The sequence below is a fragment of the Triticum urartu genome, chromosome 6A (assembly GCF_056163025.1).
Source record: "Triticum urartu cultivar PI428250 chromosome 6A, HENAU_Tu73, whole genome shotgun sequence".
In the NCBI taxonomy this organism is placed as follows: Eukaryota; Viridiplantae; Streptophyta; class Magnoliopsida; order Poales; family Poaceae; genus Triticum; species Triticum urartu.
This window is the reverse complement of record NC_141878.1, coordinates 28,633,598-28,705,686: the sequence shown is the minus strand read 5'-3', so window position 1 is coordinate 28,705,686 and position 72,089 is coordinate 28,633,598. Positions and strand designations below refer to the sequence as shown.

Genomic DNA, 72,089 nt, shown 5'->3' with positions numbered 1-72,089 from the left:
TTTTCAAAGTTTGCAAACTGCAGTGGCGTTTTTCAAAGTTTGCAAAAATTGTAGTGGCATTTTTCAAAGTTTGGAAATTGCAGTGGCATTTTTTTGAATCGCCATAATTAGAGTGGCATTTATCTAATTTGTTTTTGAGACGGAAGCAGGGTGTCAACTGGGCTGTGCGGGACACGCTAGCCTATCTAGACAGTCTTTTCTTTTATGTTTACCACAGACCAGCCCAGTAGTTTATTTTCTTTCTGAAAATGGCTAGCCCAGTTCTTTTGTGATTTGTCAAGTAAGTCGCTTTATCAGGACTGTTGGGCTGCAAATCTTTCAAGACGAGGAGAGCTTCATTCGGCTGGCCGAGAAAATGGCATGTCAGTAATGGGAAATGGGTTGTACATTTTTAAAACACATCAAACCGGCAATTATTTTCAAATATCTTTTTTTATTTCGATATTTTAAATTGCATTGATTTTTATGTGTGGACAATTTATTGGATTTTATGTTGGTATACATTTATTTTTAAAATCAGTCTGAATGTGACTCGAAATTTCGGGATTAAAAACAGTTCAGACCGCACCGACATATGCAAAATTTCGTATAATTTTTTAACCGTGGCCACAATATGGGCTCTAATGCTAACATAAAGCATATGGGCTCCAAAAAAACCCGTAAGAATTAGCAAATGGGCTGTAAATTATTTGAAATAATGGCAGATGGGCTGTATGTTGTTTTCCACAGATTTGAGGCTTTCCACAGATGGCCTGTATACTGTTGGATGTCCATCCAACGGCTGTCGTGCTTCTTCAATCTCTGCTCTTCCTGCTCCAGCCGCTCAAACAAGCGCCGGCGGGACTGCCTGCTCCATCCTCCCCGTGGCCGGCTGTGCTGCCGCGCAGGCCTCAGCGCCCCACCGTACTCCCATCGCTGGCCTAGCCATCCCTCTACTCACCCACACCTGCTGTTATTCTCCGGCGAAGGCAGACGAACCAGTAAACCCTCGTACAGTCGTACTCCCCTCCGCGTGGGAAACAAAAACAACGGCCGAGTCTTCCCTGCCTCCGTGTCGTTCCCTTCCTAGTCCTCACCGTCGTCCACCGCCCTGGTGCTCTCGGCGTGGCGTGGTCAGCGTGGTCAACGACCGACATGCATCTGAAGTGGACTGTACGTGGAGAGGCTGACAGCTGGGTCCACGGCCGCACGCAAGGAAATGCCTCCTTATTACGCGCAAAATAATGATTTCCTCCACCTAACATCTGGGACCCAGCGAAACGGCATCTGTATTTCGCGAAAAAACGTTACCGCCCTTGACAGCTCGGACCCACCAGCTATATCTTCACACGCAAGGAACTGCCTCCTTATTACGCACAAAAAAATGAATACTCCCCCTGCTAGCTGGGACCCAGTATAGCGGGCCTACTAAGTTGACGGGGACGAAGGGCTTTGTCAACTTAGTCAATATGCACGATTCTAGCTCGACTGACCGTACGATGTCCATCCAACGGCCATAGTGCTTCTTCAACCTTAGGTCTTCTTGCTCCAGCCGCTCAAAGCAGCGCCGGTCCTGCTGACTACTCCTGCCTCCCGTGCCCGGCTGTGCTGCCGCGGAGGCCTCACCGCCCCCATACTACTCCCACCACTGGCTAGGCCATCCCTCCACTCCACTCACCCACACCCCCTGTTATTCTGCGGCGACGGCAGCGCAGCCGAACTAGTGAACCCTCGTACTCCTCTCCATGTGGGCATCCACTGCCGCGTCTTCCCCGGCTCCGCGTCATCCCCTTCCCAGGCCTCGCCGTCATCCACCGCCGTGGTGCTGTCGGCGCGGCGTGGTCAATGTGGTCAATGACCGAATTCCATCGGAAGAATACTGTACGTGGAGAGGCTGACAGCTGGGTCCACGACAGCCGCAAGGAAGTGCCTCCTTATTACGCCGAAAATTATTATTCCTCCACCTGACAGCAGGGACCCACCGGACGCCCACCAGTATATCGTGAAAAAAACGTTTGCCCCTGACTGCTGGGACCCACCCGATGGGCCACCGTATTTCGTGAAAAAAAACGTTCCCCCTGCTGTCAGCTCGGACCCACCGGAAGTGCCTCCTTATTACGCACAAAAAATGAATACCCCCCTGCTAGCTGGGACACACCTTGGTGAGACGCTGACTTGTCGGCCTACTAAGTTGACAGGGATGGAGGGCTTTGTCAACTTAGTCAATATGCACGATTCTAGCTCAAGTGATGGTACGATATCCATCCAACGGCCGTAGTGCTTCTTCAACCTCCGGTCTTCTTGCTCCAGCCGCCCAAACCAGCGCCGGTCGTGCCTCGTGCTCCTGCCTCCTGTGGCCGGCTGCAATGCGGCGGAGTCCTCACCGCCCCCTACTACTCCCACCGCTGGCCAGGCCATCCCTCTACTCACCCACACCCCCTGTTATTCTGCGGCGACGGCAGCCTCACACCGCAGCGAACCAGTGAACCCTCGTACTCCTCTACGCGTGGGCATCCACTGTCGTGTCTTCCCCGGCTCCACGTCGTCCCCTTCCTAGGCCTCGCTGTCGTCCACCGCCCTGGTGCTCTCGGTGCGGCGTGGTCAACGTGGTCAAGGAACGGCTTCCATCGGACGTGGACTGTACGTGGAGAGGCTGACAACTGGGTCCACGGCCGCAGCAAGGAAGTGCCTCCTTATTACGTGCAAAATAATTATTCCTCCACCTGACAGCGGGGACCCACCGGGCGGGCCACCGTATTTCGCCCCCCCTGACTGCTGGGACCCACCAGCTACATCTTTGCACGCAAGGAAGTGCCTGACAGTCGGGACCCACCTGGTCGAAGTGTATGTAGCGTTGTCATTCTGGTCGCAAACGTGTACGTACATATATACTTGTGGATGTAGAGGCGCGCACGTGTCGTAGTAGAGGCGGCCAGGGTGCAAGAAAGAAAATACGGCCACGTATGTGTACATACGGGCGGGGTCTCGAACGCCTACTCGTGCATACGTACGGCGAGGGCTCATGTACATGGCTGGGTCGGAACGGAGAAACAGCGTTGTCGTCGTGTTCATGGGGAGGCAACATAATGCGTCGTGTTCATCGGGAGGGCTTGGACGGAACAGGCGATGGAAACGAGCCCTGGCGTACCACAGAACGGAGTAAACGACCTTGTGTTCGACCGGCCACGTTCGAAATGGGATCCTGTTCATCGGGAGGGGTCCGGCGTTCCGCAAAACAGAGGAAACGGACCTCCTACGGTCGAAATGGGGGTCCTGTTGATCGGGAGGGGTGTGGCGTACCGCAAAACGGACGAAACGGACTTGTGTTGGAGCGCTACGGTCGAAACGGGGGTCCTGTTCATCAGGAGGGATGTGGCGTACCGCAAAATGGGACTCCACGAGATACTGTTCATCTCCACTATCGACCCCCTCTAGCCTCCACGATCTACTGTTCATCCACCATCGACCTCCTCCAGCCTCCACCTGCGACTGTTCATCCACGGGCTCCTGTTCATCCAGCCTCCACCGCGCACTACTCCACCGGCTACTATTCAACCAGCCCCCTCCACGGGCTCCTATTCAACCACCCCTCCACGGGCTACTGTTCATCCTTCCCTCCACCGTCTACTGTTCATCCTGCCCTCCACCGTCTACTGTTCATCCTGCCCTCCACGGGGTGGTCCTGTTCATCCAGCCCCAATCGGCTCGATCGATCAGGGTCCTGTTCATCCAGAGGCAACACCACGGGGTCCTGCTCATCCACCCCACCGGGAACTGTTCATCCAACCCCCCCCCCCCCCCCGCAACGCTCATTGTTCATCCAGAGGCAGCATCGATCGGCTTCATTTAGCAGAAGTAGCGAAGGAATCGCTCGATCGGGTTCAGTTAATAGCCATCGATCGATCGCTCGGGTTCAGTAATGCGTAGCCTGCAGTGCAATCGCTCTGGTTCAATTAGAGCCCAACGCCTCGCTCGGGTTCAGTTAGAGCCAACACCTCGCACACACGTGCGTATGTGTACGAGAGAAACGTGCATCGCTCGGCCCCCGACCTCCCACCGTAACTGGGAACTCCCCGAAATTTTCCTCGCCCTCGCTTCTACCATGGTTTTTTCCGTCATGGACGGCCTAAAGAATGTCATGCAGCTGCGTCTCCGGCCCGCCCAGGACGAAAATCCCATTTTCTGTCATGATTTTTTGTCATAGAAGTAGGAGCCCACCACATCTATGATGATACCGAGTTTTGTCACAATTATCGTCATAGAAGTGTCATATGTATGACAGAAAAAATATTGTTCGGCCCAAAATGTCACGGATGTGTGTTTTTTTGTAGTGAGAATGGTGGTTGTGGAGAAGACAAAAAGGGAGAAGATAGTCTCACATCAACTAGGCGTATCAAAGGGCTATGGAGATGCCCATCAATAGATATCAATTTGAGTGAGTAGGGATTGCCATGCAACGGATGCACTAGAGCTATAAGTATATGAAAGCTCAACAAAAGGAACTAAGTGGGTGTGCATCCAACTTGCTTGCTCATGAAGACCTAGGGCATTTTGAGGAAGCCCATCACTGGAATATACAAGCCAAGCCCCTTTTTATTTTATTTTTCATCCGAAGTCTCATCCCGACTTGTGGGGGAATCATAGTCTCCATCATCCTTTCCTCACTGGGACAATGCTCTAATAATGATGATCATCACACTTTTATTTTCTTACAACTGAACAATTACAACTCGATACTTAGAAAAAAATATGACTCTATATGAATGCCTCCGGCGGTGTATCTGGATATGCAATGAATCAAGAGTGGCATGTATGAAAGAATTATGAATGGTGGCTTTGCCACAAATACGATGTCAACTACATGATCATGCTAAGCAATATGACAATGATGGAGTGTTTCATAATAAACGAAAAGGTGGAAAGTTGCATGGCAATATATCTCGGAATGGCTATGGAAATACCATAATAGGTAGGTATGGTGGCTGTTTTGAGGAAGGTATATGGTGGGTGTATGATACTGGCGAAAGGTGCGCGGTATTTAGAGAGGCTAGCAATGGTGGAAGGAAGAAAAGTGTGTATAATCCATGGACTCAACATTAGTCATAAAGAACTCATATACTTATTGCAAAAATCTATAAGTTATCAAAGCAAAGTATTACGCGCATGCTCCTAGGGGGATAGATTGGTAGGAAAAGACCATCGCTCGTCCCCGACCACCACTCATAAGGAAGACAATCAAAAAATAAATCATGCTCCGACTTCATCACATAACGGTTCACCATACGTCCATGCTACGGGAATCACAAACTTTAACACAAGTATTTCTCAAATCCACAACTACTCAACTAGCACAACTTTAATACCACCATCTTCATATCTCAAAACAATTATCAAGCATCAAACTTCTCATAGCATTCAACACACTCATAGGAAAGTTTTTACTATTCTTGAATACCAAGCATATTAGGATTATTTTAGCAAATTACCATGCTATTTAAGACTCTCAAAATAATCTAAGTGAAGCATGAGAGATCAATAGTTTCTATGATAGATTTGTTTGGCCCACCACCTGTGACGCCCCGAGACCGTTGCGCCAGGTGCCTTCCAGTTATTCGTGTTGTTGCCTTGTCATTCGTTTACATGTTGCCATGTCACCATCAACATTGCATCATCATGTTTTCTAAACTTGCATCCGTCCAGGACTCCCCGTCCTCTCCGTTGCCCGTTCTGAGCCCAACCACACTTGCACGCGCCCGCGGCACGTCCGAAATATTATTTTTATAAGTGGCCGGAAAATGTTCTCGGAATGGGTTGAAAGTTGGCGTGCGGTCTTATTTTAGTGTAGGTAGGCCGTCTGCCAAGTTTCATCACATTCGGAGTCCGTTTGACGCCCCAACGGATAACTATAGCGGCAATATAGCCGGTCTAACGTCGGACGTTTTCGGTCTCCAGAAACAGATGTTGGGCCCTCTCTCTCTTTTCTCCCCTCGCAATCTTGCGACAGCCCACCTAGTCCATCCTCCTACCCCTCTTCGCGTCCGGAGCCGTCCGATGCGATCGCACGGTCCGAAACCCTCTCTGCACAGTGCATCGAACCCCTCGCGCGTGTCCGGAAGCTGTCCCGGACCCGACCCGCTTTGTCATCACCGTTGGGTCTGGATCATCCCCAAACAACTACAAAACATCTCCATTTTGTTATTTGGACTTCCTAACCTTTATCTTCTCAGTCGTCTGATTAAGATCGGGTGATCAAAATCTCCCTCCTTTCTCTATTTATAGTCCAACCTCACCTAACCTAGTCTAACCGTAAAATCTAGGACATTTATCCCTGCCGCCGCCGCACTATCTCCCACATCGGGATCCTCCCCAAATCCAAAAATCCCCCTCGAATTTCCAACTGGACCAACCCCCTCGCCGCCGCCAAATTCCACCCGCAGGCAGCCGCCACTCCTCCCCTCGATCTCCTCCAACCCAGCCGCCTGAGAACCTCCTCCTCGCCGGTGTTTTTCCGTTGGAGTTTGCCGGGTGGAGCAGCTATCGCCACCACAAGGAACTGCCTCGCGCCATCGCCTCTCCTTCCTCCTTCCTCAAGTTTCTCTTTCCGTCTCTCACGCATGGCTCTCTGTCTCTTCCTCACAGGACGCCCGCCATGGACAACGTCTTGCCAGCAGCTCGCGTTGTCGTCCCTCTCCTTCGCCTATCTTGTTCCGGCCCTGCCTCAAGCACCCTCTGCTACTACCTCCTCGTCATCGCCAGGACCATCCCCGCGCCACCGCTTCGTCAGAGAGACCACGCCATGGCTGCCCGAAGCTTCCCGTCGCGCCACTGGAGCTCCATCCCCGTGCCCAGTTCCACCGGATCCCACCGTCCTAGTCCCTTCCGGCCGGCCCCCGCCGAGGCCACCTCGCCGGAGCCCTCACCGGTCCTCCCGCCATCGCCGGCCTCCCCTACATCCTGCATCGAGCAGGAGGAGAATGCACGCAGCTAGCGCCTCCGCTTGCCTGCGTTGACCCGAGCGCTGCGACAGCCTGCCTCCTTGCCTCGATCCGGCCTAGTTTCCCCCAAGCCCGCCAGCGAATGCGCCAAGGCCCAGTCGCCCGTGCCCTGCCAGGCCGCCTCCTCCACAGTATCGGGCCAAGGCCCATGGTGAGGCCACCCTTAGCGCCCTCCCCTTTTTTTCCCCTGCTATCGGGCCAGGAAGATTCGGCCCAGTGGTTGTTTTTTTTGGTTCTGCGAATTTGATAATTAACGAGGGATTTACATATTTGCAGAAAAACCCTTGCACTTCATGCATATAAAAACTCATCAACCGTGCATCGGAATTAAACAAACTTAATATGAAAAATGCACAGAATCTCGTCTAGTTTCATTACATCCAACTTTCATGCATGTTAAAAATGTTTAAATTGATGTTTTTGTTTAATTTTCTCTAATGCCATGCTAAAATGCTTTAATTCATAACTAATTAACCGTAGCTCGGATTTAAATAATCTTTATATGTAAATGGGGTAGAAAAATGCCTAGTTTATCATGGTGTACTTACTTTGCATGTTTAACAACTCTAAAATTTGGTTTAGGGTAGATCAGTACCAAACCTAAAATATGCATATGGGGATTTAACGGAACTGTTGTTCGTTGTTTCCGGCCTCATTTAAACTCGCCTAGATAGGTAGTTTTCATATGCTTCATCTCTTAACATGTTAATCATCATTTAATATTGTTGGGTACATAAACGAGATAGAACTAAATAACTTGAATGTGGTTTTCCGTCAATATGCAACTCGTTGCATATTGAGCTCCACTTAATTTGTAGGTTTGCTTGTGCATTTTTTTGCCATGCCATGCCTCATTACACCGGACATGCATCATACTTGGTTGTGCATCATGCCATGCTTGTGATGGTTGTTTACAATGTGGTTTGCTTCTTTCCGGTGTTGCTTCTTCGGGTTGGTTCCGATAACGTCGCGTTTGTGAGGATCCGTTCGACTACGTCCGTTTTTCTTCTTCATAGACTCGTTCTTCTTCCTTGCGGGATCTCAGGCAAGATGACCATAACCTCGAAATCACTTCTATCTTTGCTTGCTAGTTGCTCGCTCTTTTGCTATGCCGCGATACCTACCACTTGCTATATCATGCCTCCCATATTGCCATGACAAGCCTCTAACCCACCTTACCTAGCAAACCGTTGTTTGGCTATGTTACCGCTTCGCTCAGCCCCTCTTATAGCGTTGTTAGTTCACTAGTAGAAAACAGGGCTATGGTCCAGGCCGGCTCAGCCCATTAGTCCCGGTTCAGTGTAGAACCGGGACTAATGTGGGCATTGGTCCCGGTTCATGAGCCCAGGGGGCCGGCCGGGCCACGTGGGCCATTGGTCCCGGTTCGTCTGGACCTTTTGGTCCCGGTTGGTGGGACGAACCGGGACCGATGGGCCTCGCTCCTGGCCCACCACCATTGGTCCCGGTTGGTGGCCTGAACCGGGACCAAAGGCGCCCCTTTAGTCCCGATTCTTGCCACAAACCGGGACCAATGAGGTGCCTATATATACCCTCGCCCGCGAGCAGAGCACTCCAGTGCTCTATTTTTCTCTGGCCGGCGAGGGGAGGGGTTTGTGGTGCTCTAGGTCACCTCCTATGCACATGAGGTGTTCGATGGAATGCCCGAGCCACACTACTTAAACTTTCTCCTCTCAAAGCTCGACCTCCAAGCTCCATTTTCCTCGAGATTTGTCTAGATTTAGCGGTCTGTCACGCCCCGTCCCCGTCTTCACCGCCGTCGATCACCCGCGCTGATCTCATCACCGACACCACCGTGGTGAGCCTCTTGTTCTTATCTTCTTTCTGAAAGGAAAAATATTCTTACTTTTCTGTTTAGATAGATACTTGTATCATTTTCTTACATTTATTATTGCATCTTATATAGTGCGATGGTTTTGGTATCCGCCCCCGTCGGCCCTCGTCCTGTCTATGATTCGGATTTGGTATGTATATTATCTTCATAACTATTGGTTCATTTATTGTTTATGAAAATTATGCCGACCAACGTGACATAGATTTTATTTATCTAGGATGTATGTGAATCGGAAATGCCAACCGACCCTATTGTCGAGAGGTTAAATTTAGTTGAAGAAGAAAACAATTTGTTGAAGGAAAAAATAAAAAAAAATTGAGGAGGAGAAGATGATATTGGAGTTGCATGTTGCGGATGTCGTCGATGATCACAAGATCAAGATGGATGCAATGCGCTTGAAGATTAGAAAGATTAGAAAATATGCCATTCATACCGAGGCTTGGTATCATTATGCCGTTGGATCAATTGTTACCTTGGTTGCGATTATGATCGCATTTGTTTTCGCATTGAAATGTTTTACATAGTTTCAATGTATGGTTTAATTAATTAGATGCTCTGGAGAGCTATATGTTGTTAGATGAGAACTATGTATGCACTTTGGTTTTAATGTGATGATGAACTTCTATTAATTTGGACACTTAATTATATATAATGCACGCAGATGAACCGGCAATGGATGTACGGTGACAGACACACCCGCGAGTACATTAAGGGCGTGCATGAGTTTCTCGATGCGGCTGAGGCAAACAAGCAGAATGGTTTTATGTGTTGTCCATGCACTGAATGTGGGAATACGAGGTCTTACTCTAACCGGAAAATCCTTCACTCCCACCTGCTTTACAAGGGTTTCATGCCACACTATAATGTTTGGACGAGGCACGGAGAAATAGGGGTTATGATGGAAGACGGCGAAGAAGAAGAGTATGATAACAACTATGTGCCCCCTGAATATGGTGATGCTGCAACGGGGGGAGCTGGTGAAGATCAAGAGGAACCAGACGATGTGCCCAATGATGCTGCCACGGGTGAAGCTGCTGAAGATCAAGAGGAACCAGACGATGTGCCCGATGATGATGATCTCCGCCGGGTCATTGTCGATGCAAGGACGCAATGCATTAGTCAAAAGGAGAAGCTGAAGTTCGATCGCATGTTAGAGCATCACAAAAAAGGGTTATACCCCAATTGCGAAGATGGCAACACAAAGCTCGGTACCGTACTGGAATTGCTGCAGTGGAAGGCAGAGAATGCTGTGGCTGACAAAGGATTTGAGAAGCTACTGAAAATATTGAAGAAGAAGCTTCCAAACGATAACGAATTGCCCGACAGTACATACGCAGCAAAGAAGGTCGTATGCCCTCTAGGATTGGAGGTGGAGAAGATACATGCATGCCCTAATGACTGCATCCTCTACCGCGGTGCATACAAGGATCTGAACGCATGCCCGGTATGCGGTGCGTTGCGGTATAAGATCAGACGAGATGACCCTGGTGATGTTGACAGCGAGCCCCTCAGGAAGAGGGTTCCTGCGAAGGTGATGTGGTATGCTCCTATAATACCACGGTTGAAACGTCTGTTCAGAAACGAAGAGCATGCCAAGTTGATGCGATGGCATAGTGAGAACCGAAAGAAAGATGGGAAGTTGAGAGCACCCGCTGACGGGTCGCAGTGGAGAAAAATCGAGAGAAAGTACTGGGATGAGTTTGCAAAGGACCCAAGGAATGTATGGTTTGCTTTAAGCGCGGATGGCATTAATCCTTTCGGGGAGCAGAGCAGCAATCACAGCACCTGGCCCATGACTCTATGTATGTATAACCTTCCTCCTTGGATGTGCATGAAGCGGAAGTTCATTATGATGCCAGTTCTCATCCAAGGCCCTAAGCAACCCGGCAACGAAATTGATGTGTACCTAAGGCCATTAGTTGAAGAACTTTTACAGCTGTGGAATGGAAACGGTGTACGTACGTGGGATGAGCACAGACAAGAGGAATTTAACCTTAAGGCGTTGCTGTTCGTGACCATCAACGATTGGCCCGCTCTCAGTAACCTTTCAGGACAGACAAACAAAGGATACCACGCATGCACGCACTGTTTAGATGACACTGAAAGTATATACCTGGACAAATGCAGGAAGAATGTGTACCTGGGCCATCGTCGATTTCTTCCGACCAACCATCAATGTCGAAAGAAAGGCAAGCATTTCAAAGGCGAGGCAGATCACCGGAAGAAGCCCGCCATGCGCACCGGTGTTCACGTGCTTGCTATGGTCAATGATTTACACTACGTAATCTTTGGAAAGGGTCCCGGTGGACTAGCTGTTCCGAATGACGCTGAGGGACACGCACCCATGTGGAAGAAGAAATCTATATTTTGGGACCTACCCTACTGGAAAGACCTAGAGGTCCGCTCCTCAATCGACGTGATGCACGTGACGAAGAACCTTTGCGTGAACCTGCTAGGCTTCATGGGCGTGTATGCGAAGACAAAAGATACACCCGAGGCACGAGAGGACCTGCAACGTTTGCACAAAAAAGACGGCATGCCTCCGAAGCAGTATAAAGGTCCTGCCAGCTACGCTCTTACGAAAGAAGAGAAAGAAATCTTCTTTGAATGCCTGCTCAGTATGAAGGTCACGACTGGCTTCTCGTCGAATATAAAGGGAATAATAAATATGCCAGAGAAAAAGTTTCAGAACCTAAAGTCTCATGACTGCCACATGATTATGACACAACTGCTTCCGGTTGCATTGAGGGGGCTTCTACCGGAAAACGCTCGATTAGCCATTGTGAAGCTATGTGCATTCCTCAATGGAATCTCTCAGAAGGTGATCGATCCAGAAATCGTACCAAGGCTAAGGAGTGATGTGGCGCAATGTCTTGTCAGTTTCGAGCTGGTGTTCCCACCATCCTTCTTCAATATCATGACGCACGTCCTAGTTCATCTAGTCGACGAGATTGTCATCCTGGGGCCCATATTTCTACACAATATGTTCCCTTTTGAGAGGTTCATGGGAGTCCTAAAGAAATATGTCCGTAACCGCGCTAGGCCAGAAGGAAGCATCTCCATGGGCCATCAAACAGAGGATGTTATCGGGTTTTGTGTTGACTTCATTCCTGGCCTTAACAAGATAGGTCTCCCTAAATCACGGTATGAGGGGAGACTGACTGGAAAAGGCACTCTGGGAAGAGACTCAATAATATGCAGGGACGGATATTCTTGGTCTCAAGCACACTACACAGTTCTACAGAACTCTACCTTGGTGACCCCGTATGTCGATGAACACAAGAACAGTCTGCGCTCCAAACACCCGGAGCAGTGCGACGACTGGATTACATGTGAACACATCAGGACTTTCAGCAGTTGGTTGGGAACACGTCTCAGAGGTGACAACACTGTTTGTGATGAGTTGTACTTGTTGTCCAGGGGACCATCTTTGACTGTACTGACTTACAAAGGATACGAGATAAATGGGAATACATTTTACACGATCGCCCAAGATCAAAAGAGCACCAACCAAAATAGCGGTGTCCGCTTTGATGCAGCAACCAAGAGCGGAAAGGACACATATTATGGTTACATAGTGGACATATGGGAACTTGACTACGGACCTGATTTTAAGGTCCCTTTGTTTAAGTGCAAATGGGTCAATCTGTTAGGCGGCGGGGTACAGGTAGACCCATAGTACGGAATGACAACAGTGGATCTGAAAAATCTTGGGTACACTGACGAACCGTTCGTCCTAGCCAATGATGTGGCACAGGTTATCTATGTGAAGGACATGTCTACCAAACCGAGAAAAAGAAGAGATAAGGAAGCGAATACATCATACGATGAGCCAAAGCGCCACATAGTTCTTTCAGGAAAAAGGGACATCCTGGGAGTGGACGGCAAGACAGACATGTCTGAAGATTATGAAAAGTTTCATCAAATTCCTCCCTTCAATGTCAAGGCTGACCCAAGCATCCTGATAAACAATGAAGATTATCCATGGTTACGGCGCAATAAGCAAATGACACAAGCGAAGAAAAAGTGAAGACTTTCTCCCGCAATAAGCAAATGCTATGTGGGTGAAATTATGATACCATCCCAACTTTCAACTTTTTCAGAGTTCATTTGAAATGCTTTCATGTCTTATGGTTCGAAACTTTGATACTTCGAAAGTGATTGTCCATTTTGTACACGAAGTGCATCAAGTTTTTGTCGTAACCCTCTCTACTTTTTGGAACATGCTATGTGGGTGAAATGATGATACCATGCCAACTTTCAACCTTTTCAGAGTTCATTTTGAAATGCTTTCCAATTTCAGAGTCATTTAGCTCAAAGAATGAATTAATAGCAAACAGAATGAACTACTTTATGAAAATAAAAAAAATCAATTAAAATATTATGTTATGATCAACTAAAATAAAACTATAATATTCCTCAATAGCAAAAAGAATATAATTTGTGTGACCTAAAATCAATAGTAAAGTTATTCTAATTTTAAATAGAAATAAACTAGTGATTCATAAAAATAAATAGCAAAGAAGAAAAAAATTCTAATTTTATAGTAAAGTTATTCATAAACTAGTGATTCACACAAATTTTTAAAAACTCAAATTTAAACTATTTAAAATTTAAAACTAATGGCACTAACAGAAAGTTTATAATTTTTGTGACCTAAAAGCAAAAAGAAATCACTAAAAAACTGTAAGTATTTAGTTTTAAGTAGAAATAAAAAATAAATAGAAAAAAAATTCTAATTTTATAGTAAAGTTATTCATAAACTAGTGATTCACACAAATTTTTAAAAATTCAAATTTAAACTATTTAAAATTTAAAACTAATGGCACTAACAGAAAATTTATAATTTTTGTGACCTAAAAGCAAAAAGAAATCACTAAAAAACTGTAAGTATTTAGTTTTAAGTAGAAATAAAAAAATAAAAAACCAAAAAAATATAGAAATAAAAAAGAAAAAACCAAAAAAAATGCCACCTACTGGGCCTCCACGACCTGAATACGACTAGAAACCCTACATGGGCCAGGATTCAGGCCCGCAGAAGGCCCAATAGGCCCACAGGCAAAGCAGTGTCAAATTAGGCCCATAGGCCTGCTATTCAGAGGAGTTCGAGAGGGAGGAGGTAGCAGAGCTTATAAACCAGTGCCGGGCGCTGTCAAGTAGCGACGTGGGACTAAACTTATGGGCGCGGGCAGCACAAGGGCATTGGTCCCGGTTGGTGGCACCAACCGGGACTAAAGGTGGCATTGGTCCCGGTTGGTGGCACCAAGCGTGACCATTGCCCCCCTTTAGTCCCGGTTGGTGCCACCAACCGGGACCAAAGGCCGCCGCTTCCCGCCCTTTGGGCTGCCGAAAATTGGCCTTTGGTCCCGGTTGGTGGCACCAACCGGGACTAAAGGGGGCATTAGTCCCGGTTGGTTTCACGAACCGGGACCATTGCTCTGGCTATATAAGCCAACCCTTGCGAAATTTTCGCCAACTGCTCCATTCCCCATCGCCGACGCCGCCAGGCTGCTCGTCCTCCTCGTCGCCGTTGCCGCCGCTGAGCCCTGCCCCTCATCGTCGCCTCTGCCACCGCCGAGCCCTGCCCCGACGCCGTCAGGCTGCTCCACTTCGCCGTCCTCGCCGCCGCCGTCGAGCCCTACCCCGACGCCTTCCCGGCCCGCTCCCACTGTGAGCCGCCGTGCCGTTCCCCTCCTCTCCTCCTCTCCCCCCGCCGCGCCCTGCCACCACCGCCAGCCGCGCCCCGACACCGTTGCCCGCCGTGCTCTTGCCGCGCCCCGGCGCCGCTGCCCGCCGTGCTCTGCCGTACGTGCTCCGCTTGCCGCGCCGCCGCTGGTTCGCCGCCGCCGCCCGTCGTGTTCTGCCTCGACGCCGCCACCTGGCCGCGCTCCGCTTGCCGCGCCGTCTGGCCATGCTCCGCTTGCCGCGCCGCCGCCCGCCTCTGTTAATTTTTTTGAGATATATGTATGCATGTGTGTAGTGTATATATATGTGTATGTATGTGTGTGTGTGTGCAGTGTATATGTGTGTGCATGCAGATATGTATATCTATGTGTATGTATGTGTATGTATGCATGTGTGTAGTGTATATGTGTATGTATGTATATGTGTGTACCAGATAACTTCGACAAGCTAGGTCGGGAACTAGCTAGGGTAGAGGGTCGAGGGTCGCCAAGTGTTCGAGGGGGCAAGGGTCGGGAAGAAGAGGAGAAAAAAAGAAGAGGAAAAAGGAGAAGAAGAGGAGAGGAAGAAAAGGAAGAGGAGAAGAAGAAAGGAATAGAGGAGAAAAAGAAAAAATAGAAAAAATTCTATTTTTCTTCTTCTCCTCTATTCCTTTCTTCTTCTCTTTTTTTTCTTATTTTTTTTCTTCGATCTTCTCCCCTTCCCGATAGGAAAGTTTTATATAGAAAGTTACAATTTTAGAAAAGTTTTATATATGCAAAAGTTACAATTTTAGAAAAAGAAGGATAGGAAAGAAGAAAATAAGAAGAGGAAAGAAAGAAGAAGAGGAGAGGAAAAGAAGAGGAGAAATAAATAAGAAGAAGAAAAAAGAAGAAAAAGAAGAGGAGAAGAAGAAAGGAATAGTGGAGAAGAAGAGAAAATAGAATATATTCTATTTTCTCTTTTCTCCACTATTCCTTTCTTCTTCTCCTCTTTTTTTTCTTCTTTTTTTTCTTCGACACGTGGGGGGGGGTCGAGAACGCCGGACATTCATGAGAGAGGCGAGGAAGAAGGGGAAGAAGAGGGAGAAGAAGAGGAGAGGAAGAAGAGGAGGTCTTCTCCTCTATTCTTTCTTCTCTTCTTTTTTCTTCTTCTTCTTCCTCTTTATTTTATCGGGAACGAGGGTCGTCGAGAGGTCGAGGAGCGGTAGAGGAGAAACCCTAAATAGAAAGTATCGTCGGTGTGAGATACATGTACCGTCGGTGTCAGACACTACACCCACATCCCACAAGTGGCGCGGGCTTCGACGCCCATGTCACTTGTGGGACGTGGATGTAGTGTCCGACACCGAAGGCCACATGTATCTCACACCCATGATACTTGCTAGCTATTTAGGGTTTCCTCTACCGAAAAGAAGAGGAGAAATAAATAAGAAGAAGAAAAAAGAAGAAAAAGAAGAGGAGAAGAAGAAAGGAATAGTGGAGAAGAAGAGAAAATAGAATATATTCTATTTTCTCTTTTCTCCTCTATTCCTTTCTTCTTCTCCTCTTTTTTTTCTTCTTTTCTTCTTCTTCTTCTTCTTCTTCTTCTTATTAGCCGGAAGTAGAGAGAGGTTTCCTAGTGTCAAAGTATTGAAGAAATCCATGCCTTCATCATTAGCCGGAAGTAACCAGGGCATGTTGGTACGAAGTTCTGCAAAGTTGTTTTGGAATGGAATCCCGGATAGAATAATCCACCTTTTGGTACCAATTCAGCAAAGGCCTTCCAAATAGCGATATTCGGAAGGCTCTTGCTGAACTTTGTACCAAAAGGCGGATTATCCTATCTGGGAGTCCGTTCCAGAACAACTTTGAAGAGCTTCGTACCATCATGCACATGTTACTTTCGCCTAATGATGAAGACATGGTTTTGTTGAATCCTTTGACACTAGGCAACCTCCCGACCCCTCGGCGATCCTCTCGAACATGATGTAGTGTCGTCGTTGTCGATATATACCCCCTCCCGATAGCTTACTATGATTAGGTAGCTAGTTCTACGTTTGGCACTAATATATCCAGCTGTCATGTTTGAATAATAATTGCCATGTTGTAAATATTTGTAGAAACTATGGACACCGCCCTAGACGAAGCAACAAAAGAAGCGTTGTTGAGGGACATAATCGCAGAAGGAAGTGATGCCATCTCGTTGTTTCTCAACGAAACCGATGGTCTGGAAGGAGAGGGTGAACAAGCTGGCTACGGTGACCTAATGCCGGTGCAAGAAGAAGAACATGAGGATGGCTCCGGTGACCGAACCGAGTCCGGCCAGGTATATATATTAGTTAAGCCTATGCTGACTAGCTGATTGATGCATTCATTGTTTTGGTATGTACACATATTAATTAAGTCTTTGTTCTTTTTTCTAGCCCTCCGAATCGAGCACAACTTCGGTAAAGAGACGAGGCCCGAAGAAAAAGTTGAGCTCGGATGAAAAGTTTGAGATCATAGCAATCGCGCCCGACGGCCAACCTATTGAACCCCTCCAGACAAAGAGCGCATTTGTTGCTCAGTGTGGGGTTCTGGTTAGGGACAAGATCCCGATAAGCATCCAGCAATGGTTTAAGCCAGCTATAGAAGACCCTGAGGTGTCTTATGTCAATGATATGCAGAAAAATGATCTTTGGACTGAGCTAAAGTCAAATTTCACCCTACCGCCTGAGGATAATCCAGAGAACCCAGTTAAAGAGAAATTAATCAGTCTTTTGCTCTGAAGAGGATGGCAGAACTATTCAGGAGGTGGAAGAAAGAGCTGAATAAGTTTGTCGAAAAAAATGAGACACCAGAATTCAAGGGCAGATATGAGAAGATCAGAGATCACTGGCCCGCATTTGTGGCCCACAAGACATCAAAAAAGAGTAAGAAGATGTCGGCGACAAACAAGCAAAATGCTGCGAAGAAGAAGCTTCACCATCGCACGGGGTCAGGTGGCTACCTCGTAGCCCGGCCTAAGTGGTCCAAGAGTGAGAATGATCTGGTTCATAAAGGGATCGAACCAGAGACAAATAACTGGCCAGACCGTTGCCGGACTTGGTTCTTCGGGGCTGGCGGAACCCTGGACCCTGAAACAGGGAAGTGCATTTGGACGAACGATCAAATGGACAGACCAGTCAGTAAGCTTAAGCAGTATATCGAAGCAGCGCAGGAAGGGACGTTCTTTCCAGACAGAGAGAACGATGAGCTCACAATGGCCCTCGGGAATCCTGAGCACCCTGGACGGACACGAGGCACGCCAGGCTCCGTTCCGTGGAAGGTTGGGTTTCCGGACGCAGGCGGTTACAAATCCCATGAGAGGAGGAAAAAAGTGCAGCAGACCCAAATGCAGGCGCTGCAAGCAAGGGTAGACGCGATAGAGGAACGAGAAGCAAATCGCAGCAAACGTACTGCCGAAGCCTCCCCCGAAGCTACCCCGCCATCTCAGCGCAGAAGCAGCGTGGCTTCCACCGAGCTGCTTCAGCTAGAGCATGCCTTGACGGCTCCTGCCAGCTATCCTGTGGATGCTATCACGGAGTCTCAAAATTGCCACCTTATGACGCAATGGATGAATTTGAAGGTCAAGGCGGCTGTTGGCTCTGTTTATCCTACTGAACCCGGCGCAACTTTTCACTGCCGGCCGATTCCAGAAGGATATGCTAGGGTGATGGTGGATGAGATAACGGAGGGACTTGAGGACCTCCAGCTTGACCACCCTACCGGTGAAGGGGAGACTCGGCTGGGGTCTGCTCTGAAGACTCCATGCCTATGGCGGAAGGAGCTCATCAACCTTCCGAACTGGACGCCACCGCCTCCTCCTCCTCCTCCGGCGAGTCAGGGCACTCCGCCTCCACCGCCTCCTCCTCCTCCTCTGGCGAGTGACGACCAGGGCCCTCGGCCGGCTCCTTCTCCGGCGCGCGGCGGCACTCCGCCTCCTTCTCCGCCTGCGCCGACGCACCCGAGCAGCCAGCCTCCTCCTTCTCCGCCTCGTCAGCAAGGGCGGAAGAGACCTGCCGCCGCTCCAGCTGCTCCAGCGCGTCGTAGTCCTTCTCCTCCGCTGCTTAAGCAAGTAAAGAAGACAACCGCTACGTCTGCTCGGTCGGCATCTAGCAGTACAACCAGAGGCGGGAGGACATACAGATTCGGTCCTTCTCTGAAGACTCCAGAGAAGTTACCATACGAGAGGACCCAGGAGGAGAACGCCGAGATCGTGCGAGAAGAAGTGAAGAAATTCTTTGAAGGGGTGAAAGCAAAGAAACATCCACCTCCGGAGGAGAAGGTAGATCGGGTGAAAGTGAAGCGCACTCTGGCTGCCCTGACAAAACCACCGAAGTCTGATTCGCCGAAAGGAAACTATGACCGCATTATTGGAAAGGAATTTGCCAAAGCGGAGCGGTCGGGAAGTACTGTCAGTGATCAAAGGCTAAAACAACGACGAGCTGGGAAACAAATTGCCCAGCTCGGCGAACAAGCGAAGCAATCGTGCCCCCCGCTCAAGGTGCCTAGCCACAACGTCGATAATGATCCGAGGATGGTGCCCGGTTATAGCAATCTTGCAGATTACCTGCCCGACGAAGTACATTATGAACCCATGGATGTGCAGATACAAAGATACGAGTACGGGAAGCCTCTCGTCAAAGATGAAAGATCTCTATCAACGATGATGCGAAGATTGCATGATTGGTACTTGAAAATCTGCAGAGACTCTGGGGGAGGAGTACTTTGTATGCGAGGGTTAAACCGAAGCATGACCTCGTTGGAATTGATCTGTTGCCTGTTCCATTTGAGGAGTTCTATCAGTTCTTCAATCAATTGGCCCTCGATAAAGCAACTGTCACCTGCTATTGTCTGTAAGTAGTACTACTTCTGTCATTAAGTTTCTCTATATAGCTTAGCTCTTTCATTGCATGTATTTATAATCATCCTCACTATATTATGCAGATTGAAGATCATCGAATTGAAGAAAAGACAAGTCGGTGATATTGGGTTCATTAACACAAATCTCATAGATGCAACTCAGGTTAAATTTCATGCCGTAGAAACCGAGGCCAGCATGCTAGAATCGTTGATAATAAATCAAAACAAAGATATAATACTCTTTCCTTACAACTTCAAGTGAGTGTTACTGTCTTGTGCGTATTCGGTTTCCCTTATATATTAGTCAAGGTTATAGTAATGTAATTGATGAGTTATGCATGCGTGTGTAGTTTCCACTATATTCTCCTACATATTAAGCTTGAGCAGGGACTAGTAACCGTCTTAGACTCAAGACGAAAAGATCCCAAGGACTATGCAGACATGACTCAAATACTCGAGAAGTAAATTAAATCGATCATTATCCACCATATCAGCAACTTTGTTCATTTCCTGATATATCAAGTAATTGTTTTCTTTATCCGGCAGGGTTTGGAGAAAATTCACCAGAAAAGCTCCGGGACTGCCGAAGGAGCTGCAATTTAGACACCCGAAAGTAAGTACTAGCTATAGTAGCATTTTAAGCGCATCTACTAGTCATTCAAGCGCTAGTTTCATCAATACCATTTGGCATTCTTGCTTATCAGTTTGATTAACCTCTATTTCTTGTAAAGTGGTTGTGGCAGGAACAAGGGAATGATATCTATGGATACTATGTTTGCGAGTCCATCCGCCACACGACCTGTGAGTGGTGCTACACTGACGAACAATATGCAGTACGTAAATAACAACATTCATAATTTTATTTTATTACCATCATTTGTGTTGAGTTTCATTCATTCATATATATAGGTATTGACCCCCTTCTTTAAATTAGATGTTTCGGAAGCGGGATGAACTCCTAGCACCAGCTCGCATGCGAGGAATTCAAGAGGAATTGGCGGCATTCTTTCTTGACCACGTGATCCCTGAAGACGGAGAATTCTATGTTAACCCTGAGTCCGTATGATTATATTTGTAAGAGATAATTACTGTATATATGTAGCCGGTAGTGTCAGATAGATATACGAGAACTTGTTGTTCGACCAATCTCTCAGAGAAGGAGAGGTGGTCGATATCACTTCTCTCTGTATATATGCATATATGTTCATGACGATCTTCTATTTCCTTCGTTTGCTTACTAGCTAGCTAGCGTGTCTAGTCCTCTCTATATACGTATGTATAGTACGTAGCGTCGACCAAGCACAGACATAACAGAGGACACTTCTCTCTATTAATTATAACTAGCTAACACAATATATGAAACACCTAAATTAACCCCCCAAAACCCCCAACCCCCCCCCCCTTTCAAAAAAAAACAAAAACCCCAGCCACAGAAGTGCTGACGCGTGGATGCCTATTGGTCCCGGTTGGTGCCACCAACCAGGACCAAAGGGTCTCCATGTGGGCAGTGCGCAGAGCCCAGTCAGGAGACCCTTTGGTCCCGGTTGGTGGCACCAACCGGGACCAAAGGGTCTCCTGACTGGGCTCTGCGCACTGGCCACGTGGAGGGCCTTTAGTCCCGGTTCTGGATTGAACCGGGACTAAAGGGTGGAGGTATTAGTACCCACACTTTAGTCCCGGTTCCAGAACCGGGACTAAAGGCCCTTACGAACCGGGACTATAGGCCCTTTTTCTACCAGTGGTTGCAGGTGAAGCTGGAGTTTGTTCCATGTTGGAATATGGTTATGTTAGGATATCACAATATCTCTTATTTTAATTAATGCACCTATATACTTGGTAAAGGGTGGAAGGCTCGGCCTTATGCCTGGTGTTTTCTTCCACTCTTGACGCCCTAGTTTCCGTCATACCTGTGCTATGTTCCTTGATTTTGCGTTCCTTACGCAGTTGGGTTATAATGGGAACCCCTTGACAGTTTGCCTTGAATAAAACTCCTCCAGCAAGGCCCAACCTTGGTTTTACATTTGCCTCACCTAGCCTTTTTCCCTTGGGTTTCCAGAGCCCGAGGGTCATATTTATTTTAACCCCCCCCCCCCCGGGGCCAGTGCTCCTCTGAGTGTTGGTCCAAACTAGAGCCCCTTGCAGCGGCACCTCGGGGAAACTTGAGGGTTGGTTTTAGTTGTACGGATTGCTCATCTGGTGTGCCCTGGGAATGAGATATGTGCAGCTCCTATCAGGATTTGTTGGCACATTCGAGCGGCTTTGCTGGTCTTGTTGTACCATTGTCGAAATGTCTTGTAACCGGGATTCCGAGTCTGATCGGGTCTTCCTGGGAGAAGGAATATCCTTCGTTGACCGTGAGAGCTTGTGATGAGCTAAGTTGGGACACCCCTGCAGTGTTTTGAACTTTCAAAAGCCGTGCCCGCGGTTATGGGCAGATGGGAATTTGTTAATATCCGGCTGTAGAGAACTTGACCCTTAACTAAATAAAAATGCATCAACCGCGTGTGTAGCCGTGATGGTCTCTTCTCGACGGAGTCTGAGAAGTGAACACGGTTTTGGAGTTATGTTTGAATGTAAGTAGATTCGGGATCACTTCTTGATCACTTCTAGTTCACGACCGTTGCATTGCTTCTCTTCTCGCTCTCATTTGCGTATGTTAGCCACCATATATGCTAGTGCTTGCTGCAGCTCCACCTCACTACCCCTTTCCTACCCATAAACTTAAATAGTCTTGATCTCGTGGGTGTGAGATTGATGAGTCCTCGTGACTCACAGATACTTCCAAAACAGTTGCAGGTGCTGATGAAACCAGTGCAGATGGCGCAACTGAGCTCAAGTGGGAGCTCAATGAAGATCGTGTACGTTGTGTTGTTTCGTTTCCAGTGATCAGTAGTGGAGCCCAGTTGGGGCGATCGGGGATCTAGCATTAGGGGCGGTCTTATTTTATGTTGGTTCCGTAGTCGGACCTTTATTGTATTTTTGGATGATGTAATGCTATATTCATGTATTGTGTGAAGTGGCGATTGTAAGCCAACTCCTTATCCCTTTCTTATTCAGTACATGGGATGTGTAAAGATTACCCCTCTTGCAACATGCCTACTATGCGGTTATGCCTCTAAGTCGTGCTCTGACACGTGGGAGATATAGCCGCATCATGGGTGTTACAAGTTGGTATCAGAGCCTTCCCTGACTTAGGAGCCCCCTGCTTGATCGAATTGTTGGCGTTGTTGAGTCTAGAATTTTTTTTGAATCTTATAGGTTTATATATATCGGAGAGTAGGATTCTTTTTTACTTCTCAGTCCCTTCGTCGATCTGGTGAGGCATCCTGACGTAGATTTTTGACTCTTCTCTTCTCAAATTTCACGAAAAAATTTTAGGATAACGCGGATATCTTGGAATCGTTCCGATGGTTTCGTGATGAGGACATTGTTCTTGTTGCCTCCTAACATTTGGGGGTTGTGGCAGTTTCCCGGGGAGTTGAGCTCCGAGGTGTTGTCGTCACAATTTTATCGTTGCAGTTCTGGAATACCTGAGTTTCGCCGACATCAAAAATCTCCTTTATGCAGTTGTTGGTGAGATAACCTCGACGCCACCCAGTACTGGAGCGGTAGTTCGGGAGTATTGCCATAACTCGTATAACGGATGCTTTTCGAAGGTTGAGGTAAATGATTTTCGAAGGTTTCTTGTGAAGGAAATATGCCCTAGAGGCAATAATAAAGTTATTATTTATTTCCTTATATCATGATAAATGTTTATTATTCATGCTCGAATTGTATTAACCGGAAACATAATACATGTGTGAATACATAGACAAACAGAGTGTCACTAGTATGCCTCTACTTGACTAGCTCGTTGATCAAAGATGGTTATGTTTCCTAACCATAGACATGAGTTGTCATTTAATTAACGGGATCACATCATTAGGAGAATGATGTGATTGACTTGACCCATTCCGTTAGCTTAGCACTTGATCGTTTAGTTTGTTGCTATTGCTTTTTTCGTGACTTATACATGTTCCTATGACTATGAGATTATGCAACTCCCGTTTACCAGAGGAACACTTTGTGTGCCACCAAACGTCACAACTTAACTGGGTGATTATAAAGGTGCTCTACAGGTGTCTCCAAAGGTACTTGTTGGGTTGGCGTATTTCGAGATTAGGATTTGTCACTCCGATTGTCAGAGAGGTATCTCTGGGCCCACTCGGTAATGCACATCACTATAAGCCTTGCAAGCATCGCAACTAATGAGTTAGTTGCGGGATGATGTATTACGGAACGAGTAAAGAGACTTGCCGGTAACGAGATTGAACTAGGTATTGAGATACCGACGATTGAATCTCGGGCAAGTAACATACCGATGACAAAGGGAACAACGTATGTTGTTATGCGGTCTGACCGATAAAGATCTTCATAGAATATATAGGAGCCAATATGGGCATCCAGGTCCCGCTATTGGTTATTGACCAGAGAGGTGTCTCGGTCATGTCTACATAGTTCTCGAACCCGTAGGGTCCGCACACTTAACGTTCATTAACGATATAGTACTATATGAGTTATGTATGTTGATGACCTAATGTTGTTCGGAGTCCGGGATGAGATCACGGACATGAGAGGAACTCCGAAATGGTCTGGAGATAAAGTTTGATATATGGGATAGTAGTGTTTGATCTCCGGAAGGGTTCCAGAATTCACAGGAAGGGGTTCCGGATGTTTCCCGAAATGTTTGGGCACGAGAACACTTTATCCGGGCCAAAGGGGAAAGCCCACGAGGCTTTTGGAAAGTGCAAAAGGAAGTTTTGCGGAGACCAGAGGCTAGACGCCAGGAACCCTGGCGTCTAGGGGGTAGACGCCGGGAACACTGGCGTCTAGCCCTGGAGTCCGAGAAGGACTCTTGCCATTCGGGTGAAACCGACTTGGAGGAGGCTTTTACTCCAAGTTTCGACCCCAGGGCTCAACATATAAATAGAGGGGTAGGGCTAGCACCAAAGACACATCAAGAAACACCAAGCCGTGTGCCGGCAACCCCGTCCCCTCTAGTTTATCCTCCGTCATAGTTTTTGTAGTGCTTAGGCGAAGCCCTGCGGAGATTGTCCTTCACCAACACCGTCACCACGCCGTCGTGCTGCCGGAACTCATCTACTACTTCGCCCCTCTTGCTGGATCGAGAAGGCGAGGACGTCACCGATCCAAACGTGTGCAGAACTTGGAGGTGCCGTGCTTTCGGTACTTGGATCGGTCGGACGTGAAGACGTACGACTACATCAACCGTGTTGATATAACGCTTCCGCGAACGGTCTACGAGGGTACGTAGACAACACGATCCCCTCTCGTTGCTATGCATCACCATGATCTTGCATGTGCGTAAGTAAATTTTTGAAATTACTACGTTCCCCAACAGTGGCATCCGAGCCTAGGTTTTATGTGTTGATGTTGTGCACGAGTAGAACACAAGTGAGTTGTGGGCGATATAAGTCATACTGCTTACCAGCATGTTATACTTTGGTTCGGCGGTATTGTTGGATGAAGCGGCCCGGACCGACATTACACGTACGCTTACGCGAGACTGGTTTTACCGCCGTGCTATGCACACAGGTGACTAGCGGGTGTCAGTTTCTCCAACTTTAGTTGAACCGAGTGTGGCTACGCCCGGTCCTTGAGAAGGTTAAAATAGCACCAACTTGACAAACTATCGTTGTGGTTTTGATGCGTAGGTAAGAACGGTTCTTGCTTAAGCCCGTAGCAGCCACGTAAAACTTGCAACAACAAAGTAGAGGACGTCTAACTTGTTTTTGCAGGGTATGTTGTGATGTGATATGGTCAAGACATGATGCTAAATTTTATTGTATGAGATGATCATGTTTTGTAACCGAGTTATCAGCAACTGGCAGGAGCCATATGGTTGTCGCTTTATTGTATGCAATGCAATTGCGCTGTAATGCTTTACTTTATCACTAAGCGGTAGCGATAGTCGTGGAAGCATAAGATTGGCGAGACAACAATGATGCTACGATGGAGATCAATGTGTCGCGCCGGTGACGATGGAAATCATGACGATGCTTTGGAGATGGAGATCAAAGGCACAAGATGGTGATGGCCATATCATATCACATATTTTGATTACATGTGATGTTTATCTTTTATACATCTTATTTTGCTTAGTTCGACGGTAGCTTTATAAGATGATCCCTTACTAAAATCTCAAGGTATAAGTGTTCTCGCTGAGTATGCACCGTTGCCAAAGTTCGTCGTGCCCAGACACCACGTGATGATTGGGTGTGATAACATCTACGTCCATCTACAACGGGTGCAAGCCAGTTTTGCACATGCAGAATACTCAGGTTAAACTTGACGAGCCCAGCATATGCAGATATGGCCTCGGAACACTGGAGACCGAAAGGTCGAGCGTGAATCATATAGTAGATATGATCAACATAATGATGTTCACCATTGAAAACTACTCCATTTCACGTGATGATCGGTTATGGTTTAGTTGATTTGGATCACGTGATCACTTAGATGATTAGAGGGATGTCTATCTAAGTGGGAGTTCTTAAGTAATATGATTAATTGAACTTTAATTTATCATGAACTTAGTCCTGGTAGTATTAGCATATCTATGTTGTAGATCAATAGCTCGCGTTGTTGCTTCCCTATGTTTTATATATGTTCCTAGAGAAAACTAAGTTGAAAGATGATAGTAGCAATGATGCAGACTGGGTCCGTGATCTGAGGTTTATCCTCATTGCTGCACAGAAGAATTATGTCCTTGATGCACCGCTAGGTGACAGACCTATTGCAGGAGCAAATGCAGACTTGGCGGTAACGAGATTGAACTAGGTATTGAGATACCAACGATCGAATCTAGGGCAAGTAACATACCGATGACAAAGGGAACAACGTATGTTGTTATGCGGCCTGACCGATAAAGATCTTCATAGAATATGTAGGAGCCAATATGGGCATCCAGGTCCCGCTATTGGTTATTGACCAGAGAGGTGTCTCGGTCATGTCTACATAGTTCTCAAACCCGTAGGGTCCGCACGCTTAACGTTCGTTGACGATATAGTACTATATGAGTTATGTATGTTGATGACCGATTATTGTTCGGAGTCCGGGATGAGATCACGGACATGACGAGGAACTCTGGAATGGTCTAGAGATAAAGTTTGATATATGGGATAGTAGTGTTTGATCTCCGGAAGGGTTCCGGAATTCACCGGAAGGGGTTCCGGATGTTTCCCGAAATGTTTGGGCACGAGAACACTTTATCTGGGCCAAAGGGGAAATCCCACGAGGCTTTTGGAAAGTGCAAAAGGAGGTTTTGTGGAGACCAGAGACTAGACGCCAGGAACCCTGGCGTATAGGGGGTAGACGCCGGGAACCCTGGCGTCTAGCCCTGGAGTCCGAGAAGGACTCTTGCCTTTCGGGTGAAACCGACTTTGAGGAGGATTTTACTCCAAGTTTTGACCCCAGGGCTCAACATATAAATAGAGGGGTAGGGCTAGCACCAAAGACACATCAAGAAACACCAAGGCGTGTGCCGGCAACCCCATCCCCTCTAGTTTATCCTCCGTCATAGTTTTCGTAGTGCTTAGGTGAAGCCCTGCGGAGATTGTTCTTCACCAACACCGTCACCATGCCGTCGTGCTGCCGGAACTCATCTACTACTTCGCCCCTCTTGCTGGATCGAGAAGGCGAGGACATCACCGAGCCGAACGTGTGCAGAACTCGGAGGTGCCGTGCTTTCGGTCCTTGGATCGGTCGGACGTGAAGACGTACGACTATATCGACAACGTTGATATAACGCTTCCACGAACGGTCTACGAGGGTACGTAGACAACACTCTCCCCTCTCATTGATATGCATCACCATGATCTTGCATGTGCATAAGTAAATTTTTGAAATTACTACGTTCCCCAATATCATGGTTATGTGTTGAAGGATGGATATAGCTGGATGTAGGATTTGCTAGTTTTGGGTGAGATATTATGCTTCCCCTGTATCCCCTACACCAGATTGCATAATCGAAAAGTTTCGGGAGTTTATAAGTGGGAATTCAAGTACCTCCTAGGATATCTTTCCGACAGATGTATGATATGAAATTGGGGCTCGACGTCTAGTGGTCCGCCTATCCACGGTTGGTTTTATAGTGGTCTCTTTGTGTCTTAAAGAGTCCTTGGCTATGCTGACTCGGAGACGCTTCGTATGTCATGTGCACTACCTTGTACATGATGGTGTTGTACGATCGAGGCCGTGTGGGTCCCACCACGAAAACTTCGGAAGAAATCTCTATCATATGCTTGTTCCGGCTTATTTTGCAAGCCAATCCTTTGTTTTTGTTTTGGTTTGTGGTATTCGAGTTGCTTCAATGTCAAGTGTTGATTCCATACCTTTCCTAAGCGGTGCTCTCATATTTCGATGTGAATACTAATCCTTTATGATAATAGAGATTGTCATGTCACTCCTTTTCAACCGGTGCGTTTTCCTTCAAGTGGATCCGATTATTTTAAACATCCGCAAGTTCAACTCAAAGCTTTCCCAATGTTGTTCGTTTCATCTGTCCCCAAGTTGCTTTTGTTTTCCCGCCCACCCAACCCTTTTTCTTCAAGGACTCGGAGTTCTTAATCAAGTATCCTTTTATTGATGTGAAGTCTCTCCATTCTTTTCCGTCAATGTTCTTATCCGGTGATTCTCAGGAAGATGCCAACGGAGCTTCAAGTTCATCATTCTTCGTTCTTTTTCTTCTCTGGTGGTTTCAATTCAAGCTTTCAGTGTTGATCACATTCCTTTCCTTGTTTCAAATGCTTTCTCATTCCGGTGAACCAACTAATTATTCACCTATAGCTATTCATTTGTCCGGAGTGCTAAGGATATCTCAGAAGATTCAAGTTTCCATTCTCAATTCGCTCAAATTCTTTCGAGGTTGTAATCGCATTCAAGTCATTTAATTCAAACGATGCATTCTCTCTTTTAAATCGTTCTACGGTGTATCTTTTGAGTGGACCCTAACCCACATGTCTTTTCCAGGATCTTACCTGACTCTTTTCTTTCCCGGAGGTACTCTCAAATTCTTCTCCAAGTTTGACATAAAAATGAATTGTCATCGGTCATATGTCTTTCTCCAAGATCTTGCAAATTCTTTTCATTGTTGGTTCAACCTCTTCGCTTTTCGTTCTCCCGAAGTATCTCAAAAATTCATGGTGGTGTTTCTCATCGTCATTGTCAACAATTGAAGACCGAAGAAGATTTTTTTCCTCTCAATCCTGCTCCATCCTCTTCAAGATTCGTGATTCTAGGTTGTTGTCATCCTCTCATAATTATTCAATTTTGAGAATTCTTTTCACCCATCCAGAGAAATTCATGAGTCTTTTCAGTGTGATCATCTGGAGCCCATCATCTCAGAATTATTCATTATCAGCTTTCAGCTCTCGGTCTCCAAATCATACCGGTGCATCAAACAAATATTCTCTAATCAAGCATCTTCGTTCATGTGCTAATTCTTCCCGGTGTTCGCTATCTTTTCCTTGATCGTTTTTAATTCTTACGGTGGTTCTTCCAAGATTCTTCTTCCTTCGTTTATCATATCAATTTATTCGTTGTTTCAATTCTACCGGCAGATCGTTGAAGACCTTTCTCAGGTTTGCACTATATCTCTCTTAATCCTTTCTACGAGAGTAAGTAGTATGCCAAATCCGTTGCTTGTCATCAATTTAAATTGGTGAAGGATATGCATAACATAATTCTTATTCTTGTTCATCCAAGTGATTAATTCCTTATTCCGGAGGTTCATCAAAATTCTTGTTTTCGTTTGTTCATCTTTCTTTCCGGAGTTCCAAGCTCTCTCTTTTATCTCATCCAGAAGCTTCATCCAATCATTGCGAGGCTTCAATCTTATTATTTTCATCCTTCACTTCTTTTTGATCACCCTTTTATTACCGGAGTTCTTCATGGAGGCTCTACATGGTTGTTCGTCAAGGATTCCTTTCATTCTCCAATTGTTCTTCAAAATTTCTCTCGGAGCTAAGATCCTCCAAGCTATACTCTAAAATAAACATGGTCCTCAATACATGTTTTGTCTTGAGGAGTTTAAGCATTCTTCATCTTGCATTCCGAAGTGCAATTCCTTCTACTTTATCTTTTGAGATGGAGTTATGTCATTTTTGACAATTTTCCTTCATGTTTCATGATTCAAAAGTTGTTAAGAATGAGGTATTTAAACCCATCACCTTCTTCCTTGGAGTTATCTTGGTATAGATTTCACCTAAAGCCTTCCATTGGGAATGTTGCTATTTATGGTGTTTATCGATGATCCAAGTTTCCTCCTATTCTCGCGACGAAAGATGTTTTCATCTCTCCGTCGCTCTCAAGCAAGCAATTGTTTTTCGTTTGTGGCAGGTTTTCACCTCAAGTTTTTGAGATGTTTTCCATAAGCCCTCAACAAGCCTGTTCTTTTCATTCTTGATTTCTCAACAACTCCGTTCAATCCTTCTTTTTAATGATGCTCTCTCAAATTCATTTGAGGTAGAACATGTTGTTTTTCTTCTCCGTTCTTTTCATTGCATTCTTTCATTTCTTCCGGAGGCATTGTGATGATGCTCTCTTCACTCATCATTTCATATTGTGAAGATCATGTTCTTTCTTTTGCTTATCCTTTTAACCAGAGTGTCGTGTCCTCCATTCAAGTTCTCTCATCTTATCAAGTTTTGCCTCCCTTCTCAACCGGAGTGCTGTCTGAAACCTTTCTTACCCCTTGTGTCATTCTTTCAATAGTTCCGGAGGCAGTGTGTTGTTGTTTTCGTCAAGTATCCTCTCATCTTGTCAAATTCATGTTCAATTCCTTAAATTTACAGTCAGAGTGCTGCCCAAATTATATCATTCTTATTCCTTCTCTATCTTGTTTTAACCGGTTTGTTATGTCTATCATTCCTCTTCTAACCGGAGTCTCATCCAAGTGCTTTCATTTTGCCAAGCTCATATTCTTTACCTTCCATTTCTAACCAGAGTGTTGTCGTAATTGATCCTTCTCGTTCCTTGTACATCTCGTTTCAATCGGAGTGCTTGCATGTACCTATTGTCCATTGTAACACTTTTCTTATGTCTTTCAACCTACAAGGGTCTAGTAAGGTTCCTTGTTCCTCTTTTCTAACAGAGTGTTTTCAATTTCGATCATCTCCGTTGTTTTCTTTTCTCAAAGGGTTCAACCTCTCAAGGTTCATGGTTTCACTCGTTTGTCAAAGAAGCAACTTAGTTTTACCTCTTCTCTTTCCTCTTTCGTTTCTCTCCGGTGCCATCCCAGATCTCGGGGCGAGATCCTCTCGTAGTGGTGGAGTGTTGTGACGCCCCGAGACCGTTGCGCCAGGTGTCTTCCAGCTATTCGTGTTGTTGCCTTGTCATTCGTTTGCATGTTGCCATGTCACCATCCGCATTGCATCATCATGTTTTCAAAACTTGCATCCGCCCAGGACTCCCCGTCCTCTCCGTTGCCCATTCTGAGCCCAACCACACTTGCACACGCCCGCGGCACGTCCGAAATATTATTTTTATAAGTGGCCATAAAATGTTCTCGGAATGGATTGAAAGTTGGCGTGCGGTCCTATTTTAGTGTAGGTAGGCCGTCTGCCAAGTTTCATCGCATTTGGAGTCCGTTTGACGCCCCAACGGATAACTATAGCGGCAATATAGCCAGTCTAACGTCGGACGTTTTCAGTCTCTGGAAACAGATGCTGGGCCCTCTCTCTCTTTTCTCCCCTCGCAGTCTCGCCACAGCCCACCTAGTCCATCCTCCTACCCCTCTTTGCATCCGGAGCTGTCCGATGCGATCGCACGGTCCGAAACCCTCTCTGCAGAGTGCATCGAACCCCTCGCGCGCGTCCGGAAGCTGTCCCAGACTCGACCCGCTTTGTCGTCACCGTTGGGTCCGGATCATCCCCAAACATCTAAAAAACATCTCCATTTTATTATTTGGACTTCCTAACCTTTATCTTCTCAGCCGTCTGATTTCGATCGGGTGATCAAAATCTCCCTCCTTTCTCTATTTATAGTCCAACCTCACCTAACTTAGTCTAACCCTAAAATCTAGGACATTTGTCCATGCCGCCGCCGCACTATCTCCCACCTAGGGATCCTCCCCAAAACCAAAAATCCCCCTCGAATTTCCAACCGGACCAACCCCCTCGTCACCGCCAAATTCCACCCGCAGGCAGCTGCCACTCCTCCCCTCGATCTCCTCCAACCCAGCCGCCTGAGAACCTCCTCCTCGCCGGTGTTTTTCCGTTGGAGTTTGCCGGGCGGAGCAGCTATAGCCACCACAAGGAACTGCCCCGCGCCATCGCCTCTCCTTCCTCCTTCCTCACGTTTCTCTTTCGGTCTCTCACGCATGGCTCTCTGTCTCTTTCTCGCAGGACGCCCGTCATGGACAACGTCTTCCCAGCAGCTCGCGTTGCCGTCCCTCTCCTTCACCTATCTTGTTCCGGCTCTGCCTCAAGCACCCTCTGCTACTGCCTCCTCGTCATCGCCAGTTCCATGCCCGCACCGCCGCTTCGTCAGAGAGACCACGCCATGGCTGCCCGAAGCTTCCCGCCGCGCCGCTGGAGCTCCATCCCCGTGCCCAGATCCACCGAATCCCGCTGTCTTAGTCCCTTCCGGCCGGCCCCCGTTGAGGCCACCTCGCCGGAGCCCTCGTCGGTCCTCCCGCCATCGTCGGCCTCCCCTGCATCCTGCATCGAGCAGGAGGAGAACGCACGCAGCCAGCTCCTCCGCTCGCCTACGTTGACCAGAGCGCTGCGACGGCCTGCCTCCTTGCCTCGATCCAGTTTCCCCCAAGCCCGCCAGCGAATGCGCCAAGGCCCAATCGTCCGTGCCCTACAGGCCGCCTCCTCCACAGTATCGTGCCAAGGCCCATGGTGAGGCCACCCATGAACGCCCTCCCCTTTTTTCCCTGCTATCGGGCCAGCAAGATTCAGCCCAGTGGTTGTTTTTTTTTGGTTCTGTGAATTTGATAATTAACCAGGGATTTACATAATTGCAGAAAAACCCTTGCACTTCATGCAAATAAAAACTCATCAACCGTGCATCGGAACTAAACAAACTTAATATGAAAAATGCTTAGAATCTCGTCTAGTTTCATTATATCCAACTTTCATGCATGTTAAAAATGTTTAAATTGATGTTTGCTTTAATTTGCTCTAATGACATGCTAAAATACTTTAATTCATAACTAATTAACCATAGCTCGGATTTAAATAATCTTTATATGTAAATGGGGTAGAAAAATGCCTAGTTTATCATGGTGTACTTACTTTGCATGTTTAACAACTCTAAAATTTGGTTTAGGGCAGATCAGTACCAAACCTAAAATATGCATATGGGGATTTACCGGAATTGTTGTTCATTGTTTCCGGCCTCATTTAAACTCGCCTCGATAGGTAGTTTTCATATGCTTCATCTCTTGCCATGTTAATCAACATTTAATATTGTTGGGTACATATAACGAGATCGAACTAAATAACATGAATGTGGTGTTCCGTCAATATGCAACTCGTTGCATATTGAGCTCCACTTAATTGTAGGTTTGCTTGTGCATTTTTTTGCCATGCCATGCCTCATTACACGGGACATGCAACATACTTGGTTGTGCATCATGTCATGCTTGTGATGGTTGTTTACTATGTGGTTTGCTTCTTTCTGGTGTTGCTTCTTCGGGTTGGTTCCGATAACGTCGCGTTTGTGAGGATCCTTTCGACTATGTCCGTTTGTCTTCTTCATGGACTCGTTCTTCTTCCTTGCGGGATCTCAGGCAAGATGACCATAACCTCGAAATCACTTCTATCTTTGCTTGCTAGTTGCTCGCTCTTTTGCTATGCCGCGATACCTACCACTTGCTATATCATGCCTCCCATATTGCCATGACAAGCCTCTAACCCACCTTACCTAGCAAACCGTTGTTTGGCTATGTTACCGTTTTGCTCAGCCCCTCTTATAGCATTGTTAGTTGCAGGTGAAACTGGAGTTTGTTCCATGTTGGAATATGGTTATGTTAGGATATCACAATATCTCTTATTTTAATTAATGCACCTATATACTTGGTAAAGGGTGGAAGGCTTGGCCTTATGCCTGGTGTTTTGTTCCACTCTTGCCGCCCTATTTTCCGTCTTACCGATGTTATGTTCCTTGATTTTGCGTTCCTTACGCGGTTGGGTTATAATGGGAACCCCTTGACAGTTTGCCTTGAATAAAGCTCCTCCAGCAAGGCCCAACCTTGGTTTTACATTTGCCTCACCTAGCCTTTTTCCCTTGGGTTTCCGGAGCCTGAGGGTCATCTTTATTTTAACCCCCCGGGCTAGTGCTCCTCTGAGTGTTGGTCCAAACTAGAGCCCCTTGCTGCGCCACCTCGGCGAAATTTGAGGGTTGGTTTTAGTTGTACGGATTGCTCATCCGGTGTGCCCTGAGAATGAGATATGTGCAGCTCCTATCGAGATTTGTCGGCACATTCGGGTGGCTTTGCTGGTCTTGTTTTACCATTGTCGAAATATCTTGTAACCGGGTCTGATCGGGTCTTCCTGGGAGAAGGAATATCCTTCATTGACCGTGAGAGCTTGTGATGGGCTAAGTTGGGACACCCCTGCAGGGTTTTGAACTTTCGAAAGTCATGCCCATGGTTATGGGCAGATGGGAATTTGTTAATATCCGGTTGTAGAGAACTTGACCCTTAACTAAATAAAAATGCATCAACCGCGTGTGTAGCCGTGATGGTCTCTTCTCGGCGGAGTCTGAGAAGTGAACACGGTTTTGGAGTTATGTTTGAACGTAAGTAGATTCAGGATCACTTATTGATCACTCTAGTTCATGACCGTTGCATTGCTTCTCTTCTCGCTCTCATTTGCGTATGTTAGCCACCATATATGCTAGTGCTTGCTGCAGCTCCACCTCACTACCCCTTTCCTACCCATAAACTTAAATAGTCATGATCTCGTGGGTGTGAGATTGATGAGTCCTCGTGACTCACAGATACTTCCAAAACAGTTGCAGATGCCGATGAAACCAGTGCAGATGGCGCAACTGAGCTCAAGTGGGAGCTCGATGAAGATCGTGTACGTTGTGTTGTTTCGTTTCCAGTGATCAGTAGTGGAGCCCAGTTGGGGCGATCGGGGATCTAGCATTAGGGGTGGTCTTCTTAAACGAGTTCCGTAGTCAGACCTTTATTGTATTTTTGGATGATGTAATGTTATATTCATGTATTGTGTGAAGTGGCGATTGTAAGCCAACTCATTATCCCTTTCTTATTCAGTACATGGGATGTGTAAAGATTACCCCTCTTGCGACATGCCTACTATGCGGTTATGCCTCTAAGTCGTGCTCCGACACATGGGAGATATAGCCGCATCATGGGTGTTACATGACCTCTCTTGGTTAAATGAAACTATTTTAACTTTGGAACATGTGATGAAAAGGCTTGAAATTATCAAAAATAAAGTTGCCTCTGTGGAGTTGATTGAAAATTTGGATAAAAAGATCCACAACCAAATCACTCAATATGGATCTAAGGTAGGAGCTACTCTGAAATTTTTTAAGGAAAAAGAACCTATAGTCAACGAAAGAGTAGATCTAGATTCCACACGAATTGGTAAACTTGAGGATATTATTACTAATTTAGGATCTGCCTTTTCATCCGTTAAAAATACTCCAAATCTTCCTACTGCCAAGGTTGCCAAATTTATATATGTTCCTAAAAATAAGGGTGAAACTTCTAGTAAGGAAATTGTGGATCTCAAATCTATAAGTGTTCACCCCAACTTCTCCAATATCATTAAAGAACCTTTTGCTGCAAATGAATTTCTTGATTTCTTGCCTAGGAGTTTGATCATTAATAAAAAGGAAACTCCCAAGGGTTATAAGTGTTCTATTTAATAATTGCATACCAAAGATGATAATACCTAGATTTATTCTTGCTATTATGCCTAGGTAGGCGCGTTAAACGATAGCGCTTGTTGGGAGCCAACCCAATTTTACTTCTGTTTCTTGCTTTTTGGTTCCTTTTAGTAATAAATAATTCATCTAGCCTCTGTTTATATGTGGTTTTATGCTTTTAATTAGTGTTTGTGCAAAGTAGAACCTTTGGGAAGACTTGGCGAAAGTCTTTGTGATCTTGCTGTAAAAAACAGAGACTTTAGCGCTCACGAGATTTGCTGTCATTTTTTACTGGAGAGTGCGATTAGGTTGATTCCTTTTGCAGATGATTAATAGATAAATTCCTCACGTCCAGAAATTTATTTTAGAATTTTTGGGGTAACAAAAGTATTCGAAACCTTCAGGTTACTACAGACTGTTCTGTTTTTGACAGATTCTGTTTTTCGTGTGTTCTTTGCTTATTTTGACGAATCTATGGCTAGTATCGGAGGTTATGAACCATAGAGAAGTTGGAATACAGTAGGTTTAACACAAAAATAAATTAAGAATGAGTTCGTTACAGTGCCTTAAGTGGTGGTTTGTTTTCTTATACTAACGGAGCTCATGAGATTTTTTGTTTAAGTTTTGTGTTGTAAAGTTTTCATGTTTTGGATAAAGATTTGATGGATTATGGAATAAGGAGTGGCAAAAGCCTATGCTTGGGGATGCCCAAGGCACCCCTAGGTAAAATTCAAGGACAACCAAAAGCCTAAGCTTGGGGATGCCCCAGAAGGCATCCCCTCTTTCGTCTTCTTCTATCGGTAACTTTACTTGTGGCTATATTTTTATTCACCACATGATATGTGTTTTGCTTGGAGCGTCTTGTATGATTTGAGTCTTTGCCTTTTAGTTTACCACAATCATCCTTTCTGTACACATCTTTTGGGAGAGACACACATGATTTGGAATTTATTAGAATACCCTATGTGCTTCACTTATATCTTTTAAGCTAGATAATTTTGCTCTAGTGCTTCACTTATATCTTTTAGAGCACGGTGGTGGTTTTATTTTATAGAAATTATTGTTCTCTCATGCTTCACTTATATTATTTTGAGAGTCCTTTAGAACAGCATGGTAATTTTCTTTGGTTATGAAATTAGTCCTAATATGATAGGCATCCAAGATGGGTATAATAAAAACAATCATAAAAGTGCATTGAATACTATGAGAAGTTTGATACTTGATGATTGTTTTGAGATATGGAGATGATGATATTAGAGTCATGCTAGTTGAGTAGTTGTGAATTTGAGAAATACTTGTTCTAAAGTTTGTGATTCCCGTAGCATGCACGTATGGTGAACCGTTATGTGATGAAGTCGGAGCATGATTTATTTATTGATTGTCTTCCTTACGAGTGGCGGTCGGGGACGAGCGATGGTCTTTTCCTACCATTCTATCCCCCTAGGAGCATGCGCGTAGTACTTTGTTTCGATAACTAATAAATTTTTGCAATAAGTATGTGAGTTCTTTATGACTAATGTTGAGTCCATGGATTATACACACTCCACACTTTCACCATTGCTAGCCTCTCTAGTACCGCGCAACTTTCGCCGGTACCATAAACCCACCATACACCTTCCTCAAAACAGCCACCATACCTACCTATTATGTCATTTCCATAGCCATTCCAAGATATATTGCCATGCAACTTTCCACTGTTCCGTTATTATGACACGCTTCATCATTTTCATATTGCTTTGCATGATCATGTAGTTGACATCATATTTGTGGCAAAGACACCGTTCATAATTCTTTCATACATATCACTCATGAGTCATTGCACATCCCGGTACACCGCCGGAGGCATTCACATAGAGTCATATTTTATTCTAAGAATTGAGTTGTAATTTTTGAGTTGTAAATAAATAAAGTGTGATGATCATTATTATTAGAGCATTGTCCCATGTGAGGAAAGGATGATGGAGACTATGATTCCCCCACAAGTCGGGATGAGACTCCAGACGAAAAAAAAGAGGCCATAAAAAAAGAGAAAAGGCCCAAATAAAAAAATGAAAAATGAGAGAAAAAGAGAGAAGGGACATGTTAGGGAACGTAGTAATTTCAAAAAAAATTCCTACGCACACGCAAGATCATGGTGATGCATAGCAACGAGAGGGAAGAGTGTTGTCTACGTACCCTCGTAGACCGAAAGCGGAAGCGTTAGCACAACGCGGTTGATGTAGTCGTACGGCTTCACGATCCGACCGATCAAGTACCGAACGCACGGCACCTCCGAGTTCAGCACACGTTCAGCCCGATGACGTCCCTCGAACTCTGATCCAGCCGAGTGTTGAGGGAGAGTTTCATCAGCATGACGGCGTGGTGACGATGTTGATGTTCTACCAACGCAGGGCTTCACCTAAGCACTGCTATAGTATTGTCGAGGTGGACTATGGTGGAGGGTGGTACCGCACACGGCTAAAAGATCAACTTGATCAATTGTTGTGTCTATGGGGTGCCCCCCTCCTCCGTATATAAAGGGGAGAGGAGGAGGGGGCCGTCCAAGAGGAGGAGGCGCGCCCAAGGGGGGGCAATCCTACTCCAAGTAGGTTTTGCCCCCACCCCCCTTTCCTATTCCAACTAGGAGAAGGGGGAAGGAAGAGGTGGAGAGAAGGAAGGAGAAGGAGGGCCGCGCCCCCTCCCCTTTCCCAATTCGGATTGGGGTAAGGGGGGCCGCACGCCACCTCCTGTTGCCTCTCCTCTTCCACCACTTTGGGCCCATGAGGCCCAATAACCCCCGGGGGGTTCCGGTAACCCCCCGGTACTCCGGTATATATCCGATAACCCCCGGAATAATTCCGGTGTCCGAATATAGTCATCCAATATATCAATCTTCATGTCTCGACCATTTCGAGACTCCTCATCATGTCCGTGATCACACCCGGGACTCCGAACAACCTTCGGTACATCAAAACTCATAAACTCATAATATAACCGTCATCGAAACGTTAAGCGTGCGGACCCTCCAGGTTCGAGAACTATGTAGACATGACCGAGACACGTCTCCGGTCAATAACCAATAGCGGAACCTGGATGCTCATATTGGCTCTTACATATTCTACGAAGACCTTTATCGGTCAAACCGCATAACAACATACTTTGTTCCCTTTGTCATCGGTATGTTACTTGCCCGAGATTCGATCGTCGGTATCTCAATACCTAGTTCAATCTCGTTACCGGCAAGTCTCTTTACTCGTTCCGTAATACATCATCCCGCAACTAACTCATTAGTTGCAATGCTTGCAAGGCTTAAGTGATGTGCATTACCGAGAGGGCCCAGAGATACCTCTCCGACAATCGGAGTGACAAATCCTAATCTCGAAATACGCCAACCCAACAAGTACTTTTCGAGACACCTGTAGAGCACCTTTATAATCACCCAGTTACGTTGTGACGTTTGGTAGTACACAAAGTGTTCCTCCGCTAAACGGGAGTTGCATAATCTCATAGTCATAGGAACATGTATAAGTCATGAAGAAAGCAATAGCAACAAACTAAACGATCAAGTGCTAAGCTAACGGAATGGGTCAAGTCAATCACATCATTCTCCTAATGATGTGATCCCGTTAATCAAATGACAACCCATGACAGTGGTTAGGAAACTTAACCATCTTTGATCAACGAGCTAGTCAAGTAGAGGCATACTAGTGACACTCTGTCTGTCTATGTATTCACACATGTATTATGTTTCCGGTTAATACAATTCTAGCATGAATAATAAACATTTATCATGATATAAGGAAATAAATAATAACTTTATTATTGCCTCTAGGGCATATTTCCTTCAGGACAATGTTACTATCCTTTTACCACATTTGTGCTCCAAAGTACTCAGCTAGATCAGCTTATGCAGCCAGATTCATGGGGCTTATGGTTTCTACGACAGTGGCGTTCACATGGAAGTCTAGGGCACCCTTGTAGTGCCATTTTTTCGCTTGGCTGGCCCTCAAGAACCGATGTTGGACGTCGGATCGTTTGGCTCACCGCGGACTACCACACCAGGACACCTGCCCCCCTTGCAACCAACACGACGAAACTATTCAACACCTGTTGGTGGGTTGTGTCTTTGCTAAACAGCTCTGACATTGGATGGGGAGTATCACGGGCCGCCCAGATTTTGAGCACAAAGCTGGACAAGGCCTCGGTGAATGGTGCCTTCGACAGGATCGATGCTCAGCTCACCGACTCGCGCTAAATGCCTTCTTGGGATGTGGATTCTTTGGAAGCACCGAAACGGTATCGTGTTCAATGGTTTTGCCCCGTCTCTACCCGTGATGTTACTTAGGATTAGGGAGGAGGGTATTCTTTGGGTAAAGGCTGGTCACATGAAAGGCAACACAGTAGGGTTTGAGGCAGAGGATGGTAAGCTAGATCGCGAGTAGTAGTAGCTAGTTCTACCGGTGGTGTCGGAGAATCCGGACATGTAATTATTTGATGTAAACTTGGACTTGGGAGTCTTCCCTTTTCTTGGTACATGAATCAAGGGTGAGATATTCTTGTGCTGTGCGCATGTGCATTATGGGAGATAGTGCTCCTCCCGTGGAATTCGTATAATTACCCGATTTTATGTATTTAATGGTCAATTATTCTACTAGATTTGTGACCACGTGGTATGTGTGGTTGGCAACCAAAAAATAATGATGACGAGATATGATATGGTCCAACTCTGTTTCGATCGACCGCTCCAATCTATTCGAGATCGGATCGCACGAGGCGATCAGGAGGCGACGAGGCCCTTGTGCGCCGCCGGTGACACCTCCGGTTCCCTCTCTCTCCATCGGCCGCTCCGGCGGCGGGAGGGAGGGGGAACCCCAGGTCTGTTTGTTAGGTGGGTGTGTGGTCGGGTTAGGGTTGAGGGAGATGCTGTCGAGGCCGTTGCGGTGGTGTCGCGTCGGAATAAGTTTCTCCGAGCTCCGTTCGCGGTCAGGCGAGGCTTTTGCCTTCGACTAGGAGCCAGCGGAGTTAGGGATCCCCGGGTCTCGTCGAGGTCGCGGGCTTTGGTGGCTGGAGGTCCATCGGCACTGGCCGTTTGGGTCCTCAGATGGGCGATGGATTCAGGGAGACAAAGACCCTTCTTCTTCCTTGTAGGTATGATTTGCTGCTGCTGTTCTTCTCCTTCCTCTGTGCTGATACTGGTGGGAGATCCTGCTTTGCCTGGGCGGATGGCCCGGCCGCGGTGCTGGAACGGTCGGATGACTCGAGTTCTCTTCCTTCCGGAAGGGACACTTCTCGCGGTACTCAAAGCTAAAGATGGCGACGGCTGTTGTAGGTGTGTTGGATTGATGTCCATGCCCTCTCAGCGCTGGTGTCAAGAAAGGAGGAAGCAGTGTGGCGGCAACTGTACCGTGGTCGAAGATGATGACATGTTTGCGACTGGTTGCATATCCTTCTGCTGCAGGGGTCTTCCCTCAAGATTCAGGGATGATGACACAGGGCTCCGAAGATCTTCTTGTGTTAGGATTGTTTTAGGGTACTCTAGATGTTCATAGTTCTTTGTTTTTGCGTTTCAGTGTGCTTGTAAGGGTCACCTACTCTGTACTGATTCGTGATTTGAATGAACAATTTCTCAACTCAAGGGGAAGAAATCCACAAGATTTGTTACGATACATGCACGAGATCGATGTGCCAGCATGAGATATTCCCATGCGTGCCAGCTCACGCACCCCCACTGCGTGCTCGTGGTCATCGGCCGGACGATCTATATGGCGGCGAGGTTCTCCGCCACCTCGGTGGTGTCGCCCTCCTCCGGCGAGCAGAACTCGGCGCCTCTGATGGCGACCATGGAGTGGAACTTTGACGGATGGTCTGGGCCCTGGCGCCGGTCGGTGTAGGCCGGAACCGCCAACTGCCGCTGCTGGCACAGGTTGTTAAGCTTGAGCTTGAACATCCTGGTGTCGAGAAGGATTCAGCTGCAGGATTGGGATGGGCGCATACGAAGATGGGATCAATCAGTTTGTTAGTGTTGAAACTGCCCGTGCTATACGCTGCCATGGCAGCCAGTTTGTTAGCGCATATATAGGATAGCTATCCATTTATCCTTTCTTCCTAGATTAGCTCGGTGGATAGCTGATCCATGCAGCCCTTGTACATGTATTTATACCCGTGATGTCGATGAGAAAACCGTGCAGCAAATCATCTATCTTTCTCTAGCTTTCAGTTAAGAATGGGAAACATAAGTGTTTCCTCGCCTGCTCACTAGACCCTCTGCTTAACAGAACTCCTAGCTTTTTTTTAGAAAAGGAGGACGACCCCCGGACTCTGCATCTGGACGATGCATACGGCCATTTTATTAATTATTGACACAAGACCTTACAGGGTCATACAACAATAAGTCTAAAGCCACCAAATTAAGCAACATCTGTCGATATCCCTATCTAGTTGATGTAGGGGCGCTGAAAGTCTGGGCCTAATACCAAACAGACCATGCAGCCATACCTAACATCTAAGACTTGAGGTCCTAACCAGGACGCCTGCCAGGTATGAGCACCCACCAGTCCGGCGTGCTTCTCAACCAGGACGCCTGCCGGGTATGAGGCCGCCGTAGCCACCTGCCACCAATCCATCTTCAGAGCTGTACTGCTGCATCAACCTTGCCCGGCCTAACTGCCGCCGACGCCACCACGACACCAGGCAGCGTCACCCTCCTGCGCGAGTCCACCTCCGCTCATCAGGCACCGAGTCTCCACTGCGCCATGCCGCCGAGATCCGCCGTCATCAATGGAGCAGATGAAACACCGCTCCTCCTCTTATCCCCTCCAACCAGCACTTACTCCAAAACGATGCCGCCATGAGGGAGAACGATACCGATGGCACCGTCATCATCCGATCCGGTAGACCCAGATCTAGGGTTTCCCCTGAAACTTCCTGGTCAGGTTGATGTGACCTGCAACGACGATGCCTCCAGAAGGGAACGACGTCTGAGACGCCGCCATCGTCCGCCAAGACTGCAGTCAGGCGCGATTTTCACCGGAAGCCACGTCTTCCCGACCTCGTGGCTGGCTGGAACCGAGCGGAACCTCGCCATGAAGACGTATGTCGCCGTCGGTATTCCGGCGGAGATCCGACATCTCCTCACCGGTCCCTCCACACGCCGCCGGTCGGCGGAAGGCCTCCCTGCGACGGATCCAAACGGGGCGTTGGATCCGCAGTAACCGCCGTCACCATCACGACAAGGACAGCCCGCCCCGCCGGATGGGGCGCTGCCACCACCGCCGTCCATGCAAGGCCGCCACTCCGCCGGCGATGGTGCTCCGGCCCCCGCCGCACAGCCCGGATTCGCTGTCCTAGCCGCCGCTGTTGGATCGCATGAGAAGGGCCGCACCCGCCGCCTCAGATGGGATCCGCCGCATCCACCCGCCCAGGAACCTTTGGCACCGGGCCCGCTGCCACCGCGGCCCACGCCGGCGGCAGTGGCGGTAGGAGGGGGCGGCAAGGAGGTGCTGGCGGCGCTAGGGTTTCGGGGCCCCTGGCGCCGCCCGGGGGGAGGCGACGCGAAGGGGGGGGGGGGGGCTAGCATTCCTTTTTTTGCCGGAACCTTGTCTTAAAATGGGGAGAATTTCACTTCCCGGCCTCTGCACCAACTAGGGATGCATACGACCATTTTAGTATGAGTACCAAGATAAACATGGTTCTCAGATTTTTTTTAAATGAGTATCAAGATATTTCTTGATGAGTGGTTTCACCACACACCAAACTTGATCCTCAATAAACGGGAGAAAACCCCTATGCATCACCTGTCAATTTTAGAAATTGAACTCGGGTCGTTAGGCTCTCTTTGCACAGAACTCCTAGCTAACTTAAGGCAGAATGAAATTAACGTCGCACTGCTGGCTAGCGCATCCAATTAATGCACGCGAGTAGGCGAGTAGGCGAGGGAACGCTTCTCTTACCCATTCCTACCCAGCCGATCGATCCCATCTTCGCTTTCCCGTCTCAATCATGCAGTTGAATCCTTTGCGGCGCCAGGGTGGTCAAGCTCAACAACCTGTGGCAGCAGCGGCGGTGGGTGGTGCCGGTCTGCACCGACCGACGCCAGGGCCTGGACCACATGCCAAAGTTCCTTGCCACGGTCGTCGTCAGAGGCGCCAAGTTCCACTCGCCAGAGAGGAGGACAGCACCGCCAAGGTTGCTGAGAATCTCGCCGCCATGGTCACCTTCTAGCATCTGTCATATAGGCGGGGGCTGAGCACGGTGACAATCCACATGGACACGGCACCCGGGGCAGATTGATTCCTGGTGTCCTCATCGACGGGCCGGCCGCCTGCTGATGGAGCATGTCTTCCCACCAGAGAAGTGCAGGGTCAGCACCATCTGAAGACCACTAACCTGGGTTGCTTGTACTGTGAAGTGAATTAACAGTGGACGTTTTCCCTTTCTTCTGGCTATATGTCGACTTGTGTATTTTGAAGAGATTGTTGTACACCGACTTTTAACTGTAACATGAGTGTCGAATATATTGCCTACCTCTCTTCATCAGTTCGGACTTTTAGATGAGTTTGCTAGAGCATGAATTCAATATGGTATCCGAGCCAGGAGGTCTTGAGTTCGAGGCCCTGCCAACGCAGTATAAAAAAAGATTTTGCGGCCTACATAAATCCCACGTCTAAGGACTAAATAAGTCTAGACGTGAGGAGGGGAGGGGGGGGGGGGGGTGTTGAAATATATTGCTATCCAGGATAGGTTAAGTTCATTCAGAACGAGCTGGATCACAATGACCCTCTCGAAGACATACCTCGACGGATTAAGCTCTTCCTAATGGAAGAAAAGCTCTCTAGTATGCGACAAGATGTAATTCAGGAATTTGTGGCACTTTATCAAAGAGTGGGGCCTTATCTACCGATTGAGCGCTACTTGGTTGATGAAGCGCTTCATTCCTATCTAGACCATATTCACGCAACCAATTCTTTCACTGTTCTCCAAGGATCTTATCATAATCTGCAGGAGAATGAGAGAGGATCAGCTTTCTTTTCCCATGTTTCCCACAACTGTGATTTCCTTGAGGCGAAAAGCTTGGCAAGGAGGTGCTTGGAAGTGGAACAGAGGATCCGGTGGGAAGAAATCCCCAAGAGTAAAGCAAGTCTCGAAAGGGATGAGCACGAGTATGCTCTACTCTTGTTTAAGTCGGAGGATCATAGAAGGGAATTAGAAGATAAAAAGAGTGGGGTAGCTTAGTAATTCTTATTCTTTTCTCTCCCAGCCCTCGGGCCCCTCTTTTTTTTTCTGTTCCAGCCCCCGGGCAGGCCCCTCTTTCTTTTCTCTTCCAGCCCCCGGGCCCCTCTTTATAAGGAAAGTTTTCGTTTATAAAAAATAGCAAATGACAAATTTGGTTCTATGGCTCTTCCCTATTAACCACAAGGATATTGGGACTCTCTATTTCCTCTTTGGTGCCATTGCAGGAGACGTGAGGGGGGTGTTGAAATATATTGCCCATCTCTTTTCATCAGTTCATACTTTTGGATGAGTTGACTGGAGCGTGAATTCAATAAGGAGGAAAGAAAGCTCTGGTTGTTTATTCCTTTGCTAGCTTCATGTTTGTACTTGTTGAATGTGAATAGATTATGGGAGTAGCAGGTTTTGGCCTGTCCTGTTCTTGGTTTTGTGAATAAACAGAGTAATTCCTTTCACTATAAAATGGGATTAGGAGCCCTAACACTCCATTGAAATGAGTTGCAGGATATGTTGTTCCCAGGCGGCCCTTGGACTGCAGCTGCCGGTCACCCTTAAACAAAACCTCGCTGCCCTAGACGGCTGTAGAAACTCTGTGAATCCGAGACCGGTGCCCTTGAGAGAGCACTCAGGTAAGCATCTTGAAGAAAAATGGCTTGCTTAATTCAACCGTGTCACTATCCTGAGTAATCTCAAACTTGAAATTGTCCACGTTAAATCGCACCAACTCAACAGTGTAGAGTTGGCTATGTGCGCACTATAACTCTAGATGAAGACTTCAGAGATGGCATGTTCTTCGAAGTCCCAATCAATTTCCGAATGCATCTCATTCCCCGGGAAATTGCACTATGTGACTGGTGACACTCATCATGCTCACCGCTCACCAATGTCGCTCTCCTCACACACAGGCAAGGTAGTTATTTATAGAATATTAGCGGATGGACATGGTGTGTGGCTAGACATCATTCCTTCACCAAACTTCCCATGAGAGTTGTTGTGGCCTTTTATTTCTACCCCTTGTGACATTTAGTCCAACAGCAGGTGATGTAATTTTTGAAAAACTGTTGACTCTTTGTGGTGCCCATCTACGTCTCAGTATTGGAAAACATTGAGGCCGAATCACTTCTATTACTACATGTTGACCTAAAGCAGTCACTGGAGATGTATTCGTAACTTGTCCTCATGGTTAGTCCAAGCATCATTCCGCACCATCACTGGAATTTTACCATCAGTTTTGAAGGAACATATGCTCTGTAAAATCTCAAATTCGCCCATCTTTGAATTTGATCCAAGCAAACATGACACGGCAGTGGCAAACTCACCGAAGTGACAGGATGTTACAACAAGATAAGTCAAATTTATGAGAGGAAATACTTGTGACAAAAGAAAGGAAAAATGAAAAAATATCAAATTTATCAGAGCCAAGTTTCAATCTTGGGACCTGTGGGTTATGGGCCCACAACACTTCCGGTGCGCCACTTTGATTTCCCTTGTCATAACTTGAATCTAAACTTTTATATACAAGCACTCAGGTCCTGGTTCCAGCAGAAGCATTGTTGTGTTCCCCGGTACCAGTACCACACCCCACACGAGAGCTAGAGATTTTTGGGACGGATGGATTCTTCGGTGGCTTAAGCAGGCCAACCTGTTAAGCTAACGGAGACAGACAGCTTAACTGATAATCAAGAGGTGCAACGGATTTCCATTTAGTAGGAGTCCAATTGCTTTGGACTACCGGCTTCAAAACGACAGTCGACTGGTGACCATAAAATCGCGCCTTGTACGCTGAAGTCGCCAAGTATATCATTGACTCAGTGGAATTTCAAATATTGTTGTTCGTGATGCCCTATTGAAGTTGGACTTGAGGAAGCTTGGTCCATTGGGAGCAAAACTATTGGATTTGAAGGACCGAAAGGCCATGCCAACACCCGCAAAAAAGAAGAGTGGCCATGCCAAAGCTTGCAATTTGCATAAGTATTTATACATTGTATTCAGTGTTTGTTCAGTGTGTACTTCCTAGCATGGCCATAGTTTACACCTGTCCCAAAGTTCAAAGTTGTAAACCTGTCGAGCAACAGCATGTAGGATCAGATTCAGTAATACATTAGGCCTTTTTCTCTTCTTGCTGGGAATGATGCATTAGGCTTTGGTTCAACAATACATATGAATCTATATATTTCTTCTTTTCAAGGCGGTCAATGGACCGAAAATCGGTAAAAGAAAGGACACACATTGCGCATTTACTACCATGATGATAGCAGTGTGTTTACTGATATTACTGTAACCAAAAATGGTATCTGTTTATTTTCTGAAAGTACGCGCCGCAAACGCCCTTGGCAGATTTCACCTTGCTGGAAACTTGTATTACCTGTTGTATTTTGATTTTCTAAGAAGCAAAAGTGTATGTAAAAGACCACTGTATTAAGAGGGTTTTCTTTTTTAGTGGAAATCTCTAGGGAATTTGCAGCTCCTGATGGCCTATGAATGAATCTATGATGCTCTGCAGTGCTGCCCTACTACCTTTAGCTCCTAAAAATAATACTTCCGAACTAACTTACTTTGGAACGGAGGGAGTACACGCCAAACCTAGATTTTATTTTATTTTATTTTGAGGTGATGCATATCATCAAGTTTTTAACTGTATATTTTTGTAAAGTTCACGCGAAAGGTAGAGGTTAGAACCGTGATTTTGTCGCTGAAAATGAATAGAGAGAAGTCCACATTTCAACCTCAAACTAACCACTCGGTTTGATTTACAACCCCGAACTACGAAACCTGTCAAAGTACACCCCGAACTAACCATGAGGCCCAAAACACAACCCTGGTCTCAGTTTTGTGCCGGTCAAGCTGTTTTGCCATAAGTCAACGCTGACTGGACAGCTAAGTAACCCGACGCGCTCGACGGGTGCTGGCTGAAGGGCGCCGACGCCGTTGACCTCGCCACCGAGCTGCTTCAAGTTGGCGGCGCTGCTGCATGGCCGGGAAAACTGCGTGATGGACGGCTAGGAGTGGTCGAGGAAGGGCGTCAGCGGAGCTCAGGACGGCAGTGTTGGAATCTGTCCATCAGGTAGTAGTGCATGCGTGGGTGGTTAGCCGTGCATAGCTGAGTTAGTTAGAAATAGCTGACTTAGTGGTTGTTTGGATATCCAGAATTAGATGTGAGATTTAGGAAAACGAGTTTTAGGAGGATTTTTAGGAAAACCAGTTTTAGTTAGTTTTTCTGTTAAGATAAGTATATATAATTTCTTGTTTGGGTGGAGAAAAAGAAGAAGGAAAACACAATTACTCAGTTACCTCGCGCTCCTCCCACGCGAGGCCATGAAGCTTCGCTCGTGGCCTCCCTGCATACTTCTCCTGTTTGTCCGTATGCTACATAACGCGGACGCACATACTTTTCTGCCAAACGCGACTTGTCATATGTATACACGAGCACAAACAATGGCTTCGAGGTGGACAAGATGTACATATAGCAGTATAGCAACGCAGGTGCACCGCTCGGTGCGGAGCGGAATGGTGGCAGAGACGCAGCCAAGCTGGGCATGGATGTCTTGAGAACGGGCATGACGAGATAACCAGCACCGCAGCGACCAAGCCGGGCATGAAGAGCCGGTCGAGACACGGCCGGCCATGGCAGCATGGTCTGTCGGCGACCACGACACGAACCGACGAGGAACTGCGCACATCTCTTGCCATTATGCCGGAGTCTATTGCCGTCGGGTACCAGCCTTCAGCCTCGCATCGTCGATGCCGCGGAGCTCGACGTCGTCGTCGGCGTCGGCGGCAACCACCGCGGCCACCGACATGGACGCGCGGGGGCGTAGAATTAGATGGCAAACATAACAGTGGAGATGACGAAGACGACACAAACGCTAAAGTTCAATAAGCCGATGCAATTCTCTGTGCGAGGCACCGGACGGCGTGAAAGCCATAGTATACAGGAAACAAGTTTATAGAAAAACGTCTATTAGTCGTTTTTCTATAAACTGACTTTTTGAGTTTTTAGCAAACCAGATTATCCATATCCACGATTTCATTGGATAACCCAAGCAAGGTTTTAGGTGGTTATAACAGATTTTACGTTTAAGAAAAACTGGTTATCCACAAACACCATATCCAAACAACCATACAGTTGTCTATTCTTCATCACTTCACTTTCTACAGGCAGCGGCAGCAGTAGCAGTAGCAAGATATGGGCATCCACAGTACCCTGTGGCGGAGAAAGAGAAAGGGATAGGAGGAATGTTGAATAATCTAGCTGTCAGGTTAGCTGTCAATTAGTTAGTCAGATTTTCTGTTAGCATTCAGTTAGCCGGACTAGCCGGATCCTGCCCACGTTTTGTGTGAGGCCAGTAGCTCAACACGCCCTGGTATCATGGGATGGCACGATCGCGTCCGTGGGGGCGTGGCTGAAGCCACGATCACTTTTGCTTCCTGTATAAGTTCAGAGATAAACAAGAAAAGCAGCGACACTTTGCACTGCGCAAAACTCTCTCTCTCTCGTTCACTTCTCGCCTGAACTCTGTAGCTCGCACGGCTGCAGGACAATTGGCATCAGAGCCCGTTGATCTGGGGACCATGGCCACCGACTCGCCTCCTCCGACGGCTCGCGACGCTGACACCGGCGATCGGTCGCACACTCCTCCGCACATGAGGCGTGGGAGGAGCTCGACGCGACGCAACGGTCAGGAGATCGTCGTCCAGGAGCGCCTGGTGCGCGAGCCCGGAGGCACGGGCCCCCCGCCCATGCTCACGGCGACGAACTACATCGAGTGGGCGCTTGTCATGCAGGTCCAGATGGAGGCCGCGGCACTCTGGGACGCGGTCGAAGGGAAGGAGACAGCCACCTTCCGCGACGACAAGTACGCCATGGCCGCCATCCCCCGTGGCCTGCTGCCTGAGATGGTCGGGTCCATCGTCGTCAAACGATCGGCGAAGGAGGCCTGGGAGGCCATCCGCGCCATGCGGGTGGGCACGGGCCGGGTACGCGAGGCCACCGCTCAGAAGCTCCGAAAGGACTTCGAAAACCTTGCCTTCAAGGAGGGCGAGACCATCGACGCGTTCACCATGCGCGCCACCGCCCTCGTCAACAACTTGCGCACGCTCGGCGACACCGTCGGCGACTAGAAGGTTGTCCGTATGTTTCTCCGCGTCATTCCAAAGAAGTACTCCCAGGTCGCCATTGCCATCGAGACCCTCCTCGACGTCAGCACGCTGTCGCTTGAGGAGGTGACCGGGCGCTTTCGCTCGGTTGAGGAGCGCCTGGAGGAAGAAGATAGCGCGGGAGGAACTCGCCTGCTCCTCACTGAGGAGGAGTGGGAAGCGCGGTACAAGCAGCGCGGCGAGGGCCAGTCCAGCAATGGGCAGCAGAAGGGCAAGAACCAGAACCGCAGTGGGCGCGGACAGCAGGAGGGCAAGAACCAGGCTGGCGCGCCGCCCCGCAACGGCGGGCGCGTGGCCACCCGCGACGACAAGTGCCGCTACTGCAACAGAAACGGGCACTGGGCGTGTGACTGTCGCAAGAAGCAGCGCGACGAGGCCAACATCGCGCGGGTGGACGAGGAAGAAGGAGAAGGGAGTCTCCTGATGGCGCACATCGTCTCCCTCAGCTCCGACCCCGACCACGACAAGGAAGGTGGCCAGGTCTTCCTCGACGAGCAGAACGCCAACGTCACTATCAGTGATGCAGCGGCACGACGCGACAACCTGTGGTACATCGACACGGCAGCGTCGAACCACATGACCGGCGACCGCGACGCCTTCTCCGAGCTAAACACCGGCATCACGGGGCACGTTCGTTTCGGCGATGGCTCCGCAGTTGAGATATGCGGGCGCGGCACCGTTCTCTTCGTCGCAAAAGACGGACGTCATCGAGCACTCACCCAGGTCTACTTCATCCCAAAGCTGCAGAACAACATCATTTCTGTAGGTCAACTCGATGAGGTGGGCTGCGAGGTGTCGATCCACGGCGGTCTGCTTCTGGTCCGGGACAGAAGCGGCAAGCTGATCGCGCGCGTTGCCCGCAACGGCAACCGCCTGTACAAGCTCCCAGCCACGCTCTCCAAGCCGGTCTGCATGACCGCTCGCGTCGATCAGGTGGCCTGGACGTGGCACGAGAGGTTCGGCCACCTCAACTTCGACGCACTCCGCAAGCTGGCGTCGTCGGACATGGTGCGCGGGCTCCCTTCAATCCAGCACGTGGATCAGGTGTGTGATGGCTGTCTGCTCGGGAAGCAGCGTCGCGCATCGTTCCCACGAACAGCGAGCTACCGCGCCAGTGACCGCCTCGACCTGGTGCACGGTGACCTATGCGGCCCAATCTCGCCGGCCACGCACGGCGGGAAGCGCCATTTCCTTCTCCTCGTCGACGACATGAGTCGTTACATGTGGCTTGTCTTGCTGCGCTCAAAGGACGAAGCTGCAGCCACGATCAAGAACTTCCAGGCCACCGTCAAGACGGAGACCGGCCGCAAGCTCTGCACACTGCGCACGGACAGAGGCGGTGAGTTCACTTCGGTGGAATTCACTGCTTATTGTGCAGGAGAAGGGACGCAGCGACACCTCACTGCCCCGTACTCGCCCCAGCAGAACGGGGTAGTCGAGAGGAGGAACCAAACCATCGTGGCCATGGCACGGTGCTTGCTCAAGGCGAGGTGCGTGCCGAACGAGTTTTGGGGGGAGGCAGTCACCACGGCTGTGTTTCTGCTGAACTGCTCGCCCACGCAGGCTCTCGATGGATGCACGCCTTATGAGGCGTGGCACGGCGTGAAACCGGCGGTACACTTCTTCAGAACTTTCGGCTGCGTCGCCTACGCCAAGGTCACTCGCCGCACGCGGCCAAACTCGACGACCGCAGCACAAAAGCTGTCTTCCTCGGGTATGAGGCGGGCACAAAGGCGTACAGGCTCTTCGATCCAGTGGCCAAGCGCGTCATCATCTCGAGGGACGTCGTCTTCGACGAAACGGCAAGCTGGAACTGGGAAGGAAACGGCGGCGACGGCAGCTTCACCGTCGAGGACGTCTTCACCATGCCGTGTCGGAGTGACACGGGCGCGGCTTGCCACGCCGCTGATACTGGAAGTACGAGCTCTTCGCCAGTACGTGCTGGCAGCGCGTCGCCCGACACAGACAGCACACCGCCTGTCGACTCGCCTGCCGTCGAGGAGCCGGACACGGCTGTTCCATCACCAGAGAACGCCACTGAAGCGGCAAAGCGATGTGTCGCTGCCCCTGTCCAGCAGGTGCCACCAGTTCATCAGATGACGACGCGCGCACGGGATGGCATCTTTCAGCCGAACTCTCGCCTACAGGACTATGTTCTGGCGATGGAGAACGGTGAGCTGCATCTTGGGGCGTGCGAGGAGCCTACCATGTTCACCGAAGCGAAGCCGTATGAGAGGTGGAGGATCGCCATGCTCGATGAGATGCGGGCGATCGAGGACAATGAAACTTGGTACCTCACCGATCTGCCTGCAGGTAAACGCCCAATTGGCCTCAAATGGGTGTTCAAGGTGAAGAAAGACTCCAACGGCAACGTCGTCAAGCACAAGGCCAGGCTCGTGGTGAAGGGTTTCGTCCAGCGCGTCGGTATCGACTTCGACGAGGTTTTTGCTCCGGTCGCGCGGCTGGACTCCGTTAGGGTTCTGCTGTCGATCGCGGCGCACGAGTCCTGGGAGGTCCACCACCTCGACGTCAAGACAGCGTTCCTGAACAGCGATCTGGACGAGGAGGTCTACGTCGCGCAACCCCCAGGCTTCTCCCACACCGGCGGCGAGCACAAGGTGCTGCGGCTTCGCAAAGCTCTCTACGGGCTGCGTTAGGCCCCGCGCGCGTGGAACACCAAGCTGGACACCACGCTGTCTGAACTTGGGTTCACACGCACTCTGTCAGAGCATGCGGTGTATCACCGCGGCACCGGCAACGATCGGCTGCTGCTCGGAGTGTACGTCGACGACCTCATCATCACCGGGGCCAGCACCACCACCATCGACACGTTCAAGGGGGAGATGACTCGTCGCTTCCAGATGAGCGATCTCGGGCTGGAGGTACGCCAGCGCCCCGGCGTGATCACCGTGTGCCAAGCGGCATACGCCACCAAGCTCCTGGAGCGTGCTGGGATGTCGGACTGCAAGACAGTCCATGTCCCCATGGAGCCACGTCTACGCCTGAGCAGGGAGAGCTCGACGCCACCGACGGACGCCCACCTCTACCGTACCGCAGCATGGTGGGTAGCCTGCGCTACTTAGTTCACACGTGTCCGGACATCTCGTTCGCTGTGGGCTACGTCAGTCGCTTCCTCGAGTCGCCGACGACGGAGCACATGAGTGTTGTCAAGCACATCCTCCGGTACATCGCCGGGACAATTCACTTTGGCTGCCGCTTCACCAACAAAGGAGGATGCACTCTCATTGGGTACAGCGACGCCGACCACGCTGGGGGCGTTGATGATCGGAAGAGCACTTCTGGCTTCATCTTCTTCCTCGGCTCAAGCCCGGTGAGTTGGCAATCGCAGAAGCAAAAGGTTGTTGCCTTGTCTTCGTGCGAGGCTGAGTACATTGCCGGCGCCACGGCAGCCTGCCAGGGCGTTTGGCTGAGCCGGTTGCTCGCCGATCTGCTCGGGAAGGAAGCTGCACCAACCACTCTTCTTGTGGACAATCTGTCTGCAATCCAACTCTGCAAGAATCCAGTGTTCCACGGGCGAAGCAAGCACATCGAGACGCGCTACCACTTCATCAGGGAGAGCGTCGAGAACGGCAAGATCGCCGTGGAGTACGTGAACACCGACGATCAGCTCGCTGATATTCTGACCAAATCGCTTGGGCGCGTCAGGTTCCAGGCTATGCGCGAGAGGATCGGGATCGTCGACATCAGGAACATCTAGATTAGGAGGAGATTGTTGAATAATCTAGCTGTCAGGTTAGCTGTCAGTTTCAGTTAGTTAGTCAGATTTTCTATCAGCATTCAGTTAGCCGGACTAGCCGGATCCTGCCCACATTTTGTGTGAGGCCAGTAGCTCAACACGCCGTGGTATCGTGGGATGGCACGATCGCGTCCGTGGGGGCGTGGCTGAAGCCACGATCACTTTTGCTTTCTGTATAAGTTCAGAGATAAACAAGAAAAGCAGCGACACTTTGCACTGCGCAAAACTCTCTCTCTCATTCACGTTCTCGCCTGAACTCTGCAGCTCGCACGGCTGCGGGACAAGGGAGAGAGAAGTTTTTTTTTTCTTTTTTATTTCCTAGGTGCCTAGTCAGCAGTCCAGTCGGTGTTGACTTTGGTCAAAACCGCTTGACCGACACAAAACCGAGACCAGGGTTGAGTTTTGGACCTCGTAGTTAGTTCAGGGTGTATTTCAATCGGTTTCGTAGTTCAGGGCTGTAAATCAAACCGAGTGGTTAGTTCGAGGTTGAAATGTGAACTTCTCTCAAATAAATACAAATACAGTGCCATCTTCTGCATCAGAACATTGCTTGAGGATAAGCCTTGTGGTAGAAAGAACCGGTTCAGCATTCGATTGTCTTCTTCGCTTCAACAAGCTGCCATGGAACAATCTCCGAATGCTGGAGTTTTGAAATCATTCTTCATCTTCTTTGCCTACAACAGTCCAGTTAAATGTGTTCATAACTTCTGCTCGTAGTTGGTCCAAGCATGGCTTTGCGCTGTCACTGGAAATTCAGAGTACATCAATCTGACTGCCTTGCTTTTGAAGAAGCACATTATGTGTATAAGACGTCAAAATTCATCATCTTCGAGAGAGAGAGAGAGAGAGAGGACAGGTATATGGGAACCTGAACAATAAGTTCTTCAAGAGAGAGAGAGAGCAGATTAGTGAAAGTAATTGTGGTGAAAAAATGATTAAAAAATATATTTGAGTCAGGTTTCAATCCTAGGACCTGTGCGTTATGGGCCCACCAGGCTTCCGCTCCGCCAATCTGATTTAGTTATGATGGTTAACAATTTTCAGCTTTAAATACAGCCACAGTGATTTGGTGAGGTATTTGTTAGACAGACAACGATGGGAATTGGGAAAGTCTCCTCTGTTCTCACGGAAAGAGAAGAAACCGGTGAGGTGATGGATGTGATTGCGGTTGCACGCGCACATCAGCTACGTGCGATCTGCTCCGCACTGTTGTTTGTGTGTGTACACGAGACATCGATCCAATTCCAGCTGGTGACTTGCAGCAGCCGGCGATCGCGATCACAGGATAGGATCACCGGCCCCGCCTGCCTAGCCTAGCCTAACCTCGACTGCCTGCGTTCTCGACTTCTCGGTACTAGTAGAAGCTTTCTCTCGACGACGTGCAAGTGCAAGGTGGATAAATCTTTGGTGCCGCCCATTGATTCGAAAGGCCGTCCATCCAGTAACCAATGGTCAAAACGTTTGCCTCGGTGTCATTAGATAGAGAGATTTAGAAACTCACATGGAAAGAAAGCAAGCAAGCACGTCGCAATCAACTGATTCTCTACCCCGTTCTTGGTGTTTGCAGACAATGATGGGCTTGTACTGATTTTCTGTCCATTGACCGGCCTTTTGAGGAGAAACATTAACCGCAGATGAGTCGCAGTGCATTTTGTGATATAACTGTAAGGCTGGTCATAGTGGGAAGTAACTTAGACTAGTGTCATGCATATGACACTAGTCTAAGTTACTACCTTCATATTGCAAAGTAACATAGTAGTACTATCATATGTGGCCTCATTTAATATCTTGTAGACTCATGTTGTCTTGAAAAGCGCTATGTTACAGTAACATATTATGTTACTACTTTTCATTAACTACTTGCCACATAAGCAAAAAATTCTCGAGGTGCGCTATGTTACTACCTAAGTTACTCCCACTATGACTAGCCTAACCGCAAATGGATGATAGTTGTTGATTTTTGAAAAGTAAGCACCGCAAATTGAATGCGCACTTGCTGTGCACCTGTAATATCTACTGTGTTCTGGATTTTTGAAAAGAAGCAAAGGTGTGTGATGAGGAGCCGAGTGTAGATCAATGTCTTAAATCTGCCATGCCACCGTACGTACTACCCTTTTATCTGCTATGTATGCACACAAAACCTCAGTTTGAACAGTATACTACCCGAAAGGATTATGGAATGGATGGAGTATTATAAAGTGCACTCGAAAGGATTATGAAACGTGTGACTTCTGTTTTGTACTTGATGAAAAAAGTTGCTCTCGTTGTGAATGTACTGGCAGTCGGACAGGTTAGCACCATCAGTTTGTCGCTGGAAAATGGAACGGTGTCGTCTCCTGCACAAGAAGAAAGCTCGAGGCATAGCAGAAGCAGTTGAGCATTAGCTTTGTCAGCTCTGCTTCAAAAGCCGTATCTCCATATGTTGGAAAGCGTTGAGGCAAAATCAGTTCATTAATTTTCATGTTGTTGAGTGCAGCAGTCCCAGTTGAACGTATCTTACATGCTTAAGAAGTTGCTCCTCACTTCAACCAATTCTCTCAACATGCGCACTATCCACATCAGCTTCATGCCACGTCAGCGTTCACATAAGTCTAATTCTTAACATGCATTATGCCATGTCACCCTGCTATTACCAGCGTACAAAACGGATCGAGGACTGCTACCATCCCACACCCTTCCATCGCTCGTGTGCACGAATTAATCGGAAGCCCAAGCAGTTTTGCAACTGCACCTCACGATTGACTCCCAACACAAGCAGTATGTGCCATCTAAGCCGTAAACAACAAACTCCTCTAGAACGAAACAAACACACAACCCTCTGTTCACCTTCGCCCGTTTCCGGCCATAAATCACGGGCTCATTAACCAACGACCCCTCAGTCCCTCAAATACCAATCTTTTCCTCTGCCTACAGCGGCGACCGGCGCGACGACGGATGGGTGCCGATCTTCTGGTAGGGCTAGGGTTCCTACCGGCTCTACTCCGTAGGTTATACGGGCAGGACAGCGAGGGTTGGGGGCGAGGGCGGCGGCTCTGGCGCGTTGGCGCCGTCGCGAGGAAGAAGAAGGCGGCGCGGCTAGGGCAAGGTGCGGCTAGGGTTTCCGGCTCCTCTGGAGCCGGGCAATATGATAGAACTATCTTTATTGCTTAATTCCAAAAGGTATCTTACAATCTAATATTTATAACCTGAAAACGACTAGCCTAAGATAACTTGTGGGCCAAGCCCTTAATCTACTGCCCAGCAGGCCTCCTCCGGTTGTATTGTAAACCGGTCATAACATCTCTCCCCGCCTGCACAAACAGATCGTCCTCGAGCTGAATGTCTAAATAGTGGTGGCGGAAATCCTCACGTGGCTCCCAAGTAGCTTCCTCCACAGGAAGACCTGCCCACTGGATCAAGATAAACCATACCCCGCGATGAAGTTGCGCCTTCAACACCTTCTCTGGCTCCGGAAGAAGACGTCCATTGACGGTCGGGGGAAGCGCTGGTGGAGCCGCCGGTGGCTCTCCATGAAAAGGCTTGAGCAGCCCCACATGAAACACATCGTGGATGCAAGCGCCGGCCGGCAGCTAAAGACGATAGGCCACCTGCCCAATGCGCTCCAAGATGGCGAAGGGTCCCGCGTAGCGAGGCCCAAGCTTGCGCTTCGCGCGCGGGTCGAGTGACTGCGTAGAGCGGTGAAGAAGACGCAGCCACACCCAATCACCCACCACGAACTCCGCCTCACGATGGTGGTTGTTGTAGTAATGCTGCGCTAGTTGCTGAGCCTGAAGGAGACGCTGACGGACCTCTGCAAGCATCTCGTCACGGGTGCGAATAAGGTCGCCCGCGGCCTCCGTCCTCGCCATATCCGGGTCCATCGGCAAGATCGGCGGAGGTGGCCGCCCGTAGACCACCTCAAATGGTGTCGCACGCAAGGCAGAGTGGTAGGAGGTGTTGTAGCAGTACTCCGCCCATGCGAGCCAATCCACCCAAGCACGAGGCCGATTACCTGTAACACAGCGTAAATACATGGCGATCACCTTGTTAACCACCTCTGATTGGCCGTCCGTCTGGGGGTGGAAGGCCGTGCTGAAGCGGAGCTTAACGCCCGCCATCCTGAAGAGATCGCGCCAGACATGGCCTGTGAACACCGTGTCGCGATCACTGACGATCGAAGCAGGAAACCCGTGCAGACGGACAAGACCGTCGAAGAAGGCACGAGCCACGGACGCGGCGGTGTAGGGATGCCCCAGCACGATGAAGTGAGCATATTTAGAAAAGCGGTCGACCACCGTGAGAATGACCGACTTGCCTCCCACCTTGGGAAGCCCCTCGATGAAGTCCATGGAGATATCGGCCCAGACCTGAGAAGGCACATCCAGGGGTTGAAGAAGACCAGCTGGCCGTAGCGTCTCCGTCTTGTTGCGCTGACACGTCGCACAAGAGCGCACCCAATCGCGAACGAGGGCACGATCACCAGGAATGTAGAAGTCGGCACGGAGACGATGGAGGGTTTTCTGCACACCCTCATGGCCAGCCGAGTGAGCTAGCAGCAAGACCTGGTGACGGAGATCATCATGAGCTGGAACGAAGACACGGCGCCCATGGACCAGCAGGCCGTCAGAGAGGCGCCATGGCTCCTCCAGGTCGCCGGCTGCCAGCTGCTGCTGCTGCAGGAGAACCGCATCGGCGGCGGTCGCGGTGGCCCGGCGAATGTCGTCGAAGAGGCCGAAAGTCGGCCCTGAGCGGATGCAGAGTGCCTGCCCCTCGGAGTCGCCGGTGACGGAGTCGAGGTCGGCATCGCGGCGGGATAAGGCATCGGCCACAGTGTTAAGACGACCCGGGCGATATTCGATGGAGAAATTGAAACCGAAGAGCTTGCTAATCCACTGATGCTGGGGCACGGTGGAGAGCCTCTGATCCAGCAAGAACTTGAGGCTGTAGTGGTCCGTGCGAATCTGAAAAGACCGGCCCCACAGATAGGGCCGCCAATGGCGCACCGCCTGCACCAAGCCAATGAGCTCCCGCTCGTACGCCGCGAGCTTGAGATGGCGCGGGGCGAAAGGCCGGCTGAAGAAAGCAAGAGGCCCGTCGCCCTGATGAAGCATAGCGCCGAACCCCACACCCGAGGCGTCACAGTCCACAACGAACGGCCGGTCGAAGTCCGGCATCTGAAGAACGGGCCCCGTCGTGAGGGCCCCCTTGAGGGCCTCGAAGGCTGTCGTCGCCTCCGCATCCCAGGTGAACGCGTCGCGGCGCAACAACCGCATGAGTGGAGAAGCGATGACACCAAACTCCCGGATGAACTTTCGGTAGTAGCCAGCAAGGCCGAGAAACTCGCGAAGAGCCCGCAGAGACTGTGGCGTCGGCCAGGCAGCGACGGCGGCCACCTTGTCGGCGTCCATAGCGACCCCGTCGACCGAGATGACGTGGCCCAAGTAGGCCATCGAAGGCGTCCCGAACGAGCACTTCGAGCGCTTAAGATGGAGATGGTGCGCCTGAAGCTCGTTGAAGACGATGGCGACGTGCTGTAGGTGCTCTGCCCAAGATGCACTGTAGATCAGAATATCATCAAAGAAAACGAGCACAAACCGGCGTAAGTAGGGTCGGAGGACGTCATTCATCAGAGCCTGGAAAGTTGCCGGGGCATTGGTGAGGCCAAAGGGCATCACTAAGAACTCGAAGTGGCCGTGATAAGTCCGAAATGCCGTCTTGGCAATGTCATCAGGGTGCATGCGCACCTGGTGGTACCCCGACCGGAGGTCGAGTTTGGTGAAGAAGCGCGCCCCGTGGAGCTCATCGAAGAGCTCATCGACCACCGGAATAGGGAACGTATCCTTGAGTGTGACAGCATTAAGGGCACGGTAGTCGATGCAGAAGCGCCATGTGCCGTCTGACTTGCGGACGAGAAGCACCGGTGCGGTAAACGGCGAAGTGGATAGCCGGATGATGCCCGCCGCGAGCATGAGTGCACACTGCCGCTCCAACTCATCTTTCTGCAACTGCGGATAGCGGTAAGGCCGTACCGCCACCGGTGCAGAGCCTGGCAGAAGATGTATACGGTGATCGTACACGCGGGCGGGCGGCAGCCCCTGTGGCTCGGTGAAGATGTCGCCGTGCTGCTGTAGGAGGCTCTCTAATAGTGGGTGCTCGGCTGTGGCCGTGGTCGCGGTGAGCTGGAGTGGAGGGGTGGGTGCGGCACCCCCAATGCCGGCCCACCGAATGCGGCGGCCTAACCGCCATAAGGTCATCGTCAATGCGTCGAAATCCTAGAGAATAGGACCAAGAGTGCGCAAGAAGTCGACGCCGAGGATGAAGTCGAAGCAGCCCAAGTCGATGCCGGCGCAGGTGATGGAGAAGTGCTCGTCGCCAATAGTGATGGGCACGTCGCGGGCGAGCCTGTGGCAGCGGAGACGGTCACCATTAGCGATGGTGACTCGCAACTGTTCACCGCCGGTGGGCTGTAATGCCAGGCACCGCATGGTGGTCTCCGGCAGGAAGTTATGAGTGGACCCTATGTCCACTAGGGCCACCAGGCGCTTACCCTGGATCATGACCGGTAAGAGCATCGTCCGTTCATCACGGATGCCGGCCAGCGCGTGTAGGGACACCACAAGGGCGGTGGCCGGGGCGGGCGCGGGTGCCGCTGCGGGCTCCGCAAGGGCTGGGGCGCCGAGGCCATCCTCCAGTGGCTCCTCCTCAGACTCGTCTGTCGTCTCCAAGTAGAAGAGGCGGGGACAGACATGACCTGGTGCATAGGACGCATTACAGTTGAAGCACAAGCCCAGTCGCCGGAGTTCCAGCTGTTCCGCCTGGGTGAGGCGCCTGAATGGCCGCGTCGGTGCCGGGGCGGCTGCCGGAACGGCTGTAGGGGATGCCGGTGCCGCCGGAGACGGCCGGGGAAGCTATCGGCCCCCACGTGGCGCAGATGGATGCGTCACGGCCTGGGCGCGCTGCTCGAAAGCCCGGGCATAGTACATGGCCGTCTGAAGGTCTTGGGGCCCCTTCATCTCGACGTCCACGCGGATGTGGCCGGGGAGACCGCCGATGAAAAGTTCCGCCCGCTGTAAAGCCGTCACACCGGGTGCGTGGCACGCTAGGGCCTGGAAGCGATCGGCGAAGTCCTGCACCGTGGAGGTGAACGGCAGACAGCCCAACTCGGCCAAGCGGCTCCCGCGTACCGGTGGCCCAAAACGAAGAAGGCACAGCTCTCGGAAACGATCCCACGGGGGCATGCCGCCCTCGTCCTGTTCGAGGGCGTAGTACCATGTCTGGGCGGCCCCGCGGAGATGGTAGGATGCCAGCCAAGTCCGTTTCGACGCGGGCGTGCGCTGGCCGTGAAAGAACTGGTCACACTGGTTTAGCCAGTTAAGCGGGTCGTCGGAGCCGTCGTACGTGGCGAAGTCGATCTTGGCGAACCGGGGCGGCTGCTGGTGTGGCGCGCCCTGGCCCACTGCCTCGGCGGTGCGAAGGGCGGATGCTGGCGCACAGGCCATGGTGGAAGGCCCGGCGTAGTTCCCAGCGGCGCCCGACACCGCGGGCTACAGCGGAAAACCGGACGGTGGATGGGCCTCCGGGTAGGCCGATGGCTGCCCGTTGAGCCAGCCGGGGAGTGGCGATGGGGACGGCAGAAAGCGGACCTCCTGTATTGGGAGCCCGCTCGGTGAAGACCTGCCCAGCTTAGGGCTGGGCGGGGCCGGTGGAGGACCCTGCTCGGAGGCCGCTGGAAGGTAGGGCGCGGCGGAGGACGGCGCGGCCGGCGCGGTCCAGGTGGACCACTGCGGCGCCGTGGTGGCGACGAGTGGCGGGGCTGCCGGCGCGATCTGCGGCGGCCACTGCGGCCAAGGCGTCCGGGCGGCCGCTGGGGCGGGAAGCGCCGGGTAGCCTCTGGTGATGGCCCCCGATGCCGAGTACCATGGAAGCGCCTGCTGACCCGCGGCCATGGCTGGATGGAGTGGTGGGGGCGGCCCGTACGGACCTGCCAGGTAGAGGCGGATCCCTTGAACCGCGGTGACGAGGTCGTTGAGGACGCCCGCCATGGCCTCCGGCGTGAACTGTTGCGGCTGCGGGGGAGGTGATGGTGGTGGCAAGTGTTGGACGGGGGCCAGTGGCTGCCCTTGGCCCGGCGTGGTGCCGGGTGCCGTTAGGGCCGGCGCTGAGAGCGACGCTGTGGTGCCCGCCGAGAGCGAGGCCGTGACGCCCGGCGCAGAGGCGGCGGTGGTGTAGGAGTTGGCGGGCAGCGGTGGTGGTGGCGGTGGAATTGGCGGATACATGGTCGAAACCCGATTACCTGATACCAAATTGGTAGGGCTAGGGTTCCTACCGGCTCTACTTCGTAGGTTATACGGGCAGGACAGCGAGGGTTGGGGGCGAGGGCGGCGGCTCCGGCGCGTTGGCGCCGTCGCAAGGAAGAAGAGGGCGGCGCGGCTAGGGCAAGGTGCGGCTAGGGTTTCCGGCTCCTCTAGAGCCGGGCAATATGATAGAACTATCTTTATTGCTTAATTCCAAAAGGTATCTTACAATCTAATATTTATAACCTGAAAACGACTAACCTAAGATAACTTGTGGGCTAAGCCCTTAATCTACTGCCCAGCGGGCCTCCTTCGATTGTATTGTAAACCGGTCATAACATCTTCTACGGCATGATCGCCAGTCCGGCTGGCCTCCACGGCTCTTCGATATTCTATCAGGTTACGTTCGCGTTGCTGGTGTGGTGCCCTGCATCGTCGAGCCGACGTCTGCGGTGCTTGGTCGTCCCGTCCATCTCTGCCTCTGTTCCGGCCAAGATAGCTCCGGCGCTGCTTGTGAGGTTAGTTCAATGAGCGTTTGGGAGATTGGTGTCCGCTCTGGCGCTGCTTGTGAGGTTGGTTCAATCGACTTACCAAGATAGTTATGTAATGCTTGATTGGTCGCTTGGGAGATTGGTGTCCGGACCTGGCCTGGCCTAGAATGACCAGACAAGCCTCTATTGACAGCAATGTTTGGAGGAGCTCTGCACCCACCCCTTCCAGTGAGGGTTCAACGGTGTGCCATCGAAGCTGATTACTGTGGCAATGGTAGCCTTTTTTCCAAGCATAGTTCCTGCAACTGGGAAGGGATGCCATCCAGGGCAACTTTTTGTATCGACGATGGGTTTGCACGTAAGGACGAAAAACTTCAGAGTACGGTAATGATAGGAACGGTGGTCTTCCTTCTGCCTTTTGTGTATTCTGCAGGCAAGAGAAACTAAAGGAGGCGAGCTGCTCTCAGCATTAATCAACTGAGGCTATACCTGGGTGGATGTGCCTGTGCTCCATTCTTAATCTCAACAGCTGTCGGTGAGCCACCCCTTTCGTCTTTTCCAGCTTCTCTATGACACTGGCACCTATCTCCAACATGAGTTTAGTTTTTGATTTGTAAGTTCCACCATATGGAAGTCAACATACTGGCAGGTCCCAACCTCATAGCCTGATGTTAGCGCATGAAGCTAAATGAGACGAATCCGGAATGCTCTCATGTATCAGGTTAGTCCAGATCAGAACCCCCATCAAAAAAAAATCTGAACTTTAATTCTAACATATGCACCTGTCATTCTGAATCTTAACTGCATTGGGTCAACACATGTAATTCATGAAATTGTTACAGATCCCATTTAGACTTGGTGGATATTTTTGTTCCTGCAGACCTAATTTAGAGCTGAGGTGGCTATTTTCTTTCACATGATTATCTGAGCATTTCAACGAAGTATGCAAAGGGAAGACACCTGATTCCTAGATATATCTAAACATGGAATTATGTTCGTCAGCTTATATATATGTACTATCATGTATTTCTCTTTTTTGTTGTGCTCAGATAATCATCTCAAGTCATTTCACACATTGATCAAATTTTCATATGTTGTCTCAGTATTAAACCTAACATAACCAAAGTTACCAGCTTGTGCTTTTTTTATTAAATACAAACATTTCTACCTCTATTCATATTTCTTCTAATAGTGAACTTATATGATTAGCTAATAATGTATACATACATGTACATCTATTCTTGATATTGTATTTGAATTATATTTATTAATATTTAATCCATATTGCTTGCACTATGAATGCCGCAGCAACGCGCGGGGTATTATCTAGTTCATAACGTACGTGCCCGCATAGTTGGCCCAAGCATCCTTGAGCACCATCGCTGCCAGGTTTCGATCTTAAGACCTGTGGGTTATGGGCCTTCCACTTCGCCACTGTGATACTTCTGTCATGGGCCTGAGGAAATGCTTTCTACACAATACTGAGTCGCGGTTTGGACAGTGATTTGTTGGTTGGCTTGTGCTGTGACCTGTGAGTAGGCCAACAAGTTCAGCTAATGAATAACGATGGATGATAGCGATGGGAGGTCTCCTCTGTGTTCGCATGGAAGGAGAAGGAAACTAACCGGTAATGTACCAATGTGGTTGCACATGCGCATCACCTAAGAATAGTACACAGTACGCACGATCTAGTGCTCTCAAGTCCTCTCTTCGGAACTGATCGAACCAGTGGCCAATCGCAATCACGGCCCGCCTGTCTTAACCGAACCGACGAGTCCATCAATGGAGAGGTTTTTGGTACCGTCCGTATTGATTAGACGGACCGTCCAGTCGAAACCTTCGTGTGTTTCCTTCCTGATGAAATGGAAGCGAAGGTTTTGCCTGGTCTCATACTCTCATTACTAGATCGGGAAGGGGCTAAAAACAAGGGTTTTAATGTCCGTCGGTATTATGAAAGCATGCATCTAGTGGCGGTCAACAACTCGAATGCTTTGCTGACCGTAACCACTCACTCAAATCATAATCAATTTCTTAAAAAACTAAAAAGGACTCGGTTATACTCAAAAGGTAGTACAAATCACTCCAAGCCTAATAAGAAAAACAATGAGATCCCTTGATCGCCGAACGACCACTGCCACCATCAGAACAAGTTGTCAACGCATTGCTACCTTGTCGATGATAGTCGGAACATCTTCGTGCACGTGCCCCTCGGGACCAATGCCCTAAATCTGTAGTGGTCACTGAAGAACCTGACACCAAATCTTGTCGGCGCGTGCGCACGACGAGAAATCCTACCCTCGACGCTCCAAGGATCTGGTACGAATCTACACGGAAGCTCTGTCTAATCAGTCTCGACTGCCAAACTTGGGGAGGATCGGAGCTCGAAAGACTGAATTAAAGAAGAAGCACCACCCCCGGCAAGGACTAAAAACCCTAACATATCTACTAGCTGGAGCAAGGTGGCAATATTCCCCTCCCCTTTAGCGGTCCCTCGAGTGGCCAATGGAGGGGAGGCGAATCCATGGGTTCGTCTACAAAGATTGAGGGGAGGAAGGCTTTTCTCTGGTCGCCTTGTGAGAGGGGAAAGAAAGAGCTACTGTGACCGAGCTAACCAAACCATATATTTAACTACCTAAAACAATTGGGCTAATTATTTCTTCTGTTGTCACATACATTTCAAACAATTGCATAATATTGCATCACCATTTTCAATGATTTAAATGGCATATGCACCAATTCAAACTACAAGCATAAATTGTTGGGGAACGTTGCAGAAAACAAAAAAATTTCTACGGTTTCACCAAGATCCATCTATGAGTTCATCTAGCAATGAGTGATCGGATGCATCTACATACCTTTATAGATTGCGAGCGGAAGCGTTCAAAGAACGGGGATGAGGGAGTCGTACTCGACGTGATCCAAATCACGGGAGATCTTAGCGCCGAACGGACGGCACCTCCGCGTTCAACACACGTACGGTCAGCATGACGTCTCCTCCTTGATCCAGCAAGGGGGAAGGAGAGGTTGAGAAAGATGGCTCCAGCAGCAGCACGACGGCGTGGTGGTGATGGAGCTGCAGTACTCCGGCAGGGCTTCGCCAAGCTCTATGGAGGAGGAGGTGTTGGAGAGGGAGAGGGAGGCACCAAAGGAGTAGGCAAGAGGTCCTCCATCCCTCCCACTATATATAGGGGGCCTAGGGGGGCCGGCCCTAGGAGATGCAATCTCCTAGGGGGGGCGGCGGCCAAGGGGTGGGGGCTTGCCCCCCAAGCAAGGGGGCGCCCCCCTTTACGGTTTCCCCCACCCTAGGCGCATGGGCCCTAGGGGAAGTGGCGCCCCAGCCCACTTTGGGCTGGATCCCTTCCCACTTCAGCCCATGGGGCCCCCCGGGATAGGTGGCCCCACCCGGTGGACCCCCAGGACCCTTCCGGTGGTTCCGGTACAATACCGGTGACCCCGAAACTTGTCCCGATAGCAGAAATAGCACTTCCTATACATAATTCTTTACTTCCGGACCATTCCGGAACTCCTCGTGACGTCCGGGATCTCATCCGGGACTCCGAATAACATTCGGGTTACTGTATATACATATCCCTACAACCCTAGCGTCACCGAACCTTAAGTGTGTAGACCCTACGGGTTCGGGAGACATGTAGACATGACCGAGATTGCTCTCCGGTCAATATCCAACAGCGGGATCTGGATACCCATGTTGGCTCCCACATGCTCCTCGATGATCTCATCGGATGAACCACGATGTCGAGGATTCAAGCAACCCCGTATACAATTCCCTTTGTCAATCGGTATGTTACTTGCCCGAGATTTGATCGTCGGTATCCCAATACCTTGTTCAATCTCGTTACCGGCAAGTCACTTTACTCGTACCGTAATGCATGATCCCGTGACCAGACACTTGGTCACTTTGAGCTCATAATGATGATGCATTACCGAGTGGGCCCAGTGATACCTCTCCGTCATACGGAGTGACAAATCCCAGTCTTGATCCGTGTCAACCCAACAGACACTTTCGGAGATACTCGTAGTATACTTTTATAGTCACCCAGTTACGTTGTGACGTTTGGTACACCCAAAGCACTCCTACGGTATCCGGGAGTTACACGATCTCATGGTCTAAGGAAAGGATACTTGACATTGGAATAACTCTAGCAAACGAACTATACGACCTTATGCTATGTTTAGGATTGGGTCTTGTCCATCACATCATTCTCCTAATGATGTGATCTCGTTATCAATGACATCCAATGTCCATAGTCAGGAAACCATGACTATCTGTTGATCAACGAGCTAGTCAACTAGAGGCTTACTAGGGACATGTTGGTGTCTATTATTCACACATGTATTACGATTTCCGGATAACACAATTATAGCATGAATAAAGACAATTATCATGAACAAGGAAATATAATAATAATGCTTTTATTATTGCCTCTAGGACATATTTCCAACATAAATATAGTTCATCAAATCCAACAATTCAAATTAGACATATTCACACATTTCATCCAAAAGCCACCAAATCGACCATGTTTATCCAAAAACCGACCACACAACGTGTGGTACATTGTGGACTAATCCTTATCAAGTTCAGATTACACCAAATCAACCACTCCCATGATCACCGTCGTCGCTGCTGCCACATCCACCAATACAACTCGGGTCGAACCTCGGTTTTGCCAAAATCTCGCCACGAGTGACTCCCCAATTTTGCAAATTCTTACAAGGGTGCATACACAATACCTCTATAGTCTGTGGGGCCCTTCTGGCATTTTCGAGTGTTTGAAAAGTTTCATGATATAATAACATTTGTGGAAGTTGTGGCAAAATAATGAGTGTGTCAATGAAACTCTACAAACGCTCGATACATTCAACAATGTTTGCTACACAAAAATATATGTATTTAAAAAATTCACTTTTTTTAATTTACTGTTCATATTAGGTGTATATGTGCTCACGAGCAGCAGACAATTTCTGTTGTGGCTTGACATAATTCTTGCCCAAGCCCAAAGACATTTCTTCTTGCCGACCGTCAACGCATGCATGTATGTATGCATGGTCCCCTTCATCACGCGTCCGTTGTTCTTGTACGGCCAAACCGCAGCACTTTGCGCGTGCATGCCAATCGGCAGGATATTTCTCCTGCTCGGAATCGGAGACAGGGCAGGGCCAGATGGAATCCATGTCGGACACGACCGGCATTAATCGGCCGGCCGGTGAACCAGTCGTAGCCGTCGTCTGACTCCGACTCCGGCTGGAGGTGAGGAAAGGTGGTTGGGGCGTATAAACAAGGGAGGTGCGGGTATATGAGGATCTCTTGTACTGAAACATTGTGGTACTTTGCAAACTAATAGTGATTCTTTGTAATTATCAGGAAAACTCGAGGTTGACAATCGTTTGTTCATTGTTACTGGAGAGCTAATGGGTGTAAACTCTGAAAGTAGCCGCACGAGAGGCGTTTCAGGAAGACAGGTGCGCCACAAGCACACACTTAAGAGGCCCGCCGAGCACTAGTGTTCATAACATTGCAAAGGTTGCCAAGCTCCTCTGGGCACCGGCGCACACTGCGGGTCTTTACACTCAAACCAGAACTAACTTAGGTGCAAGACCCTCGCAAACTTGAGATCAAGTGCATCCAATCATCTGGTGTGCCAGCATATAGACCATATTCCAACTGACCTTGTGTTAGACTGTATTTACATGTGTATACTGTAACGTTGTATACCACCTCATTATATATATATGTGATAGGCCACCCCTAGAGGGTTGTGCTGGTTACCTCAAACCCTATTGTCTTACATGGTATCACGCTAGGTTACATCCGCTTCCGCCTAAAAATCCTAAACCACCACTGTCGCCGCCGCCGCTGCCGCAACCGCCGCCGCCGTCGCCCAACCACTGCAATCGCCGCTATGTCGTCCGCCGCTGCGTCCGGCTCCACCGCCGCCGGGTTTCTGCCGGCCTCCCTCGCCGCGCTACTATCGCGGCCGCTGGACGCCGCCTCCCTTCAGGCGCCGATCGGGATGAGGAGCGTCGGCTCCCTGTTCGCGCTACCACCGGCTGCCTCCTCGCCTGGCCAGGCGCTCGCGGTCCACACCGCCGCCGCCCCGTCAACCGCGGCCGTCGCGCCCTCGGCAACCGCGCCGCTGGTGGCGGAGGACGCCGTGATGGCGGGCTTCGCAGCGTCAACCGCGGCCGTCGCGCCCCCTGCCACCGCGCCGATTGCCTCTCCGACTGTCTCCATGGTGGTTGCACCTCAGCCAGTCTCCTCGATGGGATCGCAGCCGCCGCCGCCGTTTCACTTCGGCCATCTCATCACCATCAAGTTGTCATCGGACAACTACATCTTCTGGCACGCGCAGGTTCTTCCGCTCCTTGGGAGTCACTACCTGCTTGGCTATGTCGACGGCTCTCTCCCTTGCCCTCCTGCGCTGGTTGACAGCGTGCACGGTCCGGTCTATAATCCGGCTCACCGTGTTTGGACAGGGCAGGACCAGGCGAACCTCTCCTCCATCCAGGGGTCGCTCTCTCCGGCTGTTGCTGGGCTTGTTGTCTTCGCCAAGACGTCTCATGAGGCGTGGACTATTCTTGAGCGCTCGTTTGCGGCACAGTCGCAGGCTCGTGTATCTGGGCTCCGTCGCCAACTTGGGGAGTGTCAGAAGCTTGACTCCACCGCCACTGAGTTCTACAACAAGGTCAAGGGCCTCGCCAACACGCTGGCCTCCATTGGACAGCCCCTCAGCGACTCCGAGTTTAACTCGTTTATTGTCAATGGTCTTGATGAGGAGTATGACACCTTAGTCGAGATCATCAATGAGAGGGGCAACTCCACACCCATGCCGGCACACGAGGTCTTTTCACGCCTCCTTCTTACTGAGCAACGAGTTGAGACGCGCCGATCCAGGGGCAACGGCTCCCTCTCAGCCAACGCCGTCACCAAGGGTGGTCGCTCTTCTTCATCATCCAGGGCTCCTTCGGGGCAGCCACCACTGCCCGCCTCGGCCCCTCCTCCTACTGCGACATTACCGGGGGCTGGCGGTCCACGTGTGTGTCAGCTTTGTGGTCGCGATGGGCACTGGGCCTCGAAGTGTCACAAGCGCTTCCAGCGGAGTTTTCTTGGTCTCGGCAATGACGGTAAGGATACACGCAACTTTGCTCGTCAGGTCGCCATGGCTGATCGTCCGCCGCCGCAGAAGCCACAGGGACACACTCAGTCCTACTCCATCGATCCCCACTGGTACATGGACTCTGGGGCGACAGAGCACCTGACCAGCGAGATGGGGAAGCTTCACACTCGTGAACCCTATCATGGCTCCGACAAGATCCACACCGCCAATGGAGCAGGTATGCACATCTCTCATATTGGTCAAGCATCACTTCTCACTAGACATGCCAATAGGAGTCTTCAACTTCGCAATGTTCTTCGAGTTCCATCTGTGACACGTAATCTTCTTTCAGTTCCTAAACTCACACGTGATAATAATGTGCTTTGTGAATTTCATCCTTTTGATCTTTTATTAAGGATCGGGGCACGAGGGACATTCTTCTTAGTGGGCGGCTCTGCCAGGGCCTCTATCGTCTGGAGCATCCTGGCATCGCTCGCGTCTTCAGTGGAGTTCGGGTATCTCCGTCACAGTGGCATGCTCGTCTTGGTCACCCGGCCACACCTATTGTCCGGCATGTTTTGCGTCGTCATGAGCTTCCTAGTGTGTCTAGCAATAAAGATGTAGCAGTGTGTGATGCTTGTCAGCAGGGGAAGAGTCATCAACTTCCTTTTTCGGAGTCCAGTCGTGAGGTGAAACATCCTTTAGAACTTGTGTTTTCAGATGTATGGGGTCCTGCTCAGACTTCTGTTAGTGGTCATAATTATTATATCAGTTTTGTTGATGCTTACAGTCGTTTTACCTGGCTTTATCTTATCAAACGTAAATCTGATGTGTTTGACATCTTTGTTCAGTTCCAAAAACATGTTGAACGCCTTCTCAAGCACAAAATTGTTCATGTTCAGTCGGACTGGGGTGGCGAGTATCGCAACCTCAACTCCTTCTTTCAGTCGCTTGGGATCGCTCACCGTTTAGCATGTCCACACACACATCAGCAGAATGGTTCAGTAGAACGTAAGCATCGTCACATTGTTGAAGCTGGTCTGACTCTTTTGGCCCATGCATCTGTTCCGTTTGGTTTTTGGAGTGATGCTTTCACCACTGCATGTTTTCTTATCAATCGTACTCCTACTCGTGTTTTGAACATGAAGACTCCCATTGAAGTTCTCCTTCATGAACAACCGGACTACACCTTTCTCAAGGTGTTTGGGTGTGCTTGCTGGCCCCATCTCCGTCCATATAACAAGCGCAAGCTCGAGTTTCGTTCCAAGAAGTGTGTTTTTCTTAGTTATAGCTCTCTTCATAAAGGATACAAATGTCTTCATGTGCCCACTAATCGTGTCTACATCTCTCGGGATGTTGTGTTTGATGAACATGTTTTTCCCTTTGCCAAACTCCCTGTGTCCACTGCCGAGCCACCAACCATGCATTCATCCTCTGTTGCTTCTGACCAATTTGATGATGTTGCATATTCTCCTCTATTGTTGCCAAAACATGGTGCAGGCACTGGTCGTGGGGCTCGTTTGGAGATCTTGGAGGCGCCATCGTCCTCTTCGTCGCCATCGCCTTCCTCGTCGGCACCTTCTGTTGTGCATGAGGAGCACATGGCGCCCCTGCATGGCCTCGGTTCCCGTGCTCATGCATGGCTGATTGATGTCCCGGTCCGGTCGCCTCTAGCTTCTGGGTTGCCTTAACCACCGTCGCGCCCTGCGACCCCGGCGACTGGGCCGGCCTCGCCGGTCCCCGTCTCGCCCAGGGCGTCTGGGCAGTCGTCACCAGGCCTGGCCTCGCCCGCCCTCGCCTCGCCCAGGGCGTCTGGGTCGCTGTCACCAGGGCCGGCCTCGCCTGCTCTCGCCTCGCCAAGGCCGTCTGGGCTGTTGTCACTGGAGCTGGCCTTGCCCACGCTCGGTTCACCCATGGCCTCTGGGCCGCTGTCGTCGGGCCCGGCTTCGCCATGCAGCCCGGAGCCGTCCGTCCCCGACTCGCCCGAGGCGACGCCTGCATCTCCGTCGACCGTGACGTCTCCATCACCCTCGCCGCCGCCGGCTCCTGCTGCTGTTCTACGTCCACATACGCGTAGCCGGAGTGGCATTTTTCAGCCTAAGCAGCGTCACGATGGAACAGTTTCTTGGTTAGCGGCGTGCATGTCTGCTGCTCTTGCAGATCCATCCTCTGAGCCACGCACGTATCAAGCTGCTATGCGCATTCCTCATTGGAGAGAGGCCATGGAGCAGGAGTATCAAGCGCTTATTCGCAATCAGACATGGACTCTTGTTCCTCCACCATCACGGGTTAATGTCATTGATTCAAAATGGGTGTTCAAAGTGAAGAGGCATTCTGATGGGTCCATTGAGCGCTATAAAGCTCGTCTGGTTGCTCGTGGATTTCGACAGCGTTTTGGTCTTGACTATGAAGACACCTTCAGTCCAGTGGTCAAGCCTACTACCATCAGACTTCTTCTCTCTCTTGCCGTTACTCGAGGTTGGTTTCTTCGTCAGCTTGATGTTCAAAATGCTTTTCTTCATGGTGTGTTGGAGGAGGAGGTTTATATGCGCCAGCCTCCGGGTTTCTCTGATCCGGATCACCCTGATCATCTCTGTCGTTTGTCCAAGGCAATTTATGGTCTGAAGCAGGCCCCTCGTGCTTGGCATGCTCGTCTTGCAATGGCTCTTCGTGCTCATGGTTTTGCATCATCAACTGCTGACTCCTCACTGGTTCTTCTTCAAAGGCCTGAGGTTACTATGTACTTGCTGGTCTATGTAGATGATATCATTTTGGTCAGCTCCTCTCAGTCGGCTGCTACTGCGCTTGTTCGCTCGCTTGGTGCT

General features: G+C 49.4%; 1 pseudogene; it reads left to right on the top strand.

Annotated features, from left to right (window-relative positions):
• Positions 1-42,517: 42,517 nt before the first annotated feature.
• On the top strand, positions 42,518-44,478 carry LOC125516434 (uncharacterized; annotated as a pseudogene).
• The last annotated feature ends 27,611 nt before the right edge of the window (positions 44,479-72,089 follow it).